The sequence below is a fragment of the Arvicola amphibius genome, chromosome 11 (assembly GCF_903992535.2).
Source record: "Arvicola amphibius chromosome 11, mArvAmp1.2, whole genome shotgun sequence".
Taxonomy (NCBI): Eukaryota; Metazoa; Chordata; class Mammalia; order Rodentia; family Cricetidae; genus Arvicola; species Arvicola amphibius.
Genome location: NC_052057.2, coordinates 3,578,009 through 3,650,097, shown reverse-complemented (window position 1 = coordinate 3,650,097; position 72,089 = coordinate 3,578,009). Strand labels below are relative to the sequence as shown.

The 72,089-nt window shown below is 40.5% G+C and overlaps 1 protein-coding gene across 1 annotated transcript; it reads right to left on the bottom strand.

The window, feature by feature from the left end:
* Nucleotides 1–33,450: 33,450 nt before the first annotated feature.
* Rbm46 (RNA binding motif protein 46) lies at nt 33,451–67,864 on the bottom strand. Its single transcript, XM_038348019.1, has 5 exons — nt 67,794–67,864; nt 60,875–61,036; nt 59,671–60,138; nt 58,360–59,142; nt 33,451–34,116 (listed from the first exon to the last, which is right to left on the bottom strand). Exons 2-5 carry the CDS (start codon nt 61,023–61,025, stop codon nt 33,917–33,919), a joined length of 1,602 nt encoding a protein of 533 aa, XP_038203947.1. The 5' UTR covers nt 61,026–61,036; nt 67,794–67,864; the 3' UTR covers nt 33,451–33,916.
* Nucleotides 67,865–72,089: the final 4,225 nt, after the last annotated feature.

The window sequence follows — 72,089 nt, the reverse complement described above, 5'->3', positions numbered from 1 at the left end:
CAAGACCCTTCATCTTGTCTGTCTTCTTTTTCACTTCTTAGCGCACAAAAGAGGAGGTTCACTGGTTCGCTTATTAAACTGTTTCCCACATACCTCCTAAGGGCTCTCAGTCCCAGCTTTAGACAGGAGAGCTGTGTCTTACAGACACACCGAGGGGTATTTGAGGGTTACCCAAGAACAGATGGAGCAAGAACTTCCACTCTGGAGTTTTGGGCAGTTAATGGCCTCATCTTTCCCTGAAATAATTACTCTTAAGCACACCTGAGCACAAAGCACGCCTTTTGTACTGTGATTCCTATGCCAATTCAAACATTCCATCACTTCAGATGATGCACTGGCAGATTCATCAAGAAAAAATACATTGCTAACAGAAAGTATAAAATACAGCAAAGTAGATTAACCAATGCATTATTGTGCTTAATATACTGCTGCTTCTGTGTCAGAAAGCTCACGGATGATTAAACACATGACGTCCTCCAGTTAGCACACCGGGTGATCATTAGGCATTAGAAGGTGACAGAAATAACGAACCTTGGCTCCTTGGTTACAAGAATCTGAACGTCAAGGCTTATTCCATAAAGGCAAGGTGTGCTTTCCTTTTTGTGAACCATTAATGTAACTCTGGATTCAGTACACAACCCCACCCACCACAGGGGGTTTACTGACCTAAAATGTGAATGCCTGAAATTAAACTATGAAGAATGGCGTGGATGACTGCTGATCCAGCAGCTGCCTGGAGAAGTGACCGTGGGAACGGGGCAGAATAAAACAGAAGTAGAACTCTTGGGGAAATCTGTTGTTAGTGGAAAGGCTGAAATAGCACAGCAGGTTCTGCACAGAGCCTGGGAGAGAATGCCACAGCTGAAGATGCCCTCTCTGAAAAGGCACAACCTCCCAAGCGGTTGATGTACGGCAGGTCAGTAGCAGCAAGGACAAGCATGAGCAAGACGAGGCAGCTGATTAGTGAACCGGTCACTTCCAGGCATTGAGTTGGACGTGTAACTAAAATAGGGCTTGTGCGACGAAAGGGCCAGGTGGCCTGCTCTGTCATTCCGCCAGAATCAGCTAAGGGGAGGGACAATAGCAGAATGGAGCTGGGCATTTATTTGTTCCCTCGCTTGCTTTGCCTCTGACCAACGTGCATCTGAGATCGTGCACAATGTTCCGAGCAGCACAGAGACTGCCCAACGCTCACCTGACCTTTTCCCCATCCACATATGGTTCATCTCCCCTTTTCAGGAAGAGCAAATTTAGGAGAATTATCTCTCCATTCCAAAGACTTGGTAGAATAGTAAATCTCACTTCTGTGTGTTTTTCCTAAGACAGAAAGGCTCATGTGTAGAGACATATGCCTAGAAAAAGCAGTCATAACTGGGATAATGAATGACTTATCTACAGCATGACATGGTAAACAGCATTTTATCAGGATTAGTCCTGTTCATACCTCTTAACCTGAAGGAATTTCTACAACATACTGTGGACTTCTGAAAGCAACACTTAGAGAGGCACATATAACTGATTCCAGATTGCTCAAATGATGAGTTTATTTTTAATTTATTAATTCAATAGTGTTCATGTGTATGTATGTATATATGATATAGGATATCGTAAGACACCTTTGTGAAATTGGCTCTCTCCTCCTACCTTTACGTGGACTCTGGGGAGTGAGCTGAGGTTATCAGGCTTGAGTGGCAAGTGCTTTATCCATTCTGCCATCTTCCAACACAAAATAGTATGCTTTAAGATTTGTTATCATGTGTGTTTGTGTATTACTATGTACTGAGATATAGAATGCAAACCTGTTGGCTAATCATGATGAAGGGCCACATTTTAAAGAGGCTGGGGAAGACCCTGAAAGAGCTGGGAGGGGGGAATGAAGATGATCAAATGCTTTTTATGAAATTCCCAAACAAAAAATATTAAGAAGCAATATTTCAAGTTACACTACAGAGCCTTATTAATAAAAACAGCATGGCCCTGGCACAAAAAGACTCACTGATCAATGGAATAGAATAGAGGCACAGATACAAGCCAAACAGTGGGGGAGAAAAAAGGGCTGGGTGAGTTCATCAAAGCCAAGAATATATGAAAAAAAAACCCTTACAGAAACCTTTTAGTCTGTGAGTTATTTTTAAAATACAATTATTTTTCAAAGAGTTTGAACACCTTTTACGTCCACCAAGTCAAACGTATGATCAATGACCCAGGGTCCTGGAGGTGGAAAATAGTGAGCAGGTTTACTAGCCAGATGTGGCCATGGCTGCTTTACCCACAACTAAGTGGAAACAACATAAAACTCAAAAAGCAAAGATCATCCAACCCATGATGATTAGTCGAGCAAATGCCAGGAGCTGCTCTGCGGTTTTCATGCAGCCTTACAGGCATCACCCTTTCTCCTTGAAATAGCTGCTGGGGATTTAGCTGTTTGCTAAGGATTTTATCTTCTCAACAATCTCATTTTACAGTTGAAGGAATGGAGACAGGAGAGTTTAAAACTCACTTGAAAGGACAGAATTTGCCGCCTGCTTCACCTTCGCAGGACATCTAGAATATGTCCCACGAGGAAAGAGATACTCCTATTCACCCTGTATGTCTAGATACAGCCACTCCGGATGTGTCTATTTGATGGATGAATGAGTCCATCATTATTTTCATTAGTGTTCTCTTCAAAATCAAAGAAAGGTTATCAGTATGAGATACCTAAAGCCTGCAGAAGGAATCAGTACAGATTAGACTAATTATGCTTTTCTTCCAAGTACTTGAAATACAAATACTTCCCGCTGTTTTTTTTTAAAAAGTATTGTTTTTTACAGTAATTACACATTAATTTTAATGAGATCTTTTATCTGATCTCCTGTGTACAAATCTTTATAATAATGCTCATAATGGAAAACTGTAGGGAGCCCCATGGCAACAGGGAGGATGCTTTGACAAGGAAAGACAGCTTCTATCACCTTGTGATTCAGTTTATCAAAGAAGCAGGCACAAAGAACTAGGGGAAGAAATCAAAACAAAAATGCAGGAAGACGAGAGACATCATGATTGCGGTGAATCACTAACGTTTCCTAGGTGGATGAAGTCAGTAAGCTGGGAGGCTTTTCTGGTGTGTGCGTTATTCTGCTGCCACTCACAGTGTGTGTGCTGCCCTCCAGATTCTTTGCACACTCATTCAGACACATCTCTTATCTTAGCACCTCTTCCAAACAACGTCAGAATTTGGTTCCTCTGGGCTACACATGAGTGAAAGCCTATGTGCCCTTTGGCTGCTTCTGCTGAGTCCCCCAGTCACTTTCTGCCTCCGATTACGGCTCTCCCAGCTGTCCCCTTCTGTGCCTCTCACGGCCACCATGCTCTAAGCTTCCACTGCAGTTCTTGGTCTCTAGCACACTGGCATGCATCAAGTGATCTTCCTCTCTGACACCAGCGTTCCTTCTCTTTGCCAGACTAAGTCTCTAGCTTCTAAAGAGCCATAATATCTTCTAAGAGAGAAGATGGGTCAGACCTCAAATACCGCAGGAAGTCAGAGAGAGGAAGAAGAGAAATAAAGCTGCCGGCTGGCTGTGTGTTGAACAGGTGGTTCTCAACCCTCCTAAAGATGTAGCAGTTTCTCATGCTGTGGTGACCCCCAACCATAAAACTATTTTCATTGCTACTCAATAACCGTAATTTTGCTACTTTCAGAATTCTAGATTTAGTGGATGATACTCTATAGCTCTTCATTCATATGCCACAGTCTATGTCTCTTCCGTTTGGAATGAAAATTAATTCAACTCCCTTTTAGGGTGAGTGTCTTCTGCAGGTAATTCTAATTTCTTAAAACTTGATATGGTTAGGGGTCATCTTCCTTTCCATAGCCTCCCTATGCGATTCAGATTAAGTTTTGTTGAATAGCTATATTTTATATATTAAACTAATATTGGTTATAAACAAACAATCCCCAATGTCTATAACATCTATAATCAGTGTATAATGTAGGCCTTAACACTCTCCCAAGTATCAGATTCAGGAACCAGCATGCTGATGAGCTTATGAAATGCTGTGACCAATAAATAGCTGGGCTAAGATCAAAATGACTGTTGGATGTCAGGGTTCATGGTCTTCACAAGCACCCTGTCCCTTGGGATCAGAGCAGCACTTGTAGAAACTGTCTCTGAGATACACACTTCCTGGTTAGAGAGACAACCAGCTGACCCAGGTGGAATACTAGGAATCTCTTAATTGTAACTAAACCCAACGACAGTCACGGTATCGTACCGTTCACACGGAGGCATCCAAAGTAGCTCAGTACCAGCCAACTCTGTGTTTTACTGGTGTTTTCAGAGAACACTGATTTCCAAAACTGCCTGTTTCACTAGTTGCTTGAATGCATACGTCTTGTTTCCCAGCTCCTGCTGGCCCTTGAGCTGGTGGAGGCATTGACAGAACACATGAATCACTGTTTCTTTAACGGAGTTACACTGTAGCTAGACCGGCATTTCCATTCCCCAACACATTGTTACTGTGAGATCATTGTGTGGCTTTTGCTTGAACATCATTCTGGGAAATGCCTGGTCGGCTGGGACAGCCACCTTGTTGGTAGGCATTTGCAACTGTCAGCTCTTTTTAACATTAAGGTGTGTGTGTGTGTGTGTGTGTGTGTGTGTGTGTGTGTTCCTTCCAATACCCACTGTGATCACAGTCCTACACCGTCACTGAGGAGTAGAATGTGTTATCACGTCTCAAAGACAACAGCAGCAAAGCCAGTGTTTCTCCGTGTTGGTTTTTACCTTCTCAAGGAACACGGTGAAACACTTCATGTGGCAGAGTTATGTTCATAGCACACAGAGGCAGAATTCAGTGTGGCTAAGGACCACTGTGGGCAGAAAAGGCAGATGTAGTAACCACAGTGACTGGGTTCATAATGGACAAATAATCAATTTTGCTGAGGGATGGAATGAATAGGTCTTAGGCAGTTTGCTGTCTAAACATGATTATACTAATCACAATGCCGGAGTCCTCCTTCTGATTGATCATGACACAAAACCCAGCTGTGGAAATTCACCAAAGGTGGCTAAGTGCTCATTTTTGGCAATTTGGAGAAGAGCCACAGAATCAGCAAGCCTTGGGCCACTGTGTCACACTTCTGAGGATGCCCCTGGGGAGCTGCTGATTCTGAACTGTAAGTTCCTGATTGCTGAGTAGTTCATCCAGTCAAGGCTGCGGTGCATAACTGGGCAAGGTATGGGTAACAGTTACAGACATATATCTAAGTTAGAGAAGCCAGGTCCTCACAATAATTATAAGAATAATGGAAAAATATTACTAATGGAAATGCTTAGGCAGCCCTTCAACTATTGTCGACGTGTAGGGCTTTTAGCTCATATGAGGAGAAATGCACAGAAGTTAATGAAAGGTCAGTAAATTCCAGACTTGACACCAGAGTCCAGCTGTGCAGACAGTAGTTCCAGCAGTAAATCCAGAACAAACAGGGAAAAAATAAAACTTCCTCTGCACACTTAAGATCCAGGTATTCCACTATATGCAGGTTGCATCTCATATGTTTGGGGCCGGCAAGATGTCTCAGCAGGTAGCTCACTGCTAAGACCGAAAATCTGAGTTTAATCCCTGAGACTTAAAGGGAAGGAACAGTCTCCCACAGGTTGTCCTCTAACTTCCACACATGTAGTATGGCATGAATGTGTTCATAGCCACACACACACACACACACACACACACACAGAGAGAGAGAGAAAGAGAGAGAGAGAGAACAATAATTTAATTAACTAATTTATTATTTTTTAATTAAAAATACGCCTTGGTAATAGCTATAAGGGATCAATCGAAGGACTTGTAAAAGTGGCAAATGAAAAAATACATCCGTCTATAACGTCTTCCTCCTCTTGACCCCATGGACACCTTTTGTGGAAGTCAGAGGTCACCTTTCAGGGGTTGATTCTCCCTGTCCACCTTGTTGGACGGGGTAGCTCTAGTTTCTGTTGCTGTGCCCTGTCCTTCACAATGATCTTCAGGGGGATTTCCGTCTCTACCTCTTGGCTGCCCACAGTACTGGTGTTACTGTTGTAAGATGCTACATCCAGCTTGTTTGTGGGCACCAGGGCTAGAACTCGGTTGGTTGGATCTGAGCAGCAAGTGCTTATCCACACTGAGCCAACTCCCTGGCTGGAACCTTTGGGTTGTCTAACTCTGAAGCCCAGCCTGCCTCTTGGTTTATTAAGTTGCTCACATCTCAAACTCCCTGGCATCCTCATGCTTCAGTTCGCAAGTGCTGGGATTACAGACATGAGCGTCACACACTGATTGTTCAACAATGAAAATATTACAACGTAAACCAGAGAACCGAGACGGTAACCAGATTAAGCAAAGTCTTTTCAAAGATGGCGGCTGTTTGACCACATGCATATTCCAATGAGGAAGAGTATAATCAGAGAGAGAGAGAAAGAGACAGAGAGAGAGAGAGAGAGAGAGAGAGAGAGAGAGAGAGAGAGAGAGAGAGAGAGAGAGAGAGAGAGAGAGAAAGCTTCCATGAGAGAAATAGGAGATGTCCAGGAGCCTGGATTCCTAAGAAGTCGGGAGAAGATGGCGATCAAACATATAAGGTGGGATTGGCCTTAGCCATTTCCCCCATTGAAACTGGAAGGAAAGCATGGGTGTGTTGGGACATTCTCCCCTCACTGCGCCGCGCTCAGTGGAACAGTCACCGATGTTACCTGCTAAGAACAAGCAGGTACAACATCTGACTAAACTGGGGATGAGATTCCAAGCCTCTGCAAGGCTGATTCTGGGTTTTTCTAGAAGAACCCACTGAGAGACCAAAAGGAAGGGGAGTAGGGGGTGACTGTTTGCTTTGTAGCTGCAAGACTGAAGGGGAAAGGGATTCCTGGGATCAATGAGACATGTGAGGAATAATAGCTGACGAGCCAGCTTAGAAGCTGGACTTCTTATTCAGGACCAGAATGACCATAGCATGAACATTGAGCACAAAATAATAAGACACATTTCCAACACAATCCATCCCCTCTGTTTCAGCATCCACAGCGGGAGAGAAGCAGGACGCTGAACAAATCTACGAGGACTGTTACTTAGCAGCACCAGAGCCCCCAGGAGGAAGAAGGGGAAAACCCAATTGCAAGGCTGAGCAGAGTGACAGGTGCCTGTACCTGTAATGCTTGCAGAAGAGGTAAGAGGATTGGGAATGAAAGGCTAGCTTTGACTACACGGGCTGTTTAAGACCAGCCACCTGTGGTTCACAGAAACAATGACAAACTGAACAAATGGCAGCGTCCACCTCTACCAGTTTCTGAGTCTGCACTGCAATCTCTTTATGCCTTCCTGCATCAGAGTCTCATTATTTTAGTCATGATGAATCGGTTCTTTACCGCAGCCAGTGGATGATCAGGAACGGTGGGACACGGTGCCAGGGAATGGGGTTAATGGTGAGATACTCCTGCCTGGATTTACTCATCAGGCAAACGTAACAGATGGTCATCAGCCCAGGAATCTCATGTCTGAAGTTCAAAATAATATTCCTAGCTATTAATAAACGCAGCTAGGTATCATAGGAGAGCATCGGGATCTTCATTATGTCTAATGGAGTCTCACTGTTAGCCTGGAATTCTTGATCTTCCTACCTCAGCTGCTGAGTGCCGGGATCACAAGTCACAGTGACCCATGCCAAGGTCATGCTGACAAGAGCCCAGGGATTTATTTAAAGGCTCAGTGCGGGTCAGTGATTTGCCATAAGAATATGCTGCCTGTGATTCTGAGAAGCCCCGCAGCTCCAGAGTTATGAGAGTGGCTCAGGGCATGTTAACACAGAGTCTGTCCCTCCTAAAGTTTCAGTCAAATTTCTCAGGTGGAACCACGGAACAACCCTCCCTGTGAGCAGAAAAGGGTAGTCTTTGCGGAATTGCCTATTATCCACAGTTCTGCCGGAACAATAGAGAACATAATAGCCACGGCAGCCCGCATCTGATGGAGGGCATGTCACACCAGCCCGTCTTCGGATGTTCAGCCTTTTCAGGCTCTTTGCACTATTTGTACTTTGAAAGACCCCATTTTACTCTGATATAATATAGTACTTCTACAGGTTTATAATAAAATACTTAAAGACAGGTTTTCGTCTAAAACCATAGAGCCTCTACTTCTCTCCCTGACAGAGAAGATTGTGTAATGACTAGTCATCTGCCAACCTCACCATTATTTCCACATCTGTCTTCAATTTCATAATGGCTCAGAGTAAAGGTAAGCATATTGCATATGATTTCTGGCTCTGTGGGCACATTTCACTTCCTATTGCAAAATAACAGAGTACGGAATAATTGGATCCATGGCTGTAAGAGAAGCCTAGGGAGTGCTGTAGTCCCCTGTACGTCATTAGTGATTGCTGGGACCTGGAACAGAGGGCTCACCCTCTCTGGGCCCTAGTTTCTGTCACTAGCAGATATGAACCCCTTCAAATTTCTGTTGTTCTTACCATTCATCTTCTGGTCATCTGGTCTACTGCAATAGTTTTCATGGCTGTCCCAAAGTTCTCTTCTCTGTCTCGCTGCTGCCAAACCCAGTTCCCAAAGCGTATGTTCTCACCTGTGTCACTCCCAGCATTTCCTGACAACATAAGGAACACTTATGACAACATAAGGGCACTTAAGCGTCCCACTGGGGTCACGAAGGCCCCTATCTGGCCTCAAGTCCACTTTGCTTGCAAATTCTTGGGGCTGTAGATCTCACCTGTATTCTTTTTTGCCTTCGCCACTGAAAGAACAAAGGATCTTGCTCCTTAGATCTTAGATTCTCCCCCCCCCCACACACACACACAGCTAGAAATCAAAATTAAGTCAGGAAAACTTCATGGGATGTTTTCTAATCTGTTTTCTAGACTTCACTATTGATTTGGACCTTGGACAGCTATTGCTTTACATAGTTTCTGCCCAGGGCAATATGAAGGTAAACTTGGTTTTTAATTTTTGCTTTCCTCTCCTCTTGTCTCTGAACTTCCTAATGGAAAAATTATTCCCACAAAGTAACTTAGCACCACAACTTTATGAATGTGACACCTTTCTTTACTTCTGTAACACAGGAATTCAATTCTAAATATGAAGTGATTTACAATATTATAAATTGTAATATTATAAATTACACAAATATTCATGCTGATATAAGGAAGGATCTGCAAGCTTTTGAAGTCACGGATAAATGTGTACTACTGGATCTTGTTTCCTTTGACTGATGCGAGTTAGTTGCTTGTACGGAAAAGGCAACACCAGCCTACATAAATGACAACAAAATTAAATATCAAAGATGTGTTTAATATTGCATAGCTTTAAATAAGACAAGATGATCATTCAAGTACATTTGAGTCAACATTTCCAAAGGCATGTGATTTATGTAGGCGTTCTGACTTGATGACTTATGCCTTGTAAGCAGAAAAGAAAGGTAAACACCAGAGGGCCTGTACACTACTGCTATACCAGGAAAAAAAAATCTATGAAACATTTTCCATATTAGTCACCTATTTCACAGGCCAATGACCCCGAGAACTGCTAAAATAGTCAATTATTTAAAATGCAGCAAAGGAAAATAAGCATTGAAAATATTTTCTTCCTCTTTCTATGTTTGTTTGGTTTTTTATTTTGTTTTGTTTGTGCTCTAACACTGAACCACACCCCTGGTCCTATTTATCACACTTTTTAAATGATTGTATATGCTAAGCCTAATAACACAGCTATCTTATGCTTATCTTAGTTTATAAGTCTTTTGTGATAATGATTAGGTTCTTTATTTACGTGGTTACAGTCTTCACTAACCAATACATTTACTGGTTACAGATGATACATGATAATCAATTATCATGATGAAATTTATTTAGAATGTATTGAGAGCCATCGTGTGCCCTTTGGTATTCTGAGCCGCAAGTGAGACAAAGAACAGCTCAGAGAAATACGGACTCTCGGGAAGCCCACACTGTATTTAAGAGAGACAGAAAATAAGAGAATGCTAAGATGATTTCACACAGTGATAAACACTATGGAGAAATGAAAGGGGGTGGTAGGAGGCAGAGCAAGAGGCGGATGACTTGAGCTGTCAAGGAGAATGTCAGCCTACACGACAAGAGTCAGCCATGCGAAGACCTGGGAGGAGAGCGGTACACACTCAGAGCGAAAGCAAAGGCCTCTGACTGGCAGCAGGGGGCAGCGTAGAGTCTGTAGCACGAGCGTCAGGAGACCTCAGAGAAGGAGCGTGGTGGATGGGAAGGGGCTTCCCACGCCTGTGTGTTGGCCACACTGAAGGAGTTGGATATTATTGGAATTTCATCTGTACATCGCTAAAATCTTAAAGAAGGAGTATGCCATCTATGTGTATTGTTTGAAAAGAACATTTTGAACCCTGAATGGGAGAGAAGAAGGAGGGGGAAAGCAGGAATGAAAACAGCTCATGCAATGCAGGTCACAGTAGAGGAGGGTATGCAGCACACTTCTGACAGCACATACAGGACTTGCTAAAGTCCAGCCAAACGAAACCCAGTACAGTGAATAAAGAGTGGACATGAAATCCACCAGGAGCTAAGGAGATGTTGGCATTTGATGGCTGCTGGGCAGAGAGAGAGTCAGTTCCTCCACTTATGTGATCCCTGGGAGGTCAACCATGTGCCGGGCAGGCCCCACTCCCAGGGACAATAAGAAGGAGAAATCTCAGAGTTGGGTGGGAGAGGATGAGAGGGCAATTATGGAGAGAGTTGTGGGGAGTTATATATTCAAAACACTCCGTGTGAAATTCTCAAAGAATAAATATTATTCAAAAGCATAAAATGGCCAGGCATGGTGGTGCATACCTTTTAATCCCAGTCTCCGGAGGCAGAAACAGAGGGATCTCTGTGATTTCCAGGCCAGCCTTAGCTACAGAGGGAGTTCCAGGACAGCCAGGGCAACATAGAGAGAGAGAGAGACCCTGTGTCAAAAACCAAAAGCTAAAAAACAAACCAAAACATTGAGTTTTACATCTTCTCTACTTAGCATAGAACTTAGAATATAGCAAAGTTAATAAATATTAGTAGAATTATGAATCAATAACAATATATTTATTTTAAAATTAAGTTTATTATCATCCAAATCGACCATCTTTCACAGGTCAAACTGCACAAATATAGTTTCCTAATTAGATACATAAGGTATATGATGGTGCACTGAGTAACTCCGGGTCTCTGCTACATTGGCTTCCTCTGGCCTATGTAGTCTGAGACTGAATTGAGCAAATACTGCTTCCTTCCAGAACCATGGCTTTCAATACACAACTAGAAACAGAAGAATTTAAACCTACCTGAAAGGTCGGATGCAGAGATGACATGGTGGATAATCAGGTCTGGCCCTTTCTGACCCTGGTGGATCTGATCACAATTCAGCACTCAAAAAAAAAAAAAAAGGACCAGAGATGGGAGGTGGAGGTAGGGTGGAGGCCAAAGGAAAGCGGACCACCATGGCACGTGAGCAACAAGATTCCAATCAGAACAAGCCACTCTGACTACCCAGGATTGCTTGAGGAGTCGGGAGATAAGTGAGAGACAGATGAGCAAACTGTGAAGTTGGTTTGCAGGATAACACAGCTGCCTCTGAAGAGCAATGCACGCAGGGAAGGCAGGAGCTTGCTTGGGCAGAAGCTGGGACTGACTTGGCGCTGATGGAGGAGCGTTTCCTTCCTTTGGGGGAAACTGCCAGTTTGCATGACGTGTGTCTTCCCAGTGTTTACCTCTGTTCAGTGTCCCTTTCTCATCACTGAGACAAAAATGCTGAGCATAAGCAACTTCTACGCAGAAAAGTTTATTTAGCTCACAGTTTCGGAGATTTTAGCTCACATTGTGGCGGGAAGGGTCCAGCATAGCAGCTCAAACCATAGAAGGAAACACTCTGTGAGTTCATTTTACTCCGCAGTGGTATTCGAATGTGTGACTCATTGAGATAATCCACTCTGAATTTACCCAGATGAAGCATCCCACACAGGCAGCGAGAGCTGCTAGCCCGCGACAAGTCCGCGGGCTTGAGTCTCCTAATTCATCGCATGATTCCTTCTTAAAAACTAAGCAGAGGCAGGTATAGTGAAGCACATTTGCGATCTCAGCACTTGGGAGGTGAAGGCAAAAGGATTAAGAGTACGAGACCATGCACAGCTCAATAGTGAGTCCTGGGCGAACTTGGACTACATAAGTCCTAGTTTAAAAAATAAAGTAATTAAAAATATTTAGAATTAAATTGGCTTTTAAATGTACGAACAAACAATGAAACACTTCAACAATAAGGAACCACTCTTATTCATCTTTTATATTCCCAGCCCTGAATGAATGAATAAAAAAATTGAATGAACAGTGTATGTTAAATTCTGCCTCCTTTTAGATTAGAATCTAAGAATTATTCTAAAGTGGCAGAAGCGAAAGAAAGCAGGAATTTTATTTTTGCCCTTTAGGGTAATGAACACATCAAGAACTGAATTTTTCCTAGAATGGAAATGTCTTCCCGTGCATGGAGACAGCCTTGGACCTTGTAGGAATCGCCAGGTTTCGTCCCCACCTAGACTACTGCAGCACTGGAAGACCTGCAAGAGGTATCAGCCAACAGATGCATAATTTTTGGTTTTTTGGGGTTTTTTGTTTTTTACTGGAATTGAACAACCCTGTATTCCTGGAATTGCTATAAAAATTGATTGGATTTTATTTGAAATCAAAAGTAAAGAGAAGGTCATCATCAGTAAGGCCAGAAACAAAAGAATTCATGGAAGACCTACAAGCAGAGCAGGAAGAAGACATGCACAGTGAGCACCTGAGAGCGGCTTTTCATCAGGAAGAGAAGGTACCCACCATATGCAAGCCTGCTGAACTTCTAGCCTTAAGTTTCCATAGCTTTGCCCGCTCGTGCTCATCAATACACATTTATTTTGACTGTATCTATTCATGCTTACAGTAGGTGACTGCACAAACACACCAGAAGGCTCACAAATGAGGCAAGCAGATGCACAGATACAATATAATAGAAAATAAAGGTGCACAAGTCTTTCTCCCCATTTATTATGTAAGCCATTAAACTATATTTAATTAAATGTTGTCTAAATACACCCAGTGTTCATAAACATAGATTTTATTCTCCAGTCAACAACTGGAACTCAATCCACTGGAGACTAACATGAAGAAGAGTACGAGCTTGAAATTTGAGGATTCCTCCCTCCCCAGGGCTTTGGTTAAATCGAACGAAGGGCTACACATTGCCATTAGCCACTTACTTTCAAAAGAATAAGAACACTGTAAACTCCATGTGTTTCTCATCTGAGACCCGAGGAACGAGAGGGAGAAATAAAACCAGACACTGGGAAACTACAAAATCACAGTATCCTGTTTCTAGAAGCTAACGGAACGTGCCAAAGAAGAAACGAATGTAAAATCAAACTTCAGTCAACTTAGAAATTCCCTGTCAAAGCACTATAAAAGAATATATTGTACAAGTACCCCTTGTGGTTTGGACCTGGAGTGTGCCCCATAGGTCCAGGTTACAGCATTAGTTACCAACACTTCCAGTAGGTGGTAGGACTTTGGGGAAGGGGCCTGCTGGAGGGAGTTCAGATCATTAGAGGATCCCTGAAAGAAATGTTGAATCCTCTTCTCTCTTTTCTTCCTGTCCCCTATGAGGTGGGCAGCTTTCTCCACCAAATACTTCCCATCAGTGTTCAAGATCACAAAACAAAGCCAAGCAGTCATTCACTGAAACTTCTGCAACTCTAACCAAAAAAGACCTTCTACTCCTTTTGAGTTGGTTTCCTTGGGAATTCTTTCACAACAACAAAATTAGAGTGTGTAACAAGTAAATCGAACAGGAGCAAGAAAGAGCATGAGGACAAAAATGTTCCCACTAGGCTAGGAGACAGGATGTCATGTTGTCCATATTGATAACAGAATTACTAGACAAAGTAATGAGAGGAAGCACCCGCCTTTTGCTACATCTGTCTACGTGGTGTAGAGAGAGGGTGGTCCCCTGTATCAAACCTGTGTCACTGAAAAGATGAGCTTCTGAAAAACATTTGTGGTGTTGTGTAAGTGTACTGAGCTACAGCTGTAGACTCATCAGCCAGCACTCTGCTCAGCTGATACAAGGGAAAGGCTCTGTGATTGGTCTCACCTCTTTACAGCCTCACCGTGACCACTGCTGCCATCGCTCGCCTGCTTGACCAACGATGCCTTTTGCTCTCCCTTTCACATTACAGAAGCAACTATAATGTTACAATAGTTAAAGTTCAGATATCCAGGGGACATTATATTTTGTATTTTTTTATTCACAAATGCTGAGGGTTTTTTTTTTTCTTCTACACTGAAGAGAACGAATACAAAGAACACACCCCTGTGGGTCTTGTTTCGGGAAGCTTCAGAGATGCTTATAAAGTGAGTACTCCACCCTCCCTTCTGCTTCCCCTGTGGGAAGCACGCATTGCTGTTCTCTAAGCATGCGTTTCGAGTTTCCATTCACAGGTTGAAAGTGTGCTCCGCAATCTGATTCTTACAGACCTGCAATAATTCTGTTCTTATCATGCATTCATGTCCTGGCGTCAAAGTGCAGCTTCAGATTGCTACAAAGCTCGTCCACAGTAGAAGCCCTCCCCACGCTGTGACTGCTCCACCTCTGCCCTTCCGGGCATGCTGGGTCAGCTCCAGTGCCGTGCTGTCACAAATGTTACTGAGCTTCGGTGGTTTCACTATGAACTTGTGTGAGAATTTCCTGGTGTTATCTTCGTTGCACGGCCCTTCCATGTTCTTTTGATTCCTGTTTCACAGATCTTTTTCAGGAATTTCCATTTATTCTAATTGTCATTTCCTGGTTGGCTGTAGATTTTTCAAATAACTTCATCCAATTTCTTTGCTATTCTGATCACAGTGTCAATATTCTGAACTAAATGCAGGGCATATTTATGTAGGATCCTAAAGGAATTGCTAATGGTCATTGAGCTGATTAGTTTTGAATGTTCCCATGACACAACCTAGAATAAATCAATGGGGAGAAAATGCTTAATTAAAAAACTGTTTAAATCAGGTTGGCCTACGGCCATGTCTGTGAGGAGTTGTCTTGAGTGTTAATGGGGGTGGTAAGATCCACCATGCGTGTGAGCGGCACCATTTACTGTGTCTAAGAGTGAAAGAATCTGGCTGAGCACAGCATCAGGTCAGCAGTGTGCAGCATTCACCTTGACTGTGGATGTGATGTGGCTCGCTGCTGGAGTTCCTGCCTTGCCTTCCCTCCAACAGTGGACAGTAGCAGGGAAGGAGAAGCTGAATAAGCCTGTTTATCCTCTAAATTGTTTTCAGTCAGGGTGTTTTATCATAGCAACAAAATAGAAGTAGACTACTTGTACGGGTATACCGTAAACCCGTGGCTTTGGTAGATAGAAGTGTTGGATTGCACGATGCCATGGAGGTCTTTACAATATGAAACAGGGCCTTAAGTTCATAGATTGCAAAACATCCGGAGGCCCCACGGGAGCCTTCACTATAAATGTATCTTTGCTTCATTGCCATTTAAAAGTTACTCAAACATCAATTCTTGATAGTACGGCTCTTTAAACACTGAGCTAAAAGTGTTCTTTCAGACACTAGACATAGAATGAGGTCAAAGTGAAGAAACAAGAATGCTGGAGAGGACTGAGGAATTCATTAGGTGAGTGTCCAGAGAACCACTGAAGTGGGTACCAAGAGAAAATATGGAGCTATTGCCCCAAGACTGAAATAGGAACATTTCAAGATATCAAGAAATAAAAGGAGAGCTCCTAATGCTAAAGGAATCCTAAATCTTTTGAGTTTGACTAGAGTTTAGCTTAATGGAAATACTTTACATAGAAATACAAGCAAACATTAAAACATAGAATTGGTACCAGGTATTTCCTTTATAAAAAACTAAAGCAATTTAAATCTTTTTCAAAGTGGATGTATCTTTAATGCAAAGGAGAACCATTGAATCAACCATGACTTTGATCTTTGATGGTATGTCTTTGATTAAATTGAATTTTAGTAATGTGGTCATTCCTCTTGTTTTGTTTCATTTCTCACCAAAGAAATAAAAAATCATCCTGAAAAGGTTAATGTTAGCTCCTTCTGCTTCTTAATCTAATTCTCTACTAACATTCCCATTTTCTGAAAGTTGCTACAACATATTTCTCACATATTAATAGCAGTGCCACATTAATGCCTTATGCATATGTGAGATATTAAAATGGGAATACATAGATACAAAGACAAGAATAAAAATGATGATAATAGTAGATTTGTTCCTAACTATAAACAATGCAAAGCCCTTTCAGAGTCTAACTAATGTGTTAGACTCAAAACAGCCAATATGGAACTTCTTGCTCCTAGGCAATAGGCTTTCTGTCCTCAGAGAATAAATTTGACTTACTAGGCTGACTTTGGTTATGGCAATAGAGAATTATCAGAGTGAGGCCTTTGGGGGCTTATAAAAACTTATATATTTGGTAAAATATGCTTTGTTCCTGACCATCATTTCAAAAGTAATAGTGTAGTCAGACTCTTTAAGGGACTGAAGCAAAAGTTCTATCTAGTTACTGCAACCAACTCAAAGTCCAGGGTCTCTGGGTGACACAAGTTTCTCTCTGTCAAATGTGGAAATGTCTTCTTTGGGTTCAGTGCTGTGTAACATAAAGAGTACAAACTGCCTTACCTCCTTCCACTCCCCCACCACGCACTCTCCTCTAACAGGAACGATGTCACCACAGGGGACAAGAATAACCTGACACTGCCCCACAACAACAATGCATTTCTTCTGGAAGGTAATTTGAAGGTGACTGTATTCTGGAATTCATCTGTATCCCTACCTTCCTCTCTGGAGATCCTTCATGAGTTACCCTCAAAGGCCATGGGTGAAGCAGGAGCTGAGAAATGCGCTTCCGTTGTGGCTCTGGGAGCCTGAGGGTGGTTGAAAGCTGCGTCCCCTGTACAGTATAGTTCCCTCCAGCAGCTTCTAGACCGCTAGCGCTGTGTTCGCAGTTACTTGCCCTGCACCAACACTGGGTGATCTTCCTTACAAAGAATCCCGGAAGGGATGGTGTATTCCTGTGTCTCCCCCCATCGAGCTTCTCTACTCCCGGACCTGAGGCTGACTGCTCAAAGATCTCACGTATCTTGTGGGGCAGTCCCAGCGGGCTCAGTCCCACTAGTGCTATTGGAGATGGTTGTTCTTGAACTCTGCTTCTTGATGGCTGTAAACTTCTTACTAGAGAGCTCTACTCCTGAGGTTCCTGCTAGCCACAGCAGAGCAAAACTCCAACGTTCAGAGATGACTGTAGTAGACCTCTATTTCTCGCCTGTGTAAGTTCTGAAACTGGGGCTCATCGCCTTCTATGCTGTGGCTCTTCAGGGTCTCAGGCAGTTCCCAGGGATGCCGTGTTCTCTGCTCAGTCTGCGGGAGGAGAAACTGTCTAGAGAGCTGCATGTAGGGGCAGCTGTACAGTGGTACCCACGCAGTGGCTCTATTCACATTCTGTCAACTAAAACCTAATCACACAGACACATTAACTGAAAGGGAGAGTAGAAAGGAAAATTAATCTATGTGTCCCCCTATATGTATTGTTATCAACTGAGTGTACAACTAAGCTGTCTGTTATAACTCCCTCCCAAAGTTCATCATTTTCCCATAATTACTACAATCAGCCATCTTTAATTTGGTTTCTAAGGAATCTTTACACTTATTTCCTCTTTCTCATTCCTTCTGCGACATCCCTCAATTGGAGAGATGCATACATCCATGCATTTTTTTACACGCATGTTCTCGGGTGAGCTGGATCTCACAGTCCCACCAGGAATAGAAGGAAAGCACACAAACAACCATGCAGCAATACACAGGCGGAGAACAGGAACCCTGGCAACTCCAGAACATACGCATAGGAGAAGCCAGAGAAAGCATCTGAGAGAAGGCAGACTTATGCTGAAGGTTTCAGGAGGTTTTCTGGGGTTGTCGGAGGAGAGGAGAGCCTTTAAAACCACGTGGAAGACATTCAAACACATTAATTAGCAGCATGTTTAGGGGCTGGAGGAATGAGTCAACAGTGAGGACCATGTACTATTCTTGTGGAGGACATGAGGTCAGTTCCCAGTACCACGTCGGGCTACTCACAACCACCTGTAACCCCGGCTCCAGGGAAGCTGACTGTCTTATGGACTCCACAGGCTCCTGCACTGTCAGGAGCATATTCTCACACATAAGCACACATGTATACACATAATTTTAATGTTTAAACTGAATTCTGGGGTTTGAGAGAAGATGCAGCAGTTAAGAGAACTGTCTGACCCTCTAGAAGACCTGGGTTTAACTCTGGGCACCTACATAGCAGGTTACAAACGCACATAACGCCAGTTCCAGGAAATCTGACACCGGCAGCACCAGGCAAACACTCATACACATAAAATAAAAATAAATGAAATGTTTTTTAAAATTAAACTTCAAAAAACATTGTGTTCAACATATATTACCAAAACTTATTTAGCATTCACCTTTTGATTTAAATAATAGAAATAAAAGAAAAAGTTGTGAGGACACAAACTTCACATGGGATATTGGGACATGCATTATATTGCAGTAACAGGATCCTATTCTTTGGTATTCATATGTAACTTTTATTAAGCATATCTACCTTGGGACATGACTGAATTTTAAGCATGATCATGTTTCTCTTCTTCTACCACATTAAGCATCCTTGTAGCCCAGAGAGAACACCGAACATGCCACATTTAGGTGGGGAAAGTCAGTGTTCCTACTGAGGGCATCACATATCTCTGTTGCTGTTGCACTTAGATAGCTTTTAAATCCTTGCTTCTGATAAATCTAAAGGACCCAGGATCAGCAGGCAGATCACCAAAAATAAATTTTTGATTAGAGCAATTATTCAGAAGGAATAAATGAGGCACTGTTATATAATCATCCTCCAGTCCCTTCTGCTTATTCAAATAAACAGGTTTCTTGGCACTTAGGTCTTTTACAGGAGCAATGTGGGTAGAATTGTCAATGAGCTCTGTCTTTTCGGAGCAGCAAGTGATATTCATGCACAGATCCAAATGCGAATGTGCCTGTTTATTATGCTAGGCTGCCTTCTTTTAGGGCCACAGGCCGATTCTGGAATACCACATGCAGGTAACCACCTCAGAATTGGGCAGAAATACGTCCCACAGACAAATCTACGTTCCAGGACTGGGTAACATTACCCAGGAATCTGGTCCTCTGAGTCTGTCCCTTCCTGGTCTTTTGGTGACTCCTAAAGCCAATCGTGAGTCACTCCTGATGCCAGGTGGAACCACAACCCTGTTACAGACCTCAGACCGTCAAGTCCGTGGCCAAGTCACTTACAGAACTGCCACCAAGCAGCACGGGCAATTCTGCCCATTTTTCTAAATTCTAATACACAAAACCCAAAGTAAGTTCCCACTCTTCATTTTTCCTTCTTCCTTTTCTTTTCCTTTCTCTTCTTTTCTTTCCTTTACTCTTCTTTTCATTAACACTAGTCAAAACCCAAGCATGCTTCCTCTAGCATCTGGGCACTGTAGCTTGTTCCCTGAGCCCTATCCCCTTCCACCATGTGGCTGTGTGACAACTCAAAAGGTACCGATTCCTCTCCTCCGTCTTTCCTGCACCTGTGGAGACAGACTCCTCTTTGACCCTGTTGTTTCTCTTCAAACTTTATTAAAAGTGTCATTGAGCTTTAAAAAAAAATACCTAAGCAAAATGTGAGCAAATTCAGGGTTCTATCAGCAAGACTAAAATATTGTTCAGGCAGCCATAGTCAGACTCAGTTTAGGTCCTAATGTAAGGCCATGAGCAGGCAAGAACTAGGGTTTGCCTCAATAAGACAAGGACGGGCTCTAATGTAAGGCAAGATTCAGGTCCCTTCCTGCCTGCAACATCTCTCTCACCCTCCAGCGACACACTGCAACACTGACTGTAATGAAGGTGGCCACTCTCCTCCTTCCCACCATTTGCACCTACTGTAAACTTGGCAACAACTAAACTACATTTATCTTTGGGAGTCATTACCCTTGCCAACTCTTAGCACCGCCCTCTGCATGTGATTTAATAGTAACTAGAATGCATTGAATGTTTGCCACTGCCAAGCACAGCTCCATATGCTTTCTGTGCAATGAAGGATTTAACACTCCCCGCAGGTGAGATCCAGAAAGCATCAGAAAGCTTCAGTTCCTGCCAGAGGTCACAGGTGTGGGAGCTTGTTTGCCCTCTTCTCACTCTGGTGTTTCTGCCTCTAATTAGCATTCGTTGCGGGAAACTGAATTATCTCTGCTTGTTACCCAGAAAATGCACGGAGCTGATTACTAGTTGTGTGCCCGGTATGGCAGCGTGTGCTGGGTGCTTCGACATGTTATCTTGCAGAATGCTGGTTTTCTAGCCCCTACAAATATGGAATGTTAACTGAAGAGATGCTGAATAAATCAGTCACATCACCAGCTACGTAGAATCACTACTGGCCTCCTCTTTTGCTGTTTTGATGCAAACAGAAACCATACAGCCATTTATAAGAGTCAAAACAAATTACTTCTTTCTGTTAATGTGGGTTAGCCAGTAATAACTGACGTCTTGAAAACCCTATTCACTTTTATTAACCGGATCTATTTTTTTTTTTTTTTACCAATTGTGTACAGGATGTCTCTGTGTGTTCTTAAATCCTGTTTCCATAAGTTTTTGTGATATATCTTACTGTGAATTCTTAGATCTGTAAGATATTTAAATGAGCAATTAAGCTGGATGGTGCTGGCACACGCCTTTAATCCCAGCACTTGGGAGGCAGAAGCAGGTGATCTCTGTGAGTTCGAGGCCAGCCTGGTCTACAAGAGCTAGCTCCAGGACAGGCTCTAAAGCTGCAGAGAAACTCTGTCTCGAAAAAGAGCAACTAAATCTAGTAAATTGATTTCCTCTGCCAGTGAATTTACTAAGGTGCCAGAGAGCCAGATAAGACTCTAACCAACCAGCTTGGCACATGATATCTGATTTGTTCCTCTGTTTCCTGTCTCCTATAAGGCGCCAAAGATTGTATTATAAAATTCACAGATGTATTTAATAGGTTACCACCCTTTGAGAACTTTCTGATCCTGTCGAGTAAATAATAGCTCAACCATTAAAATACTTCAACATGAGAATATGTAGTCTGTTCTATTAAAATGCACTTAAATACACACACACACACACACACACACACACACACACACACACACCTTAAGAAACCTTAAGATATAAACAAGTTTTAAAAAACGATTCAAGAAAAAGAGCAGGGACTAGATTTTAGATTCGTTCCACCTGAGTTTGCCTGAGTGAACTTCAGCACATCCCTAGAGCAGGATAGTATGTGAGTGCCGTTTAAGGTAAAGTCAAAAACAAAAACCTGGGAGATTAAAGCAGGCAAAAGTAGACAAAGACCTCCCCATTTTGATACATATCCAGAAACTGTTTTGTCTCTACCATTTCTGGACTTTATTCTGCAATTTTGCTTCCATCAAAGTTCAAAATCTCATAAGGAAAACAAGAAAACAAAAGAAGACAACGCGGAGCCCAGGATTAAAGCCAAGGGACGGCAGAGAGTAAAAGGCTCCGGCAGGGTCTGTCTTTGCAAAGGCAATTTCCAATTGCACTGGGAGTAAGCAGCAAGGGCCACTTACTGCAAACCTGATTCCTTAATTAATTTACATCTAAATCATGTAATGTAAACTGATGAGGAAATCGCTCCTGTGACCAAAGCTTTTTTTTTTTTTTTTTAATGTGTGCCTTAGGATACCACAGCAATCATCAGAAAGGACCAAACATCAACAAAGGCTTCATGAGAATGTGGAGCTTTAAGTCGGCGGATGAGGTGAGGGTGTGAAATATTCCCCAAGATAAATGAGGAGCAGCTCGGGAGTTAAGGAAGCACTTACACTTCCAGGGGACATCATTCAGCACCCACATCTGAGCTCACAAATGCCTGTGCCTCCTGCTCCAGGGGATCCAGTGCCCTCTCTGGCCTCCACAGGCACCTGCACGCATATGCACATGCCCACGCAGAGACATATATACAGACATAATCAAACCAAGCAACATGAGAAGTTAAAATAAGATTTAAAATATGACAGAAGATGGTGAGACAATGGCCTAGATCCATTGCTTGCTGAGGGACTGAGAAGCAGGTAAGCCGGCGGAATGACTTCCAATCCAGCTCTGAACTCAAAGACAGAGAATGCCAATGTCCTGCTCAAAGACAACCAAGCAGAGAGGGCAACCTCTACTTTACTCCACTTTTTATTCTGCTCACACAGGAAGCCAACTAGAGAGGTCTACCCACACTGGAGAGGAAAGTACAGCCTCTTGAGTTACCCACCTAATGCAAATAGAATAATGTCGAACCAAACAGTTGGCTACTGTTTACCAGTCAAACTGAAACCTAAAGATAATCACCACCCTGTGGATGGCTATGAAAACTGACAATTTAAGCTTATAATTCCTATGGCTTTAAAATTTCATCTGCCCAGACTATAGGACCTACAACCCCAGGCAGCTGTACTGGAGGTTAGAGTGGCCCCAGGGACCCAAGAGAAGTTACTACCCACTGCCCACTAAATCCCTTCAAGACTGTCCAACAACCCTGAACTGTACCTCCACCCCTGGGCTCCATATCCCAGCCTACTACTTTGGAAGAAGTCTGTGGTTTTACCAGAAGCCAGGCAGGATCAAGCAACACCCCAAGGAAGGCTGCCTACTGTCTACTGTTAGTTAACACTCCCTAAAGCCTGCCCAATAACACCAAACTTCAACTCCTCCCCTGGACTGTATACTAGGGCCTACAGACCCAGCAGCAGCCGTATAGGAGGCCAGGCTGCTTATAGAATCCCCAAAAGCAAGGCTGGATCTAGGTCTACAACTTCAGAAGAATTCAGCTTTACTATAGCATAGGATGGATCTAGGGACCCCAGCGCTGGCAACTGTACTGGAGGCCAGGCTTGTCCTAAGGACCCCAGAGACCAGAGGAAATCTAGGAGTCCCAGAATACATACCCTTCCCTGGTCTCCACATCCTTTTCTAGCACTTCAAAAGAGGACTTTGACCTTAGCAGAAGCCAGGCTGGTCTAGAGACTTCTAGTCCCCCCCAAAACAGAGGGGACACCATACTGAACCCAAAGACATGCTAGTAGCCATAACTCTTGGCCATTTAGGCCAGAAGACCAGAGAGGAAAGAAAAAACAAGAAACAAAGCACCCATTCAACAAAGACAAATGCAGGAATCAACAATACCTAGACCTAAAATCTCCCGAAAACCCGATGTCTAAAGGCCACTGTAAGAATACAACCAGTAATAGAAAAGGAAATATGGCATCACCAGAGCCCAGCTATTCTACAACAGCAAGACCAACACAACTGAAGCACAAGAAAATGACCTTAAAATTATTTTATGAAGATAATACAGGTCCTTAAAGTAGATAAAACAAATCCTTTAAAGAAATTGAGGAAAAACAAACAAAAAAATGGAAGAAATTGATAAATCCCTATAAGAAAACCAAGAAAAAGCAAACAGATAAAGGAAACTATTCAAGACCTGAAAATTTTTAAAAAGCCACAAATGGAGGGAATCCTCAAAATGGAAAATCTGGGTAAGTGAACAGGAACTACAGACACAAGAATCACCAACAGAATACTAGAGATAGAAGAGAGACTCTCAGGCATTGCAGACACAATGGAGAAAATAGATTAATCAGTCAAAGAAAATGTCAAATATAAAAAACCTCTAACACAAAGATATCCAGGAAATCTGGGACACTATGAAAAGATCAAACATAAAAAATTACGAGAAGGGAAATTCAGAGAATATATTTAACAAAATCATAGAAGAAAATTTCCCAAACTAAAGACATGCCTATAAAAGCAAAAGAAACTTACAGAACACCGAACAGATTGGTTCAGAAAAGAAAATTTCCTCGCCACATAATAATCGAAACACTAAACACACAGAAAAAAATAATTTTAAAAGCAGCAAGGGGAAAAGGCCATGTAGCATATAAAGACAAATGTATCAGAATCACACTGAGACCCTAAAATCCAGAAGGGCCTGGATTGACATCTTGCAGACTCTTAAGAGACCATGGATGCCAATCCAGACGACTATACCTGCAAAGCTGTCAATCACTATAGACTGAGAAAACAAGATACTTCAGGACAAAGTCAGATTTAAACAATATCTATCCACAAACCCAGCCCAGCTCCAAAGGAGGTACTAGAAGGAAACCTCCGACTCCAGGAAGTTAACTACACCCATAAAAACACAGGCAATTGATAATCTCACTCTAGCAAATACACAAACACACACAAAACCACCAACAACAAAATAACAGGAATTAACAACCATTGGTCATTAATATCCCTCAATATCAATGGACTCAATTTGCCAATAAAAAGATACAAGCTAATGGATTGTATATGAAAACAGGACCCAACATTTTGCTGCATACAAGAAACACACCTCAATATCAAAGATAGACATTATCTCAGAGTAAAGGATTGGTAAATATTTTCCAGTCAAATGGATCTAAGAAGTAAGCTTGTATAGCTATCCTAATAGCTGACAAAATAGACTTTCAACAAAAATTAATCAAAAGAAATAGAGAAGGACATTTCATATGCATAAAAAGAAAAATCCACTTGACGATGTTTCAATTCTGAACATCTATGCCCCAAATGTAAGGGCATCCACATCGGCAAAAGAAACATTTCTAAATAATAATAATAGTAGGAGACTCTAATACCCCACTTTTGCCAATTGACAGGTCATCCAGCCAAAAACTAAACAAAGAAACACTGGAAGTAGCAGACGTTATGAGTCAAATGGAACTAACAGATATCTACAGAACACTTCACCTAAGCACAGAAGAATATACCTTCTTCTCAGCACCACATGGAACCTTCTCCAAAGTTGAACATATATATACTTGGTCACAAAGGAAGTCTGAACAGAGACAAAAATTTGAAATAACCCCCTGTATCTTATCAGACCACCATGGATAAGAGCTGAATTTCAACAACAGAAACAACAGAAATCCTACAAAACTCATGGAACCTGAACAACTCTCTAATGAGTTGCCACTAGGTCAAGGAAGATAGAAAGAAAAACGTTAAAGACTTCCTAGAATTCAATAAATATTAACGAACAACATACCCAAACTTATGGGACACAATGAAAGCAGTGCTAAGAGGAAAGTTCACAACACTAAGTGACTTCATAAAGAATTTGGAGAAATCTCACACTAGTGACTTAACAGCACACCTGAAAGCTCTAGAACAAAAAGCAGACATACTTAAGAGAAGTATATGGTTGAAAATAATCAAACTTGGGTTAAAATCAATAAAATAAAACAAAGGGAACAATACAAAGAATCAATTAAACAAAGAGTTGATTCTTAAGGAAAATCAACAAAGTACATAAACCCTTATCCAAACTAACTAAATGGCAGAGAGAGAATATCCAAATCAACAAAATCAGAAATGAAAAGAAGGACATAACAACAAACACTGAGGAAATTCAGAGAATCATTAGGTCATACTTCAAATCCTGTACTCCACAAAATTGGAAAATCTAAAAGAAATAGATAAACTTCTTGATAGATACTACTTACCTAACTTAAACCAAGATCAGATAAACAATTTAAATATACTGATTACCCCTTAGGAAATAGAAGCAATCATTAAAAGTTTCCCAACCAAAAATAGGCCAAGATCAGACTATTTTAGTGCAGAATTCTACCAGACTTTCAAAGAAGAGCTAATGCCAATACTCTTCAAAATATTCCACAAACAGAAACAGAAGGAACACTGAAATTGTTCTATGAGGCAACTGTCACCCTGATACCCAAACCATATAAAGACCAAACAAAGAAAGAGAATTGAAGACCAATTTCACTCATGAACATTGATGTAAAACTACTCAATAAAATACAAGCAAACCAAATCCAAGAACACATCAAAAAGATCACCTACTATGACTAAGTAGGCTTCGTCCCAGAGAACAACATATGAAATAGTTCAACATATGAAAATTTGTCAATGTAATCCACCATATAAACAAACTAAAAGGAAAAAAAAAACACATAGTCATCCCATTAGATGCTGAAAAAGCCTTTGACAAAAATACAACACCCCTTCATGATAAAAGTCTTAGAGATATCAGGGATACAAAGGGCATACCTAAACATGATAAGAGCAATAAATAGCAAGTCAATTGCCAACATCAAATTAAGTGGAGAAAAGCTCAAATCAGTTATACTAAAATCAGGAACAAGACAAGGTTGTCTACTCTTTCCATACTTATTCAATATAGTACTTGACATTCTAGCTAAAGCAATAAGACAACTTAAGGAAATCAATAGGAAAAAAATTGGAAAGGAAGAAGTCAACTATCATTACTTGCAGACGACATGATAGTATACACAAGTAACCCCTAAAAATCTACCAGGGAACTCCTACAGCTGATAAACACCTTTAGTCAAGTGACTGGATACAAAATTAATTCAAAAAAGAAACAGTAGCCCTCTTTATATAAAAGATAAATGGGCTGAGAAAGAAATCAGAGGATCAATACTCTTTACAATAGTTTCAAATAATAAAAAATATCTTAGTGTAACTCTAACAAAGGAAGTGAAAAACCTGTATGACAAGAACTTCAAGTCTTTGAAGAAAGAAATTGAAGAAGATATCAAAAGATGGAAAGATATCCCATTCTCATGGATTGATAGGATTAACATAGTAAAAATGACCATCTTACCAAAAGAATCTACAGATTCAATGCAATCCCCATTAAAATCCCAACACAATTCTTTACACACTTGAAAGACCAATACTCAACTTCATATGAAAAAACAAAAAAGAATCCAGGAGAGCTAAAACAATCCTGTACAATAAAAGAATGTCTACAGGTCTCACCATCCCTAATTTAAGCTCTACTACAGAACTATAGTAATAAAACTACATGGTATTGGCATAAAATAGTCATGAGGATCAATGGAATTGAATCAAAGACCCAGTTGTGAACCCACACACCTAAGGACACCTGATTAAACAAAGAAGCCAAAATTATACAATGCAAAAAAGAAAACATCTTCAACAAATGTTGCTGGTCTAATTGGATGCCAGCACATAGAAGAATGCAAATTGATCCATATTTATCACCCTGTACAAACCTCAAGCCCAAGTGGATCAAAGACCACAACATAAATCTAGATACACTGAACTTGATAGAAGAGAAAGTCGGAAATAAACTTGAACACACTGGCACAGAAGACTACTTCAAGTTAACTGATGTGGTGGCTGCAAAGTTAATCTCACTGTGAGCAAATGAACTGAATGGATATTTTTCAAATGAAGAGGTACAAACAGCCAATACACACATGAAAATAAGTTTCACATCTCCAGTAAACAAATCGATGCAAATCAAGACTACTACACGAGTCTAATTCCAGCCAGAATGGCTACCAATCAAAAGCATTAGATGCTAGGAAAAGGAAACTCAACTCATAGGGAAAGGGGAACTCAACTCCCATATACTACAGGTAGATTGTAATTAAGTCACTGTGAAAATCAATATGAAGTTTACACACACACACACACACACACACACACACAAATAAAAGCTAAAACCAGAACTACCACAGGATATAGCTATGCTCTTCCTGAGTCCATACTGACAATAACCAAAGTCACCCGACGGTGAAGATGCTGTTATGGAATCTGCTATGTACCAGCACAAGGTGAGTGGTTGCGGAAAATGTGCTGTGTATACACAATAGAACTTTATGCTGTTTGAGGGGAAATTCTGGAGCTGAAGATGATCATTATAAGTGGAACAAACTGGCCTCGCAAACATGAGTCTGCTTTTTGAAATCTAGGGGCTAGGGAGGGAAATGGAAATGAAAGCAAAAGAGAATCTAATAAATAGGGAAGGAAAGGACGATGGAAGCCTGACTGCAGCTCATATGCACTTGGGAGGAAAGAGGCAGAAGGAGGAAGAGTCCAAAGCCAGCCTCGATCACATGAAGTTCTGTGCCAGACTAGGATACGCAAGAGCATCTCCACCAAACACACACACGCACGCACGGGCACACATAAACACGGGTAATGGGGTAAATATGAACAAAGCACATTTAGTACATCATTAAGTAACTATACATATGCGATACTTTAACAAAAATCTTACTTTGTACAACTAATATACACCAGGAGTTTGGGGTTTTGTTTGTTTGTTTGTAGAATTCCTGAGGAGCTGAAGAGATGACTCAGTGGTTAAACACACTGGCTGCTCTTCTAAGTTCAGTTTCCTGCAATCACATGGCAGTACCCATCTAACTACAGTCTCAAGGGATCTGATGCCCTCTCCTGGCCTCCCCAGGCATTACAGGAAACATAAACAAAACAAAAAAGCATCCTAGGTAGCAAGATGGTCAGTAGGTAAAGGCACTTGCTGCCAAGCCTGACCATATGAGTTCAGTTCCCAGAACTCACATGGTGGAAGAAGAGAAAGAGCAGCAATAAGTGTCTTCTGAGCCCCCTACTCCAGCAACAACATGGCCCTGTCCACCACGATTCACAAGTTAAGCCTCATTATTTGGGAGATGCCGACAACTTCCGAGTAAACTTTTTATAGGCAGGCTTTGGCTCCTCTTTGCTTCCCCTGCAGCCGGGAAAGTGGATATGCACGCCGCGCAGATGTGGACACGACCTAGGATGTGGCAGAGTAGCTGACAGACGCTTTATTCTAAACTTGCCCCCTCCTCTCCATCTGCATGGGACGTGACAGGGAACATCAATCAAGTGAAAATTAAGTTTTCTCCTGCTAGGAAAATACAACTGACTCTATGCCATTACCAACAATCCAGAATATGTTGGGAAATTTAACCCGTGTAAACCTCAGACTTCTGTAAAGATTTCCCAGTGCTGTCCTTACAGGCTGCCTTGCACACAGAAGTGGTGGAGAGAGCAGGAACATAGAACAGGGGGAGGAAGGCGAGGGTTTTATTTCTCCTGCAGGGTTTCTGAAAAGCACATTGTGAACCCTAAAGATTACCCTTAGTAATAGGAAAATCTAAGAACCTAGCACAAATCAGTTTTCCTTTACTAATGGGAATTTTCCACAGTTATGCGGTTTTGCTAGAAAAGGTCCGTGTATTCAGTCACTTCCAACAGATGCTCTTTCAAATGTCACCTGTTTGTGTCTTGTTTCATTGAAGTTGAAGAATCTTGCAAAAAGTCATTTTATTAAAATCAGATAAAAAGAGAAAAGTCAGGGGGGAGAACCACCGTGTGTAGCTTGGTAAAAGGCCTTGAAAAGAGCTTGCAATCCTACCTTGCTCAGACTCCACAGCGCCCCACAATCCCCCGGGAACTTGAATTGGCTTTGAAGTCTACCAAATAGTAAATGCTTACCTTGAAGTCTGAGTCACTTCCTGATTAAATTAATAAATTGTTATTAAACACTTTCTAGGCATTATGGTTTGTAACCATTGATAGAAGGTAAACATTTGGCAAGCGAGCCAGGTATAGTGGTACACACCTTTTGTCCCAGGACACAGGAGGCAGATAGTAGTTAGTAGCTAGCCTGATCTACTCAGTGAGTTCCAGGAAAGCTAGGGCTACATAGTGAAATCCTTTTAAAACAACACAGCCTAGTCTAAAAGAGCCAGTGCCAGGACAGGCTCCAAAGCTACAGAGAAACCCTGTCTTGGAAAAAAACAAAAAAATATTTTTTCAAAAAAAAATCAGAACTGGGTGTTTGCGGTAAGATGATTTCTGCCATGAAAAGAGAAGATGGGATTGCATGTTCATAGCTGATTCCTCACTCGGGATTAGAAAACAGGAAAACATACAAACGATCCGAGAAATCCTTTCCAACTTGCAACCACAGAGGACTTTAGAGAAGTTGGTATCTGAGCTGAACCTAAAAGAGTTGGAGACCACCTCTCGTGGTCAGGGCAACAGGATTTCACATCCTGTCCTCAGAGTTGCCTTTGGCAGTTTCTGTCACAGAAACAGAAAGTAGAGCACAGCTTTCGAAGCCAAGATTGGATCCACCAGGATATCTGCGTACACCCACTCGAAGTTAATCTTGAAGAAACATATGGTAAGCTTGAAAAAGGCTGGACCTCTGCATATCTGGGGACAGGTGGGAGAGGGTTTCCTAATATTCTTACAAGCTTCCGTGTCTGGGAAACAGAGACTTAAAGGCAGGTCACGGGGAAGTCTGCAGCAATGACTGTAGCAGAAGCAGCAGCATCAGGGGCCTGTGAGCACTGTCCCATCTGGCACACCCACCCAGACTCCCACCACCCCTTTTGCACATTTCTGCTTTGCACTGGCAACTAGGGGCCATCTTCATATCGTGTTCACACCATCCTCTGGTATCCTTACCATGGTATCACCAAAGAGCGCTCATAGATCAGCCTGCTAGACTAGCACCCTTGATCAACAAACACCCTTTAGAACCCAGTCACACCATCCTCTGGCTCCTTACCAGAACACATTAAATTTTGCAGTATCAGGCCCATGTGGTTGTGCTGAAACTCAAGCGTAAGTCTAGAACCTAAGACTCGGAGGGGAATATACGACTGCTGGGTGGAGAAGGGACATACTGTCTTGTTGCCCAGGAACTGACTCTGCAGGACTCTAATATGGGAGAATGTAAGCTATTAGCAGAAGGAAAAGCTTTGGAGATGGGGGCATCCACTCAGGTGTCTTATCTGTGAAGATTCCATTCTTTTTAAACCATAGATGTGTTGACTGTTAGCTCTCTGCCCATTGGTCTGGTCCTGACAAGTTTTTTAACAACTTGACATTTAACAACTTCATCTGGGAAGGAGCCTTAGGTGGGAAAGTGCCCCCCTCCGATTGGCCTGTGGGGAAGCCTACGGGGCATTTTCTTGATTAATGATTGATATGGTGGGCCCAGCCCATGGCATAGGCGGAAGCAGATGATTGTTGCCACCAGTCCTGGTCAGGCTGTCCTGACTTGTATAAAAAAGCACGCCGAGTAATCTGACCAAGCAGGTAAGCAGCATTCCGCCCCAGTCCCTGCTTCTCAGTCCCCGCCCTGTTCCCAGCCTTTACTTTGGTGATAGACTGTAATGTAGGTAAGCAGCATTCTTCAGTCCCTGCTTCTCAGTCCCCGCCCTGTCTCCAGCCTTTACTTTGGTGATAGACTGTGATGTAGAAGTGTAAACTCTTCCCGTCCATTGTTTTCAGTCATGGTGGTTTATGCAACAATAGAATCCATCACTAAGACACTAATTTTTCGTCAAAGGAACTGCAGAACAAGAAGTGTGCATTCCACTACATAAGAGGTCTGCTGCAGCAAAGACAGCACATAAGCAAAGAGTACACATAGCCAGAGAGACAGGACAGGAGGTGTCCAGAAAAGCAGCACCTTCTGACCCTGTATGGATTTATATAAAGCTTTTAAATAGGGTGTGGAATGGGGCTGGGTTCCTAGAATGGATCATTTTAAATGAGTGGGGCTTAATTGGGTGAGACAAAGTTGGGACTTCTGAAATTCCCAGAAACTCCTGGGAATGATGATGAGCCATCATCAGATCTGCCTGCAGCAATTTACTTCGTCCTCCCTGTCCCGCAGCCGTTCCGTCCCAAAGAAACACATAGAGGTTTACATTAATTATAAACTGGTTGACCTATTAGCTCAGGCTTATTAACTCTTACTTGTATCTTAAAGTAACCCATAATTTTTGTCTGTGTTAGCCATGTGGCTTGGTATCTTTTATCAGTGAGGCATTCTCATTTTGCTTCTTCTCTGTCTGGGTTATGACTGCAGACTGAACCTTTCCTCTTCCCAGAATTCTCCTGTTCCAGTCACCTCGCCTATACTTCCTGCTACTGGCTGCTATTGGGTACTGGCCAATCAGTATTTTATTACACCGATACAACTGTCAGCAGTTTTCTCCACAGTACTTTCGTGTATTGGGTACCGAGTCATTATCATCCTCATCCCCTCCTTCACCACTCCTTAACTCCAGCTGTGGAGATGAGCAGATTTGCTCCACCCACCACCCAACCATGCTACACTCATGTGATTGAAGGAAGTGAGGAAAGTCATGCAAAAAACCAAACACCACATCAGTGCAAAGATACCCACTACTATGTGGCTTCTTACACTTACCGGTGTTCTAGCACCAATATTATAAGAACCGTAGCACCCTCAACAGGGGTCTTCAGCTAGACTCAAATAGATTAAAACCTGTTCAAGTTTAAAGAACAGGTTTTTGGCAGAAGTCCAACTTGACACCAAAATTCATGCACTTACCATTACATCACCATGGATCTTCAAATCTTATGGGATTAAAGCTCTCTAAATTCAGATGTTTTTTTGGTTCCCCAAAGTGAAAAGTCCATGACAAAATTTGTGATAACTTATAATTTGGGGTATTACAAGTGTTTTTTTTTTATAAAAAACTAAATGTGTCTGTTTTTCTGGCTTAGAATCTGAGTCACCTGTGTCCCATGGGTACTCACAAAGCAGTCAGCATTCATTGCCTTTTTTCTCAATGATTTTACCCAAGCACCTGTCATGTATGTGACAGCTGGGTTGTGAAATGTATGCAGTGCTCACTCAGTGTCTCTTCTCTCTTAAAACCAGAACATCTAAAGCACCGACTGCAAAGGCAGCAGATATGCTTTATGGGAGATAACCCTTCTCTAGCACTGCAAAACTGAGACTCATTTACTCTTCTTATAACTTCCTGCTACAAAAATCAAATTAAGCTGTAAGGGAAGTTATCTGCAACTATTTTTAATTCTGTGTCCGCAAATCCTGGCTCTGGCTCTACCACTTGTTATTTTTAGTATTCAATATTTAGATATTAATGATATCTAGAATATCTGGTATCAACTATGAAAGCCATCATAATTAACCATGCATGCTAATAAACAAAATCAAAATTATCTGAATTCGTTAATTATTCTTTAGTAAACAAGGGAAACTTCTGTAATTCTACCAACAAAACATTTGTATTGGCACTTGAAAATGATTTTACTTTTATTGTACAAATCTCTTTGTAATATCTGACCCTTTGATCTCATGAAAACATTGAACCTGCAACTGTTGACCTGGCAAGTTAAACTCTTTTCAAAGATGAGAGACATTTGTGTGTGTAAATTCTAATAAAAAACAAAACACACATTAGTAGCAACATATATTTAATATTGAAGAATCTGAAGTATAAAAATTAACACATGATTTCAACATTTAAAAACATTAACACTTCTTGCCAAAACAATGAATATCAAAACATAGATGAAATATAACTATAAAAACCTTAAATTTATTAACAGCAAAATTATAATTTATTTGTGTAACAAATATTAACAAAAATATTTAGTTACTTCAAGGACCACAATGGTTGACTGATTTTTCATTATGACTGTCAAAAATTTGCATCTTAATCTTTTTTGTCTCATCATTTCTTTCTACATAATAGTTAGATGCTTCTGGTTACATAACTATTCCAAACTCCACTACAGATAGTGATCCTTGGTAATCTAGTCTAGTGTAAACACTGTCTTTAAGTACTTCAATAGTTATGAAATGATGTTTTACAAAGTTGTTATACAAAAAGAACATAAACTACTGGAATCTTTTCAAACCAGGAATTAGAAAGTCCAAGTTCACAAAGAACAGTGGTGGTTCGCTGCCACTGACTCAAGTGTCTGCCAGTCCTACCACTCTTGACGTTCTGAATGACAGCTGGTATTTAATGTTAAAATATATTGTTTTTAAAGTCAAATGTGCAAACCCAATTCTAAAATACAACAGTACTTTAATTTTCATGCCTTATACAAAGAAAATTTATACTACTGTATCCAGACTTTCTTCAGAAGAATGAGGCCTGATTGGAGATATATAGTCGTTGTCCAACATGGCTGCCATTAGCAAGTGATATTGTTGGTGACAAGGGATAACTTGGATAAGAATAAGGCCTTGAAGTATAAGGAAGCACGCTGGGCGTCCCAGAAGAGAGGGTAGCGCTAACAGGGGAAAGACTATTTATTGAGCTGCGACGGAAATTGTAGTCTGTAAATAAATATATATGAACAATTATGCTGCACATCTTTTATGGACATAAATTTAATTCAAGAGACAAACATTCAGACAATCATGTTTTAACATAATGTTCTAACATTTAAATACCTGGTGACACCGTATGGTGGTGGATTACTATCACTGCACTGCAAACATAGCGGCTACATCAAGTCAGGACTCCTCTTAACTGACAACACTGCTGGGAGATCTCACATAGGACATTATGGGCTATCTTTTTCTTTTTAACACAGAAAAAGAGAACCTATGATTTCTCATTAATCAACAAAAAAGTTTCTTTAAATTTGGTTCATATATATATATATATATGGAAAAAAAGAACAGCAAATTTGGTTTCTTTTTTTCTTTTTTTTTTTTTGAAACTCTATCAAGCATCAAACCAGCATAAACATTTGCCCCTGGACTTCTGGTACAAACTAACTGTCCAAAATTTCATTATTTAAATGCTGGCACAAGCATTCATATAACCAAACACAACAATTTAACATTAGTCTCACTGGTACCACAAAACAGTAAAATGAATCATCTCTACCAAATGAACTTCAAAAACCATTATCAACCTAATAGTATAGAAAAGTATCTAAAATTAACCAAATTATTAAAACAATTATATTTGAAATTACTATTTCAAACAAACATTCATCTTATGTACCAATAATTTCCTGCTTCCTTAATTATAGTATTTCTGTATGTGTGTGTTTTATTGACCAAATTTGTAGATCCTGTACTTTCCAAAAACTCAACTATGCTCTTTACTGCAGTGTAGTCAAAGTGGCGACTGCAATTGTAAAATAATCATTGGTAGAAGCTGTGCTGTTGTAATGGGAAGTGGAAAAGGTCGTTTAATGTACAGGTCAAGTTCTCCCCACAGCATCATTCACTATGAGCCCTACAACACGTGTTCATCAACTTTATGTTGTCATGGGACTTAATATGTAACCAACAGGAATGAGACCACCTGCAGGAGAGTAAGCTCAAGCAACATCAGAAAGGACCTATTTAAGAAAAAATAAAAAATGAAAATCAGTTGTAAATAGGTTTAATTGCTAGCATTGTAAAACTTTAATTAATTTTATAAACTAATTTTTAATGAATGGTACAAGATCAATAGAGCAGCTTGTTTTAAGAAGTCATAAGCATGTTTTGGTATGTCCAAAACAATGTTCAAAATATTTTGGATATTCTGAATTGAGAAATTACTTTGAAACCATTTACTTTTCTAACATCAGATTTATTCTTTTAAAGAATCTACTTTATCCAAGGGTTGAGGTATTGAACATAAACTAAAATGCAAGATATTCTATGTATTGATGAATAAATTGCCCTTTAAAAGTTCTGACTTTTCCTGTTAAAGACTGGTAGGCACATACAGTCTCTTAGTAGCCACATTCCTCTAATGTACCAAGTTTTTTTAAACTTTACTGATGCAGTCATCAGCAACATGATTTAAAAGTGACTTCAACAGACAGAAAATGTAGTTTTCAAGGAGCTATCATGCTTTCTTTAGTTTACACCAATTCAAGAGATCAATGGAGCTTACTAAAAAAATGTGGACTCAAAGTTATCTCCAGAAGAAGATGTAAAAACAAAATATAAAGCTGGCTATGAGCATAACATTTAACATTTATGACAGTCCCTCTACCACAAATCTTTAAGCAAACATGGATCACCTACTATATTCTCGTTTTTAAAGAAAACTACATTAAATCCAAAATTAGAAAATGACTCATAACATTATTCATATAAGATGATATGAGAAAAACCTCCAAACTACTGCAAGAATTGGGCAAGTGAAAGACTTGTGAGATGTTTATTAACATTTCATAAGCACTTCACAAGTACTACTCCTAAAACCATTGTGAATCTAAGTACATTCAGGAAAACAACCGGCTGATTAGAAAATAGGACACATGTTAAGATAACAAATTAAATTTAAAGTGAAATATATAGTTAAATAAATGTAGTAGGAGCATATTCCTTTGACACAATTTACATATTATAGAAAACAGAAAATGGAAAAAAGAAATTAACAAATGAGTTAAAATTCCAAGCATGCACATACTTGTCCCCACCCCATCCCAGTTGTTCTTCAACTCTTCAGTCCCAAACTGAACTCTGCACCCCTTCCCCTTATTAATGAGCGAGAGGGAGCCAATTTTAGAGTTTAAGTTTTACGCCCCATGCAATCAGCTGTCTTGATAGTGAAAACTGAAGCACAACTTGCAAACAGCAAGACACACTGTGCTCACGTATTGGATTGGATGGTTACATAAGCTTACGTCATCAAGTCACCTGTCTCTTCCCGGCTGCAATCACTTTCTAACTCTACTACCATGGATTCATTCATCTGGTTTTGGATTTTGTTATTTTTAAAATATTTATTATTCTAGCTTCTTTATTTAATATAATTTCTAAGATTCAAGTTCTCTATTTCAGCAATTTCTTCCATTTTATTGTTAAGTATTTCTCAGCTGTATGAATACACTATGATTTTATGCAGTCATCTGTTGATGAACATGTGACTCTCCTAATACCAATCTCTTACAGATATGCTCTATGCTCATTCTTACATAAACATTTTCATGATTTTTTTTCCTTTGAGGAAAATACCTAGGAATAGGGATGCTAGGGCATGGGGTAGAGATATTATGCTCTAGAGTATTCAAACAGTAAAATATGAAATTGCCAGTTGGTCACATCACAACTTCCACAACAGTTGGTATGCCAGCACATGCACACATGTGCACACACAGGGGGTGGGGTAGAGGTTGTTGCATGTTACATCTTACTCTGGCTAGTCTGGAATTCACCTTGTAGAAGAGTTTGGTCTCAAATTTGCACTGATTCTCCTACTTTTCCCTCCTAGATAATGTGAAAACAGGTAGGCACCACAAAACCTGGTCTAGTATTCTTATCTATAGCTTCGTCAGTACATATGTATTCCACTGTGGTTTTAATTTATATTCCTTTATGACTAATAATGCATTATCTATGTAAATATCTTTATTCAGATATGTTAAGCTCCCTGCTCACCAATATTGGTTTTGTCTTTGACTATTAATACATATAAACTCTTTACTATCCAATTCGAAATTGAAAATAGAGAATGGACTGAAACTTTACGAGGTGTTAATTCAAATGACCCCAATTCATATGAATAACAAAGACAGCTGATTTAGGTTAAGGCAGATCCATAGGTCCACAGGTAAATGGGTACAGAACAAGCTAAAATTTTCAGATCTCCTGATTCATAGGAAGGTATTGTTTCCAAGTTTTTAAGAAACCTTACGCAGGATATTTGAAAGCAAGCATCTCCAAAAGCCTCCAAAGGCCTCCATTCCGACAGGGCAGGAGCAAAAGGTCAAGTCAAGGGCGCCACCCTCTAAGCAGCCGGGGTGTGGCCTGTACCTCTTCATTTCACAGCTTCTCCTCTCAGTGCATGCAGCTCTCTGCACATTTTCTTTTTTTTTTTAAAGATTTATTTATTATATATACAACATTTGGCCTCCATGTATGGCTGCAGACCAGAAGAAGTCACCAGATCTCATTACAGATGGTTGTGAACCACCATGTGGTTGCTGGGAATTGAACTCAGGACCTCTGGAAGAGTACTCATTGCTCTTAACCTCTGAGCCATCTCTCCAGCCCCACATTTTCTTATGTGCTAAAAATTTTGTAATTTCAATTGTATTTGTGGGAGATCGACCATGAGAATGATCTAGCAGAGATCTCTCTCCTGTTCCTGCCTCGACCCAGTGTCTCATGTATCCCAGGTTATCCTTAAACTTGTACCAGGGATGAGCTTGATTCTAATCCCTTTGCCTTTACTTCCCCAGTACTTGGAAACAACGAGAAAACATGAACAATAAACCCCTCTAGAGACCAAAATTCAGCACATAGGCAAACAGTAGAGGAGGAGCAGATATAAAAACAGTGCCCACGACGCTGAATTGACTCCAGCTGCTTTCCTTTTCAAGAAGCAAGGAGCCCAAGCAAACCACACTGTGAGATGTCAATTGCTTCCTATGTACTTAAGAGATCATAATAACAGACTCCTTCTACTGCTAGTTTCTTCTATGTACTGAGATCATGACAGGCTCCTTTTTTTTCATTATTCACCATTTTTTTTTATTTTAAATACCAACCAGTTTCCCCTCCTTTCTCTCCTCCCAATCCCTAACCTCCCTTTTACACCCCCATCTGCACCTTCTCTGTCTCCATTCAGATGGAGTAAGGAAGGTCTCTTACTTGCTTTGCTGATGGGAATCAGCAAATCAAGCTGAGGAACAACCAAGCTCCTCCCGGCTGCCTCAAGGCTGAACAAGACATCCCACCACAGGGAATAGGTTCCAATAAGCCAGCTTATGCACTAGGGACAGGTCCTGGTCCCACAGCTAGGGGCCCCACAAAAGACAAGCTACACAACTGTCACACAGATGCAGAGGACTTAGTTCAGTACCATCCTGGCTCCTTAGCTGACCATTCAGAGACAAACTCCTTCCAATTCTAATTTCTAAACTGTCTGGACACAGCCTTCAGAGCAAGAACCATGATGGAAGCTGTAAGTCTAGGCTTCAGAACAGATCCCACACTGTAGCTCACTAGATATATCTGGGCCAGACTCAAGAGAAAGGCTTATTAGACTTAAAGACACAACTCTTCATGGGTTTCAGTTTAGCCAGTCCTCACAATTACTCTTTCTAAATCAAGCTTTAAACTCATGAGGTTAAAAGAAGGTGACTCTAAAATAGCACTGTGTGCTTGAAATTTATGTAAGAGTTAAGACCTGCAGCTAGTTTTGCTAAAATCTGTAAAGATAAATTTAAGGTCTAAGATTTAAGTGTCAAGAATAATAAACATATTTCTCATAGACATTAATAAGGCTAGCACTTAGTACACACCAAAAAAGACCAAACATGACCAGAAACAACAGAACCCTTCTAAAAGTGATGAAGCTCTCTCATTGCTCCCTTTGATAATGCTGAATTAAGGCACATACTGATGAAGTGACCTACTCAGGACACAGAATTATTACACGGGCTGATCCCTTTACATGTATAAAAGGGGTTCCTGGCAAATCATAAACTGCCTTCAAACTGCACCACAAACACGTCTCTATTGTGCTCTGGTGAGGAAATGACAAACTGAATTTTTATAAAAATAATTTAGAGTCAAAATATTATTGTAATAATGTAGAAAATGTCTCATTCTCAGCTTAGTTTGAGAAACACTAGATAATTGAAATGTAGCATTTACTCTTAACTATATCTGATTTAAACTACTATTTATAATCTTGGTGGTTCGATTTAGATATCAGAACATTGTCAGGTTCAAAGATTGGAAAATATATAAAATATGGAAACCCACTTAACTTTTCATTTTTCCTTAATGATTCTTTAGCTAGTAAAACTATTATAAACAAATCACCACACAGGGTTTTATCAGACAATTCTAGGCATTTCCTCATGGTCAAGAGAGGATTAGCTGAAAACTTTTTCTGGGAATGAAATACACCACATATTCCTAAGAGATGTTTTCTTACCTGCTTATTTTCTCCAAATTCTTCTACACAGGTCCAGGCTGAAGAGACTGTGTTCCCTGTCTGTAAGCAGTGAAGACAGAAAAGAATTGAGTCCTTGGGTTAATGTTATCCCTATCTTGGAAGTGCATGGAATCCTTGATAACTTTAGTTGAAAACTTTTTGTTAGTAAGTAAGAAAAAAAATGGAGAAAAAGAGACAATTGCCAACCAACAGGTATCATTTCTTGACTCTGAAAAGATGGACAGAGAACTATTTCTGATATCTACATAAAAATCCTGAGTTAGTGCATCATCGGAAAAAGCATGTCAATTAAGGCCTTACTCATCAGTGGATTCGGGAAATACTCTCCTATTAAGAGAAAGGATTTTAAAAAGTTAAGCGAGGTTACATAACTTCAGAAAAGCAAAGAAATGTAAGCAAATTCAGGAAATGTAAATGTTTGTAGGTATAGCTACTTACACATGAGCTATCATTTCCTTCCTGCCTTTAGAAGAAATAGATGGACAAAATAATACTGAACTCAAGAAACTTTCCTGACAGTCACCTTTCCCTGGAAACTACCATAACCAAACACAGTTCCATGGCAACACCTGCATCTATTTTAGCTGCCATCATTCCATATGCCTTGAACCTTTCCATCAAGAAGATATATCCAACTCCATGCTAAGAAACTACATATACATGTCTGATGATCTCCAAAGGCACTGCAGAGTTTTAAATAATGTTTTAAAGCTAATTCAGTATAAAAATGTCACAATAAATTGTTAACACATAATGAACTAGGTAACAATCGATTCTGTTTTAAACACAAACACCTATCTGAAATCATTGACAACAGCTAAGAGAATAACGAACCATAGGGTAATGATTGTAAGACACATTGAAAATCCAAAGAGGTATAACTTTCTTTGAGAATTGTCTCTGTCCCTGCAAGGATTGGTCAATCCTCAAGAGGAAGATGACACAAAGGGGAAATTATACATGGAAAAAAATCACTGAAGTTCAGAGGTAACAAACTGAGAGTTGAGGAGGAGCTACTGTTAAGGCAAGATCAACCCTGGTAAAACTGAACTCAAGAAAACCAGCAGAGTGAACTGACCTCAAACAGATCAGTAGTGAGAACTGAACTCAAGAAGACCAGCAGTATGAACTGATCTCAAGTAGACCAGCAGTGTGAACTGAACTCAAGTAGACCAGCAGTGTGAACTCAAGTAGACCAGCAGTGTGAACTGAACTCAAATAGACCAGCAGTGTGAACTCAAGTAGATCAAGCAGTGTGAACTGAACTTAAATAGACCAGCAGTGTGAACTCAAGTAGATCAGCAGTGTGAACTCAAGTAGACCAGCAGTGTGAACTCAAGTAGATCAGCAGTGTGAACTGAACTCAACTAGACCAGCAGTGTAAACTGATCTCTAGTAGATCAGCAGAGTGACCTGAATTAGAGAGCTTCTCAATTCTCATTGGTAGTAAGACAATATAGACTTTTCAATCATTTTGCACCTCTGTGAAGAGAAAATAACTTCTCTATGAGTAAAGGTAACAGCATGTTAGACCTTAAATTATAATTTTTCATATGCAATATCTGGTATTCAATTAAAAAATCAGTTATACTAGAAAATAAACTAGATCATCTAGAGCAAACAAAAATAGCAGTCAAAAAAGCAGATCCCTAGGATATTTAAATGATAAAGCTTCAAACTGGATATTAAGATAATTATGTCTTGACAGTAACACATAAACCCACCATGTAAACCAGTGAGAAAACAGAGGACCCTGAAATAATTCATTCTTGACAGAGGTGATTACTAGTGTACATCAGAGGAAAGGCAGTGATAAGAAGTTGGGAATCTGTTACAGGATAAACTAAGCCTCTATCTTCCATGCTACACAAAAACCAACTTAAAATGGATCGAACATGTAATGTAGCTGAAGCTTCTATAGGGAAACATGTCAAGATACGGGATAGTAAGTGACTCTGAACAGCTTGGGACACAGTGGCAAGGACTGACAATGAGACTGCAATGGACTACGTCTCTGCACAGCAAAGCGGCAGAAAATGAAGAGAGAGCATTCCAGAATGCGAGAAAACCTGTCAGCTACTCAGCTGACAGGGAATTATTATCCAAAATACAGAACTCATCGAATTTGTTATCAAAAGAACAAATTATCCAACCAACAAATAGGCAAATGAATTGACAAGAGAGTTCTCAAAAGAAACATAAATGGCCAATAAACTTAAGAAAAGGTGTTCAGTATCTTAAACATTAATGAAAAGCAAGTACAAGGAATAATGATCTTTATCTATTGCTAGTATGGTGTGAATTAGTACAGACAGGTACTACGCCAAACAGTATGGAGTTTCCTCAAAAAAAAAAAAATCTAAGAATGATTACATGATCCATCTATACCAAACTTCTGGGATATACACAAGGTATTCTATGTCTGCAAACCCCAGACATATCTGTACATCCATGTTCACTGCAGTAACAGACACATTAACCAACATAATGAAATCAGCCCAGCAACAAATGACCAGATAAAGGAAATGTATCATATATACACAGAGGAGCTCTATTCAATCATAGGAATGAAATTATGAGGCTACTAAGATGGCTCAGTGAGTAAAACTGAGCCTATCAACCTGAGTCCAATTCCTGGGATCTACACAGTGGACGGAGAGAACTGATTCCTGTCCTTCTTCTGGATGTCGTGAACCCGTGTTCCCACACACATACACATGTACACATGCATAAACATATGGCATCTACAAGATAATGGACTGGACTGAAGATCTTCATGTTATATGATATAAACTCAGAAAGATAAATATTGCATTTCCTCTCATGTAAACTTTATATTTAAAAGCAAAGCCCCCACAAAAGTAGTGATATTACTTGGAATGAGAAATGGGACCAGTGGAATGACTGAAGAGTGACAGAGATTATTGGGGTAGATATAATCAAAAATATACCATACTTGTATGATACCATGATGTTACAATGAAGCCTACTTATCTTGTATGATTAGTGCACACCAAGGACCTGAGGAGATAGCTCAATAAACTGCCTACTGCACAAGTATAAAAGGACTCAGCGTGAGGTCCCAGCACCCACATCAAAGCTGGAAGGATATAATCTCAAAACTCAGAAAGTGAAGACAGGATCCTCAGGGTAAGCTAACAGAGAAAGGAGAATAACTAGAGAGCAAGAGGCCTTGCCTTAGTAATGAAGTGGAAACAACAGACACCAACCTCTGGCCTCCACACGCACACACACATGTCCATAAACAACAGACGCCAACATCTGGCCTCCACACGCACACACACATGTCCATAAACAACAGACGCCAACCTCTGGCCTCCACACGCACACACACATGTCCATAAACAACAGACGCCAACCTCTGGCCTCCACACGCACACACACATGTCCATAAACAACAGACGCCAACCTCTGGCCTCCACACGCACACATGTCCATAAACAACAGACGCCAACCTCTGGCCTCCACATGCACACACATGTCCATAAACAACAGACGCCAACCTCTGGCCTCCACATGCACACACACATGTCCATAAACAACAGACGCCAACCTCTGGCCTCCACACGCACACACACATGTCCATAAACAACAGACACCAACCTCTGGCCTCCACACGCACACACACACACACACACACATGTCCATAAACAACAGACGCCAACCTCTGGCCTCCACATGCACACACACACATGTCCATAAACAACAGACGCCAACCTCTGGCCTCCACATGCACACACATGTCCATAAACAACAGACGCCAACCTCTGGCCTCCACACGCACACACACACACACACACATGTCCATAAACAACAGACGCCAACCTCTGGCCTCCACATGCACACACACACATGTCCATAAACAACAGACGCCAACCTCTGGCCTCCACACGCACACACACATGTCCATAAACAACAGACACCAACCTCTGGCCTCCACATGCACACACATGTCCATAAACAACAGACACCAACCTCTGGCCTCCACATGCACATGCACACACATGTCCATAAACAACAGACGCCAACCTCTGGCCTCCACATGCACACACACACATGTCCATAAACAACAGACACCAACCTCTGGCCTCCACACGCACACGCACACACACACATGTCCATAAACAACAGACGCCAACCTCTGGCCTCCACATGCACACGCATACATGTCCATAAACAACAGACGCCAACCTCTGGCCTCCACATGCACACGCACACATGTCCATAAACAACAGACGCCAACATCTGGCCTCCACATGCACACACACACATGTCCATAAACAACAGACGCCAACCTCTGGCCTCCACACGCACACACACACATGTCCATAAACAACAGACACCAACCTCTGGCCTCCACACGCACACACACACACACACACATGTCCATGAACAACAGACGCCAACCTCTGGCCTCCACATGCACACACACACGTCCATAAACAACAGACGCCAACCTCTGGCCTCCACATGCACACACACACGTCCATAAACAACAGACGCCAACCTCTGGCCTCCACGTGCACATGCACACATGTCCATAAACAACAGACGCCAACCTCTGGCCTCCACGTGCACATGCACACACATGTCCATATAGTAAAAATGAGCATTCATATAGTGTTCCTATAGTGAGAATATTCATACATACACGCATGAAGAGCATAGGCAAATACACTAACAAATATGAATGGTAATAAATAAAAGTAGCTATGCCTAATATACTCAGGAATTCTAAGGTTAAAATTATTTAGAAGAAACTGGAAGTCCTAAATTGAGCATGGTGACACAGGTCTGTAATTCCAACTCTGAGGAGGCAGTAAGTAAAATTCCAAATCTGAAAAAAATATCCAAATGAATATTTCTTACCAGCATGCTAAGAAGGAAATACTCAGATTGAACATACAGGAGGGCAGAAAACACTGAAGGAAGTGTAAAGGCCTACCAGGTGTGTAAGTAGAATGATAGCGGCGGAGGAGAAGTAGATATCTGAAGACAATAGTGGACTTTTTTAAGACATGCTATAAAACCTGATAACATAGCAAAAATAATCTTCCAAATACCAAATATATAAAACACAAAACAAATAATTCCATCAGTATATCCACACAAAATCAGAATGTTTTTAGATAGATGCTTCTGTTTTTAATGTTTAAAACAAAATTGATTAATATTAACCTAGACCATATGATATATGCACATACATACACCACTAATTTATGCTAATGTGACACTCGTTCATTATGTGGTCCATGTGAGCACACAGGCCTCTGGTTTGTGCTTGTGTGACACTACAGAGTCATGGGGATGGCAGTACTCCATAACTGTAAAGAAATGGAATGGGGGCTGGTGGAGTAGGCAAAGCATTTGCTATGTAATTAAGCCTGATGAGTTCAGATACCCAAACCCCCTTCAAAAGCTGGATACAGTAATACTGTATTAAGCTTCTGTAATCCCAGTGCACTTAGATGGGGAAACTGGACTCAGAAACAGGACATAACCAAGCAGCTCCCAAGATAGCTAGCAGAAAACAAAAATAATCAAAACCCTTCTCTAAACAATGCAGAAGACATTCACCAACTCCTGAAAGCTGTCACAGGCCACCCAGACACGTCCTTCTCACACTCACATAAATACCACACACACGCACACAAACATTAAAAGAAGCTATTACAAGAGGGCTGTGCACTGGTTTTGTGGAAACCTAGTCTGTTTGGATGCTCACCTTCCTAGACCTGGAGGGAGGGGGGAGGACCTTGGACTTCCCACAGGGCAGGGAACCCTGACTGCTCTTTGGACTGGAGAGGGAGAGGAAGGGAGAATGAGGGGAGGGGGAGGGGAATGGGAGGGGGGGAAGGAGGTGAAAATTTGTAATAATAATAACAACAACAATAATAAAACAAGAGGGCTGTGCATGAGCTTAGTCTGGTAAAGTGATAGCTTTGCGTGCACAAGACCAAGACGATCACCATTACCCTCTACTACACAGGGAGTGTGAGGACAGCATGGGCTAGAAACCCTGAATCTGAAAGAAAAAGAAGGAGGGAAGGAGGGAGGGAGAAGAGAGGGAGGAAAGAACAGTTCTTCACAATTTGAAACAAGACACAAATGTAACAGCAAGTGAACAAAACTGCTACAAAACACCACATGGATCATCTCCAGAATCACGTTAAAGAACCAGACCAAAATATATAAAAATGCATAGATTTCAACAAAATACAAAATTAGAAGAAAGGCCAAATTATGGAAGAAAAGAGGATAATGTGTGAGAAGAAAATAAAAGCATCACCGAGTGCGCAGAAGACTACACACAACGTCACTAAGGTGACACAGTCTGTATACTTAGTTTACATGTATGAGTAAAAATTAAAAGCAAAACACTGGGAAATATGACACCTATTGATATAAAATATTCTTAATATATTAACTGTGATAAAATATAAATCCACTGATTCTAACAGGTTATCAAAACCAGTTAACACAAAGTAAAAGAGAGCCCAAATATGAAGACTATTAAAATCCCAATGGCTGTTTTCAGTACAAGTGTGGAATGGAAACACTAGACTACAGAAACTATCTTCTCTATGTGACACACCTGCTATCTACTCAACTGGAGTTTTATAATTTAGTTTAAATTTTTACTATCAATAAGAACAAGTCAAGCAGAGAAAAATACTGGAATTTAAATCATCATCAACTACTACGTCAGAGGAATACACCTCCCTCAGTATCAGCCATCCACTCACCACCGCTCATCACTTCAATGTTCCTGTGTCAGTGCCTACAATTTCCGTATCTCTAATTCTTCCTTCTTTCTACCCAAAATACAATCAAAATTGATTTTCCTCAGACTCTTTTAACCTTAAAACATATGTATTGCTTTCAATTATTTGAGAAGCAAAGGAGTATTAAATGACAAGCATTCACCTATATAAGGAAGGGCACAGAAACAACCAGTTCTCCATACACAAAACTCCTTTACTTTATAAATCTTTATGGATCAAAAATGTCTCATAGTAAATAGGCAGGCACTGTGGTACATAATGATAAATCTAGCACTCAGAAGTGGAGGCAAGATTACAAGTTTGAGGCAAGGCTAGCCTGGGCTACATAGTGAGTTCAAAGGCCAGCATGAGCTATGCATTAAGATCATGTTTAAAAACCATAAAATACACTGCCTAATAGGAAAGAGCCACATAAAACTCCTACATTAAACTGTAGCCTGATATATTATAATACAGAACAAATCATTTTTAGTGACAATGTCCAAAAGAGGCTGAGTGTAAAGAACCAGGCAGAGGACGGTAAGCAGGACGCCCTAAGGAGAGCTGGCAGCACTAGAAACCAGTGAGATGACGCAGGTGAGATAGATGACCGATGCAGGAGGTGCACACCCAGGGTACGGTGGGGAGGGGACACTAAAAGACAGAGCACTTAAACTAGAACTGGGACAGCATAATACTTAGACTAAAGTTTAAATAGTTTAAAGGCTGAGACAGGTCTAGAACCTTTCCATCATCTATCTCCCTAAAACACTCCTCTATTAGACTTACTTCCACCTCCTGGGACTGGAAAAATTTTTTTACAGTCTTTCTTCTACATGCCACCTCTTCATACATCTGAAGATAGCAACTGCATAAATACAGAAATTACAAACAAATCCCAGATATTTTAACTATCTGTTCTCTGCCTCATATTAGTTTCCAGAGTCTCAACAGTTGTCAAGGTTTAACTAGACCTGGTACCCAAAAGCAAAACCTCCACATGATCCCAACTGAATATAATTATTTAGTCTGGATTTTATGTAACTTTTCTGTTTTTCTCTGAATTATATGAAGACTTTGCAGAAAAGAATAATTGTTTTAAATCTGCTTTACAAAAAAGCAATACAAGCATTTCTTGGTGGCTTTCGTTCTTTGCCACTTTAGTTATCTAGGAATAAAAACAAAGAAAAGCATTTAATAAAGATGAGCAAGTTATGAAATTCAGAAAATGAAAACCCATGCTCATAAATAGAAAAAAATTAAGGCCTGGGTTCTGTTGTGAAATATTATAAGGTGTGTTATATTTCTCCTTACTGCTTTTATTTACAATGCAAAGACGTTACATTAGTTTGATTAAATAAAATTAGCCTGTGGTCAGGAAGCTCAGTCAGCAAGTAGCTGACAGGAAGTGGTAGGGAGGAGCCAGTAATCTTAAGTGGGAGCCCACTGCAAGGACTGTGAGTTTTTGGGAGATGCAGACAAGGAGAGCCTCTGAGCCAGCAGGCCTTCTCCTCAACCTATGAACCCTGAGCTCTGGAGAAGGCAGAGATCTAGACGAAGCTTCCCTCTGTGGCTGTGTGGGAACAGAAGCCTCTGGGGCCGCACTGCACTGCTGCTGGTAGCTGTGGAGCTGTAGTTGCTGATTAGGACAGCAGTAACTTAAGGGGCAGCCGCTGTATTAGATGAAAAAACAAGGCCCCTTCTATATTCTTTCAAATTCTCCCCCTAACCCATAATCATATCCTGATTTTTAAAAGATAACCATGATCTACTTAATTGTGATTGTTAATCATTATTGCTTTTTAAAGGAGCTTTATTATATATTTATATTGCCTTATAGTACTCTGGTTTTATTTGCCTAATTACGTTCTCCTTGTTTAATCTTTCAGTTTAATAACTATGCATTTTATGTTTTACATATTTTGCTAACAGGACTTTTAAATGCATCCCAGGATAAATAGATATACTTAAGGAATCCAATTATTTATGGATTATATAGTCTCACTATAATTATGCCTCATACACACACAGACTACACTTTAGAGTTGACTAGAGAATTTTCATCACATAACACTTAGCAGAATTTCAGAATCCCAAACTTACAAAACTGAAAACAAAACTCATTGTTCAATAAGACATTAAACAAAAGCTTAAGAAAATGAAATAATTTCCCTATTCCAATAACAGAGTATTTGTCATCAGTAAACTATTTTGAGTCTTTGAACATTTATGAAAGAGCCTGGCCATCTGCCCCAACTAATGTTAGTTAATGTAGCAACTTCCTGTTATAGCAAAACCACAAAAAAAATTACAAAAAAAAGAAAATCCAGAAAAGCTCCTTTGAAGGTTGTGTGTGTGTGTGTGTGTGTGTGTGTGTGTGTGTGTGTGTGTGTAAGCATGTGTGTACACCTGTGCCTATGCACATACAGAGGACAAAAGAGGGTACTAGGTCTCTTGGAGCTGTTAGAGGTCCATGGGACTTCAGGCTCATCGTGTGGGCCTTGGGATCCAGCTCTGGTCCTCATGACTGCATAAACATTCTTTACCTCTGAGGCATGGCTCTGTCTTCCCAATAGACTTCAGAGAAGTGAGAATGTTTTAATGCCGGTACATAATTGAGAGAAGTTACAAGCATCTACCTATATGTATTTGAGTACAAGAAATAAAAACAAGTATACTAAGTAAATCCCAGGCAAAACAAAAAAATAGAATAGGAAAACTTTCCCATATTTGTAATTCCCCTATGAACCAGGAGTCTTTACAGAACATAAAATCTATTTTTTCTTAAGACTTTCCTCTTTGCCTTTAAATTTTAAAGAAAAATGTTAATTTTTCATGTTCTGGCATCATCACTATGCTCATGCATGGTACACCTCAATTTTATAGAAATGAAACCATCAAGTAATTCTTTTTCTCTTTGGTTGGGATCCCACTAAGTGAACAGACATTTCTATGCTAATTTTTAGTATACTACACAATCTCAAACTTGTCTAATAAAGATTAATAATGGCATATCTGAACCTTATGAATTTAGTGTGTCTCAAATTTAATAAATTATTTACTACCGAACTGGTCCTTCTCCAGTCAAAAATTAAGAAAAGTAGAAGGGAGGGAAGTTATCCACATATATGACACACATTCTGCCAATTTTATGATATTCATTTTTCTTATGGTTTGGGTCAGTAAACAAATAGATATGAACATGTACTGCTGAAATAAAGTTAATATGAAAAAATAAGTTAACAGGCCCATGATCTTGAAATAATCCACAAGCAAAACAGGATTACAAAAAAAATGTTAATAGAAAAATATATAACACACTTTAAAATATGTTAATGAGCTGGGCAGTGGTGGTTCACACCTTTAATTTCAGCACTTGGAAGGCAAAGGCAGGCAGATCTCTGAGTATAAGGCCAGCCTGGTCTATAGAGCGAGTCCTAAGACAGGCACCAAAGCTACACAGAGAAACCCTGTCTTGAAAAACAAACAAAATCAAAAAACAAAAGAGAACAAAAAAACAAAACAAATATATGGTAATGAAAAATCAAAACATAAGACAGAAAAGGTAAAAATAACCACAGGCATACCTTGTATTTAAAAGAAAAAGCTAAAGTTCTATATCATGGGTTTACAGTTTTTACTAGTTCATGTTGTCAGCTACATAAAGTGTAGCTCCTACACAAAGACCAGCTATGAATTTGTAAAATGTTATTTTTTTCCTATTTTCTGTAAGTGTTGATCTGCAAGGTCAGTGTGCTGGGCTGTCTATACAACTCAGGAGCGCAAGCTGTTCTTCTGGGACTGGAGCTGCAGATGGCTGAGCCTCCCTCCATGTGGAAAACAAACCTAGGTCCCCTGCAAGACCAGCATCTCTCCACTAAGAGAGCACTCAAGCCCAAAGTTACATTATTTTAAAAACTACATTATTTACATTATTATAAAAATTAAAGTTCCATTATTTTATCAGGCCATCTGTTAGCAATCAGCTAATGTTCTGCGGTGACTGTGGACCCACACATTTATTTCTCTGGGCAGAAGGGCATTGTGCAGCTGACAAGAGAACTAAGAACGACGGGTACAACTAAGCTCTATGCCCAGTCCCGTTCCAATACACTTTTAAAGATTTTAGTCTTTCAAATTATGTTTACATGTGTGGATCTGTGCATGTGAGTGCAGTGCCCTTGGAAGTCAGAGAGGGTGATGATGGACCCCACCCTGCTCAGAGTTGCTGTGAGCCACCTGACATGGGGTCTGAGGAGAACCTTGGGAGTCCTCTGGCAGAGCAGCAAGCACTCTTCCCTGCGGAGCTCTCCTCCTGCCCCATCCTATACACTTGTTAGTCTAAATTATAGACAGAATTATAACACACGTCATTATATTATCAGTGTGGTAGAAATACTATGACTATTAAATCAAATCAATATATAACAGGTTATATTTAGTTACCTAACAATTTGCTTCCTTGAAATATGAATTATTGCCTAAATAAAAATCCAATTGCTGGTTATTATACTTCAAGTATAACTTTCTAGAAGACAAATGGGGCCACGTGTAATTAATACAAGTACCCAATAATAACCATTTTAAAGAGCACAAACACCCAAGTAGATACTGATATTCTCATTTCTTAAAACTTCTGGTTGAAGTAACTAAGATTTGAAACAATTGTGCTTCCTTCTGCAAGCCTACAGGCAAGCCTATTATTCTTGAGGTAGCATGCTACCAGGGTTCAGACAGAGGACACCTCTACACGAAGGGTAAAGTCTAGGACTGGTGAGATATTCGATATTAGCTACTAAGTTTATCTGACTTTAAGCAAGTTCCTATAAGTAAGGGTATATAATAATTTTAGAACATCGGAGTACAAAATGGATGGACATAGTAATCTCAGCATTTGGGAGGTAGAGGCAGAAGGACCAGATGTTTAACGCCTGCCTCAACCAAATAGCAAGTTTGAGGCCAGGCTGGGATTCATGAGATCCTCCCCAACAAGAAGAAAAAAAGAGTAATAAAATAAATCCTTATGAGTAAAGCCTTACTGTGAACACCTGCCTCTAGTCACTAGTCCACTTACTACGTTAGAGTCTCAGCGAACTGTTGCTGCATAGTAAATACTAATTCACCAGAAATAGACGCAGGAAAGGTGGAAGAAAACCATCGTCCATGCTCATACTAGTATTCCAGACTCAAAACCAAAAATAAAAACAAAAAAAACTTTAAAATCCACATGAAAACATGTACTTAGGCGACACCATGTGGCAGAACTATGAATTGCTGCTAACATCCACCATGTGTGGTAATACACTTGAATATTTAATATGAAGGAAAATTTAAAACCATTGCTTAAAATGAGTTAAATGACCAAGCTAGAAAATCAACTATCGATACAAAAATACCTACTAATGAATATATTAAAGAATGAATTTTAGAAATGTATTGGGCACAGTTATGGGAGGCACAGAGGTTCTCGTCCACACAAGAATGTTAAGCACACAGGATTGTTTCTTCAAAGGGAGGAGGCACAACTTGTCAACTTCCCAGAAGGCTGGTAGTGAACATGGTTTTACAGCCTGGTGACACCTGCACTTTCTGTGCGGTCAGCACTCGAGCTTGTCCAATCTATAGAACCATCTTTATGGAAGATGTCACACGTACTTCACAAAGAGTTCCAATGTAGTCATATCTTCAGTTGGATTGTGCACACAGGACTGAGTTAATTATCACCAGGTAAATTTTCACAAGATTATGCTGTGCTTAAGTGTGCCTTTAAAAAATTACCTGTAGTCAGACTCCCAAAGATTGAATGAATACAGGCTACAGACACGTTGAACAAAACTTTCTTGTCTCCTACGGATTGTTACTCTGATGGCCATGATGGCTGCAGAGACCCCAACACACAAAGATACTAAGAAATTATAGTATAAAGGGTCAAGCTAATTTAATTTATAAGCAAAATTACAGGAGTTGTTAATATTATTAATAAATATAACTACAAAACAAATATTGGCCTGATGTATTTTAATACATATCAGTAGTTTTTTTTTTAGAAACTGTTATAAAAAATGTTTCTGAACTTCTAAATGTTTTATGGAATTTACAATCTTCATTTGTCTACAATTTACAGGAAACTTTTTAAAAGAAGACAACCAAGAGGATGTGCTGTAACAAAGGAGTTGGATGACTGACTCCTTCACTTTTCCGTAACTGTTGATCAGTTATGAAAAACATACAAATCACAGCATACAGGAGGCAGAGGCAGGCAGATTTCTGTGATTATGGAGCCAGTCTGGTCTACATAGTGTGTTTCAGTCAGAGTTACAAAGTTGAAACACTGTCTCAAAAAAGACATACATAAGTTTTGAATTATAAAAGAAATAATATGCCAATAAAAGGTTAGTTCTTAGAAAAGAAGCTCCTGGCTTTAAATTATCAGAACCCAGATATGCAGGTTGACAGATATAAATATGGGAAGTGGCATTTTTGGTCATGCACAGACACCTGAACAGGTCCTTTAATAATTTAAGAGAAACTATAAATTTGTGAGATAAAAAGAATCCTCAGAAACCAGATGTGGTGGCACTCCTTTAATCCCAGCACTCAAGAGGGAGAGGCAGGAAGATCTTCTTTGAGTTCAAGACCAGTCTGGGCGACAGTATCAAGTTTTAGGCTAGCCAGAGCTATCTCAATAAAATAAAATAAAATAAAAACAACAATCCCTAGAGTCCACCAAATAAGCCTGACATTGCAGAGGTGACGGTACTGAAGTCTGAGACCAGATGACATTCACATGCTGACACTTGGGCGGCAGGACTCTTGTGCTTTCGTTTCAGCTTTCCACTAAGCCGCTTCATTCACATTAAATTAAGTATTTGTGGCCTATTAATTAAAATAAGTGCTATCAAGATGAGAATAGGATAAATATGAGGTCATCAAAGAATCTTTAAAAAAAAAAGAAAATTCCAATTGGAATACATGCATCCATTTCAAAAGAACTAGTCCCTCTTCAAGGGTCAGAGACACATAGTTGAGTTCATGGAATTTGGGTCTTATCATTTGGTCACGTGAAGGTGGGCTGTGTGAAAAGTGAAAACTGAGAATGTTAAAGCTGAGGGCTACTTCTCTCTTAGGTGCATTTTAAAACAAGTTCAACTCTTTTAAGTATGGCCTGAGACCGTATAAAAGAGCTCTCCCTTAAATCTAGAAGGAATACATCCTGAAAGTATTTTCTTCTCTATAAAGAAAAGTTCCATTGTAATATAACCATTATTTTATATTTAGCTTAAATATCTATTAAAATTATTTAATAAAAACAAGTTTTTTATTTCTAAACAATTTATTGACAAATTTTCTAAATGTAAATGCTGTTTATGTTTTATACTTTGCCCATCAATCTGGAAATAACAGCTCATGAGAAAAAAAGCACCAATTATCTTTCAGGTAAAAGACTCACAACAGTGACACTTTTTTTCCTCGGCATCTAACCAAAATCGTGTGACACAGAGAAATCAAACCCTAATTTACGTGTGAAGACAGAAAATAAAATATTTACAAAATTCCATTAAACAATAGAAAAAATAAGCCCTGTGTAACATTGCAAATGTTAACACAATACAGATCAGCTGCAGATTACATGCTGAGAAAAGCAGTGGCGTTAAAAACATGAACACTGACACATGAAATGTTTCTACAAAGTAAAATTATCTAGAAAAAATTACTTGCTCAGAGGAAAAGTACAGTCAAGAAAGTAATCATATAAATTGTTTTAAGCAGAAAGATGAAAGAAATTTCAATTAACTAATGCCACACCTCAATTTCTTCCTAAAATCTGCTAGAAACCATTAAAGCAAACCTGACCAGAGTTCCCTGCCATGAGCCCACCACCATGCTGCTTTTCTAAAAGATGTGCCTTTTAGAAAGGCATCTCGAGGCTCCTTGCTCTGCTCAGAAACTCTTAGGAGTTACAAGTCAGAGAGCAGAAGCTGAACCCTTCACTTTATCCCCAAATAGCAGCATATGTATAGAATTTATGCATCTATCTTCTTCACTGCACTCTGACCCGTCAAGAAAAAAGAAAAAAAAAAAAAAAAACCTTTAACTCCCAAAGCTTGAGAAAGTATCCTAACACACAGGAGACCTGCAAGAGGCCTGTCTTGACTGTGAACTTCACTGGTCATAACCAAAGCAGCAGCACACAAGCCAGATAAGAGTTTCAAACAGAAAAACTAACCAGTGTTCAATTAACTTATGCCACATCTTCTCAATTTCCTCAATTCTTAAAATCTTGCAGAAATCACCAAAGCAAACCTTCCCAAAGTGACCTGAAGATACTTTCCAGCAGAGAATCTCATCCCTGTTTTTTAAAACAAGTGGTCATAAAAGAAAAACAAAACCCTGCTACAATTATCAGTGAACATCACACAGGGAAACAGGAAGGGTGCACCATGCTTGGCTATCTCTCTTCTTCATCATCTTATTTTCCAGCAAATTATTTTGAAAAAGCATAATCATCTAGAAAAGCAATTGCAGTACTGAAATGTCCAGGTTCAAAAGAGAGTCACATTTAAAAAGAAGTGATACGCAATAATCTCAAACGTCGCCACTGACCCAACGTTAAGTATAAAACTTGTTGCGAGGGCTAGTTCCAGGACAGGCTCTAAAAACTACAGGGAAACCCTGTCTCAAAAAACAAAAAAACAAAAAAACAAAAAAAAAAAACTTGTTATCCTAACATACACACCTGCATCTGACCCACTAAACTCTGTGATTTCAAGGACAGTTTGAGTTAACAGGGCAAGATCCTGTCTCAGAAACATAGATGCAAAAACAGGTAAACTCACTAAAGTTATTTCACATAAAATAAAATGGAAGTATTTGTAGTTTTTAAAAATAAGCACTGTATTTCTAAAACTAAGTGAATGAATGCATGCTGTTTCTCCCACTGGGTGACTGACATGAGGAAGGTTACTCTCACATGAAGACAGAAGACAGGCTTTAATTTTGAGGTAAAAATAAAGAGGGCTATATTAGAGATTAACTCTTAACCCCCTTTTGGCTTTCATTCTACTAAAGCATTTTAATCAGAAAAAGACTTGGCTTTAGAAGGGACAGAATCTATACATTTTAACCACTACGAGGTTCTTTGAGTCAGGAGTGACTTGAAGTGAATAGATGGCTTCTAAAACTCATTCAGTTATCTACTATCCCTAAAGGACTGCATCTTTTCTTTAAAACAAATATGGTCACTGAAACACAGAACATCTTTTAGTTCCCATTCAAGTTTCCAAATTTGAAATATGGGGATAGTAAATCCAGGACATCACAAGACTGCCAAAGCTTACTACATCAGACTGCGTTTAGCTTGGCGGTATCTGGCTCAGCAATGTGGTTTAAAGAAAACAACCAAGACGGAACTGTGCAATGATGACTGAAAAGGAAAAGAGACTGCACTGCAGAGCTGGAAGGAGCATCCCAGCAAGCTGTAAGAGAGATCACATGCCCAAAGAAATTATCTGTAGGTAACTGACACTCTGCAAAATTATATCTCTGAAATGGTTTTTTAAAAATAAAACCAAAAGATGTATTAATCTAGTAAAAAAAAAAAAAAAAAAAAAGAAGTATTTGAAGCACTCTTAAGACTCAGTAACCACCTCTCAAAACCTCAGGAAAAAAACCAGTGGTGAGCAGACTGAAGAGACGAGAACACTCGTGCCCTCACCAACCCTCTCTAGGACACATCTCTACCACCAACCAACCCGTCTCAGCTGTGGCATAAGACTTCCCTTCTACCTACGGGTAAAAAGTACTGGGAAGGAAGGCGTCAGCCCTTTAATATCTGCCCCTGAGGACCCAACATTACTGAGGAAAGATCAAGACAGGACACTACTACCTAACAGCCACATGGTACACAGCACCTCCTGTCTACGCACACTGCCTGACCCTGCTTGAAGATCTTTCATAAAGACCTCATCTATGCTTTCTGACCAAGGTTTTCTAGATTCCTGGTCTAGACTTTCCACTTCCTTTGTCTCCTATTCTTTGCTTGCCTAAACAACATTATCAACTGCCTCCATTTACACTTTAGTCAAGCACAATAAGCATAGTTGTACAGCACTCCCTACTTAGAGCCTCAGACCTGGTTACCGGGCCCAAATACGCTCCAGTGTTTACTATAATGTTTTTTGAAAGTCTGAGGATTTAATACAGGGCCATGCACCTACCAAGGCATCTCAGTCCAATTTCTTTTAACAGTTATATACTAATCATATCCTATTAATTCTTCTCCCTAGTGATGAACAAAAACAAGAAAAATACATAGAAATGAAAAGTTTTCTATATTTTTAAATTAACAGTTTTGATACAAGACTAATAAACTCCAAAATGAGTGATTTCAGCCATGTGCACACACACTTTAGCAGGTGGCTAATCTGTGGCATGCGGAATGCATACAACCTGGTGTTGCTATGCACAGAGCCAAACACAAAACTGTAAACTTACTCTAAACATTGACATTTGTTTTGGAATTTTTAACCTCAACTGTGCAGCTCTCCAGTGTGAACTCTGTATATGACAGTACTGTGCCACAATGTGACAGGCTGGACACATCTGCCAGAGTGCTGGCTAATTTTATGTAAACCTGACATAGGCTAGACTCTTAGGAGACACTCGGTTGAGAAAATGTCCCGCCTAACTGGCCTGTGGTAATTCTCTTCAATGACTGACGTGGGAAGGCCCAGCTCACTGTGAATGGTGCCACACCTGGGCTGGCAGCTCTGGGTGCTGTAAGAAGGCAGACTGAGCCCCTAAACAGCATCCCTTCAAGTCCTCCTGCCTCCAGCTTCCTGCTTGAGTTCCTGCACCGACTTCCTTCACAGACTGTGATGTGGAAGTGTAAAGCCACACAACCCCTTCCCTCCCCAATGTCACTTTGGCCTTAGTATTTTATCTGAGCAACAGAAGCCATAACTGAGACACACAGCTAATCTTATCTCTGAACAAAACAAATCAGGACTAGCCTAACTTTTCCTAGATCAGTAATAGTGAACTATATAGCCTATGGGCTGAACTGAAAAGACCCCAGAGGGAGTTAAAAGGCTGATGAAGAGCTCCTGACTGCATGCAGAACCTGTCTCTATGTGGCAACTGAAGGGCAACCCTTTTTCCCCATAGAAGTATGTTGTAAACAGAATACAGATAAGGACAGCCCCAGAGGGTTATAATGTCTTTTTCTTTAGACTACTAAGCAAGCATGGTTTATATATTCTAATTCTTAATCATCTCTCCAACTTTTAAGAAAATGGGGTTCCTTAAAAACATGAAATTTGAAGAGATTTGTCATCAACATCTCTTAATGATGCTTTTTACCTTTCATGAGTAGTAATGACAAATTTCCAGATTGGTGAGCGTAAAGCCATGTCTACACATGACCCACATGAAAAGTCTGCCATTTTTATGAATCTCTAACCTTTTCCACCAAAAATTCATTGTGTAGACTTCACCAAAGATGTAAGGACAGAATTAAAAATTGGTTCACGTGACAAATTCTGTAGCATACATCAAAATTTTTATCAAATGAGAATTAGTCATTATGAAACAATTAAGTAATGAAAAGGGGCCTGAACTTCATAACCAAAGCTCAACTTCCCTCTCAGTAAGTAGTGCTTGAAAAGCAAAATGTAGGAAAATTATATAGGAGCCAAGTCTCATGAAAATTAACTATGAGCTTTGAACTTGTGGTCCTTCTGCTCTGATCTCAGAGAGCTGAGAAAAAGGTAAAAACTCACTACTGACAGTCAGAGTTCAAATCATGACTGTATAATCAATTTAACACAGTATTCTCTATTGTCAACATATCAAGTCTTCTAAACTTACCCAAATGAAGCAGTGTGAACTGGGCTGCCAGTTCCTTTGCATCTTCCAGCGTAGTGCAGAGTTTATCTGGCATGAAGTAACTCTGGGATCCGTTTGCAATCGCAGGAATAACTATCTTATATACCAAAAGTACTTTTCCGTCTTGACTGGTTGTTGAATATAAATAATATTCTGGTGGTGCCCAATTATTCTTGTTGCAGTAATAATCCAAGTGCATCACTGCAGAATTAAAATGATTGGATTTTAAAGAATACATACTAATTGGGGTAAGCTTTGTTCCAGGAAAAAAAGGGTAAGTACATCTTTCAATTTCAGGGGGGCTGGGACTATGCTGACCGTTGAGGCGAGTGGGAAGAGCTGGCGGCTTGCCTAGAGTTTTGGAGTGGCTCTCTTCTTTGTTAGCATATACAAGCAGGTTTTCTGAATTTGGGCTGATCTGGCCATTAAGATGCTGTCGCCAAGTATTCTCTTTATTCACTGGCTTTGCCAGTGTTACCTCAATACTGGCCCCATCAATGCACTTTCCATTCATGACAGACATAGCGGCCACTGCGTCTTCTCGGTTGAAGAAGTGAACAAAGGCATAATCTCTAAGTTTCTTTACTCGTTCCACTGCACCAGGTTTGAATTTATTGAATTCTGCTTTAATCGTTTCCTCTGTAGTTGAAATCATTAAATTTCTTACATAGAGAACTTTAACTCTCTGCATGGTTTCCTCATCAACTTCTTTCTCTGGATCAGCCCAATCTACCTGAATGGTGTGGCCCCAAAGTTGAAACGTTCCTGAAAAAAATTCATGAATTGATTTCATATTAACTAAAGCAAAGAATACAAGTTTAAAGAACTACATAAAATAATTTCTCAAAGAAACTCAAACATATATCAACATATCTGACTAACCATTTACGTCCACTTACACCAAAGTTGTTACTAAAGCAAACTTAATCAGAACTTATGACAAAATTTAGGAGTTGGTAACACAAGCAAGACTTTAAAAATTAATTACTGTTAGAATTAAATAATGCTCTTGCTCAATTCTTATTGGACATAATTAGCAAAGTTAAAATTATATACACATTAAAGTATCAGTTAAAGTATATACATATTCAGTAATTACCAAATGTAACTTATTTTGTAGGAACAATTTCTCATATCTTATAGTCATTTAATTTACTTCCTCATTAAAACAATTCTTCATTCCTCTTCAAGTGGCATTATATATCTCACTAATAATGCTCTGTCACTTACTGTTGTTTATCCATATTCATAAGGGGATGAATATGTAAAGTAACCACACAAGGGCTATCTTACCTGGAATCAGCTTTCTCCTGGCCATTGCAGCAGCCCTGTGGGACTCATACTCAACAAACGCAAAGCCACGGTTCTTGGTCTTGTCAGTTGCACTTGGATAAACAATCACATCCACAACACCTTCTGTGACTTTCTTCATCTCATCCAAGATTTCTTCCTTTTTCTTTTCTTTGGGAATTGCTCCAATAAATAACCTGCAGTTATCCAAGCTAACACACACACCGATAAACTTCCCTGGTCGAATCTCATGGTTGTTAAGAATGCGGATGGCTAGCTGGGCTTCTTCTTTACTGGTGTACATCACAAACGCATAGCCTCTGTTTTCACCACTGAACTCCATCATCAGCCGAAACTCATAAATCTTCCCAGCCCTTTCAAACACAGGAACCAGCTCATCTTCATACATGTCACGAGGTATCTTCCCAACAAAAACCTCACAGCCTCTGGGGGGAGGCGGACCTTCCCAACCTGAGAAAACGAAATAAACAACTGGAAATTAAATTCTAAAAAGCTATATTCATATCTGAGTCATTTACTCAGTCAACAAATTGGCTTTATCAGCCACCTATATGGCAAGCAGTATTCTAAGTGTTGAGGATACAAAAATTAAGTTCCTTTCCTTGTAAAACTCATTATAACAAAACTCCAGGAGACAGTGTGTGAATGATAAAATGCTGTGAGGGAAACACAGCCATATAAGAGGAAGATCTGAGCACAGAGTTTATGCAGTGACCTGAATGAAGCTAAGAGGGTGGAGCAGAAGAAAACCAGATACAGATGCCTTCCCGCCTATTGTAGATGGAGAACAGTAACAGGTGGTGCAGCAACCAAGGAAGCTGGAAGCAAGCGTTTTATTTACTCATTTGGAGATTCTGAGCAAAGAAATGTGTGGTTCAATGGTAAGATCCGTGCCTATATGAATCTCGTTACATAAACACTAGGCCTCTACTCACTGCTCTTTCAAGGTTCTCCCCAAATGACTTGTCTTTAATGCCTTGAGTATACTTTTCTCTGATGCCCTGAATCCTGATTTCTCAATCCAAACCATGTTATTTCCCAATCACTTTTAAACGAGAGCAAGGTTTTAAATAAATGCATAATTTCTTTCAAAATCACAGCTGAAACTGGTAGGGATGTTTGTGAGAATACATGCCTCATCTAAATAACTATGTTAAAGATTTAAACACAGATAAGCAAAACCCACCTGGAGGTGGACCACCAAATTTCCTCTGACCGTTTTCTTGCACCATGTTGTAGCCAGTCTTCTCCATCAGAGCCAGCAAGGCCGCTTCATTCTGAGTACCAGTGCGTACTTTCCCGCAGCCATTTGTTCCATCGGCGTTCTCTTCATTCATGGCTACAATTCCTAAGACAAATCAAGTAACTGTAAGTCCACAACTCAGCTCCAGGATGCTGGGGAGCATTTCTTTGGATTAGATGAAGCCAAGGACAACGTGGCTGACAGGTGAGGTGACCAACCTTCACTACTCCCCTTTAGGGCCCACACCAAAGCTGGAGACATGCTCAGTGGTTAAGAGCACTTGCTGCTCTTCCAGTGAATCTGTGATGGATTCTCAGCACCACACATGTAACTCCAGTTCTGTTACACAGTTCCAGGGATTCAATGCTCTATTCTGATCTCTGTGAGTATGCATGTGATACACAAACATACATACAGGCAAAATACACATAAAACAAATTTAATGAAAACATTTGAAATAAAAAGAACGTCATTCCTTTGTACTGAATACAGAAAATCCTCAAAGAACACTCTAGAGAATACTATAATACCAATTGCAAATGTTGGAGTTTTTTTAGATAAGCAAATATACATTGATAATTTTTTACATGGGCATATAAAAATTGTGGGCCATTTACAAGTAACTTTAAAAATTGCAATCACTGGTGAAAACATACTTTTCTTTCTCAATTCTCTGTGTATTCTTTCAGAAGAGGCCTCCAGGCAGGATGTCTTTATTTGTTTGCTTGGTTTTGTTTTGAGAGAGGCTCTTTCTTACCTCTGCAACCCAGCAGGCCTTCAACTCACAGCAATCCTCCAAGTGCTGGGATTAAAGCATGCCTAACCACTCCTAGCTTCATACTGTTCCTTACGACCAACTCCAACCAATTTAGACAGTCACCATGGAATTCTCAAGTGGCTGAGTCTCCCTCCCCAGCTTCATCTTATGCGCCCCAAACAAAGTCAATGTGTACTTCTTTTTGACTTCTCAAATGTGCCATACTCTCCTCCATCAGCCCTTAGGTCCGCTGACCCCATGCGCTTTCCCTACCTCCTTAGACGCTCTTACTATTAATTAACTCACTCCCCATTCTACATTAGGTATTCCTAGATATCTACTTTTATCATAGAGCCCAGCTCCGAGTGTTGTGATGGCCAATCCCCTGCTCTTCTACCTCTACCCTGGTACTCCCTCAGTCCCACCAGACTTTAAATTATAGACTTATTTCCCTAGCACCACACAGCACTCTGACACATGATGCACAGTCAATAAAGAAAGCAAGAGGACTTCATGACTTCACTGAGATATGGCCTTGGGTGACATTCCTGAGACAGATTCGGTATCTGTCTATGTAAATGTCCCTCACATTTACCCACTGGTGTCCCATGCATCAAACTGCCTACTTTCCCACTTTCCTTAAGACGTTACTTTTCATATTTAAAAAATGAGCTAGGGAGACAGCTCAATCAGAAAGGTATTTGAACCTGACTTCCATTTCCAGAACTCATGTTTGAAAACGTGGTAGGTGTCTGGGGGTGGCTAACCAAACAACATCAATTACCAATCAGTAAAGAAACTCGGACTCAAAATAAATAAGTAAATGATGGCCAGTGCCTGAGGACCCAACTTAAAGAGAAATTAGCATGCATCTGTTCAATATAATCATAGAATCATAATCATAATTTATAATCATAAAACATCTTTAAAATACCCTAGATCTGGTCGACAGAATTTTAATCCAATCTGGAGGCCAAGGGAGGCCGATCTTTTTGAGTATGAGCGCAGTTTGGTCTATCTGGGGAGTTCCAAGCCAGCCAGGGATACACAGTGAGACCGTGTCTCCAAAATTAAATAACAAACAAACAAATGCAAACATTTCAAAAAACTAAAACCAAACCAAACAAAAAACTCTCTAGTCTGAGCAGTGATTAAAACTAACAACGTTCTATCGTGACATGGAATAACTCCCCACGAACACCATTTGAGTCTGAATACTCGTTTTTAAAAACGTGTATATGAAAATTCTGCAGGTGAGGAATCTTGCTACTTAGCCCAGGTTGTCTGTCTGTCCTTGAACTGACCCAGCCCATCAAGTAGTGGGGTTATTTACATAATAAAGCTACAATTTACAAGAAAAGGACCCAAGAATCCACTGAAGCAAGGAAGGACCGGGAGTCTGTAGGGTCTGACCTAGGTCCTCTGCACATGTTAAGGTTGTGTAGCTTGGTATTCCTGTACGACTCCTAACAATGAGAATGGAGGCTGTCTCTGACTGTTATCCGCTTTTGAGATCCTTTTCCTCCTGCTGGACTGCCTTGTCCAGCCTTAATATGAGGGAATGCACTTAATCTTACTATAACCTGATAAGACTTGTTGGTTGACACCCCTGGGAGGGGAGGCCTGCCCTTTTATGAAGGAAAGGAGGAGAGGATCTTGGGGAGAGAGGATGGGTGGACAGAGGAGAGGATCTTGGGGAGAGAGGATGGGTGGACAGAGGAGAGAAGAGAAACTGAAGTTGAGATGTAATATGAGAATTAAAAAAAAGTTTCACTACAGTATAGGTAAAAGCCTTCTCCTCTGCTTGTTTCAGAATAATAGACACCATCTTGTTTCTCTTTATTATTAGTAGGGTCTCCTAACTTAAGAGACAGGAAATATAGATAAATTGCTATCAAGAAAAAACTCTGAACCTGCATTAGCACTAAATGTGTGTCCTTCACTATAATTTAGAAATAAATTTTATGTGACTTCAAATCCAATAAATATTTTTAACCCATTCTGGTAAAAGAACTGATAAATTCTAAAGATTAAAGATATGAATGAGACAGATTAACTGACCATCTTTTGAACTTTTCTTTAATAATTCGATGTTTTCCCTTCATTTCTTTAAAACAGTTTTAACTGAGACAGGTTTAGTATTCCTTATCTAAAGTTTAGACGCTAATTCAGATTCAAATAATTCTGGGTTTGGGGACAGCAGAGGTATTAATGAGTATCTTGCAGATAGGAGCAAACTCTAAAGATGAATGGCTACCCTTCATCCACAGAAACTGAAGGTTTTTTAAATATAGTATTTCTGATGCACTTGTGTGGGCGTTGACATTGAAGTTCTACAATGGTACACAAAAATTTAGAGTTTGTAATATTTAAATTTTAGGTTGGATATACTCAAAGATATTCACTTAAGATGGTCTTTACTCTGGAGTCTTGCCTTTATAGCATTATTAAATATTCTGTAGAAAGAAAATGCTAGAAGCCCTTGGACCACCACCAATATATGTAGGAAAGCAAAAAGATAATACTTGATGGCTTAAGATGGCAAAACTAGCAACTGAAAAGACCTGGAACTCAAACTCCTATCAACACTCAGCTTCTAACACCAGTTGTCTTCAATAATTGTCTAGAACTGCATTGATTCTAACATCAAACACAAAAGATCATACTTAGACTATGCATAGACTAGAAAAGTGACACTTGAATTGTTTTGATAAAGACTGCTACCATACAAAGGTGGCTCACTGACGATAAAAGCAACATACAGTCTCTCTTCTCACCTACCTGACATGTCGGAGTCAGTCGGGAAGCCTGGCTTCTGTTTCTACTCTAGCTCACAGCTAGCTCCACAAGCCAGCCTACGCCTGCTGCTGCCTGCACACGTCTATTTTAGGTTAGTACTGTCACTAAGGTGTATGTTGGAGACTGTTTACATGCTTATGTTGGAATAATAATCAGTTCAACATCTAAAACTCTCCTTTTACTACAGAATAGCTACAAAAACATGGACGACTGTGGATTTCAAGAAATCTTAAAATATGAAACTTGAACTCCCAGGACTAAGAAGTAGAGGAACATCACCAATCCTATCTTCTCATTAGTAAGTATTCTTACCGTAAAACCTCCTCAAAATGAGGCAGACATGTGTAATGCACAACTAGAAGAGACCAAAGACCCAACTCCACATCATAGCCATAGCTGATGCATAATTCCTTCAGAACCAAAACTAGCTGGGAAATTCTAAGTAAATCTAAAACAAGCTGTATTTTGAAGTTCATCCTAAAATGTTCCACGATCAGTCAGAGTTACTCAAACGGCCAGAGAAGTATATAAGTGTACTCAGGAGTGTAAGCTAGCACATGTATTGAGGGTTACAGAGAGGCACAGAAGTGTAAACTAGCACACGTATCGAGGGTTACAGAGAAGAGCAGGAGTGTAAGCTAGCACACGTATTGAGGGTTACAGAGAAGCACAGGAGTGTAAGCTAGCACACGTATTGAGGGTTACAGAGAAGCACAGGAGTGTAAGCTAGCACACGTATTGAGGGTTATAGAGAACCACAGGACTGTAAACTAGCACACATATTGAGGGTTACAGAGAAGAGCAGGAGTGTAAGCTAGCACACGTATTGAGGGTTACAGAGAAGCACAGGAGTGTAAGCTAGCACAGGTATTGAGGGTTACAGAGAAGCGCAGAAGTGTAAGCTAGCACTCGTATTGAGCGTTACAGAGAAGCGCAGGAGTGTAAGCTAGCACACGTATTGAGGGTTACAGAGAAGCGCAGGAGTGTAAGCTAGCACACGTATTGAGGGTTACAGAGGACAGGAGTGTAAGCTAGCATACTTATTGAGGGTTACAGGTTCAATGCCTTCAGTTACTTTAAGATATGTATTCATATTCCAAAATGTCCCACAAACGCTTAGTTCACTAACCTAGGAAATGGAATAAAAGATGAAGGGGTTCTGGGCAATAGAATGAGCAAGAATGATGTTAATCATTTATGGGAAAGGGGAAAAGAAACAAAATCAACAGAGACAGTAAATTGGAAGTTTTATAACATTTTAAAACATATTTTACTTCAACTTTCAAAGATAAATCTTTTTTTCTAAACTTTGGAACTTACAAAGATTTCTTTCTAAATTAATTTCAAAAGAAAAAGAATCACTATTCCAAACCCACTAAGATATAATGTCAGGAGAGCATAACTAACTAATCACAGGACAAATATTCAACTAACAATCTCAACAAATCTTTAAAATACTGAAATACATATCCCATTAGCTTATAACATCCTAACAAATCATAAAGTTTAAATTTCATGGGTCTGAAGAGAGTTCAGCCATCATTTCTTAGATTATAAAAGTGAACAATATATAAAGTTTAATTCTTAAAAAAAAGTTCAGTTTAATAATCCGAGACCTAGAACCTCTTTTCTACAAGGTGCACTACATCTCTGCAACATTGCCCGAACCCTTTGAATGTTAAGTTCCAGACTGGTCAATACAGGTGTTACTGAGCATGGTCAGCGGAGATTCTGAGCAGCGCTTAGTTTAGACACGCACTACAGTCAACATGCTTGAGAAATAAAAACTGTGGTCCTATACATCTAAAACAATTTCCAAATACAAGTTCACAGGTGGATCAGTTCAATTCCATGTTAAATTATTTCTATTAAATAATGAGAGTATGTTTAATTGCAAAAGTTAAATATATAATAAGTTTTGGTGCTAGGTATTTCATTTATGTTGAACAGACTTAAATCTAGGATCATAAAAAAGAAGTATTTTAAAAAAATCCTTCGGGGGCACAGTATGCAGTGGATGAAGGCACTTGCCACTCAAGCCTGAGAACTTCATCAGGAGAGAATGAACTCCTGAAAGCCACCCTCGGGCTTTTCTGCTCGTCCCTGCACTCTCTCACACATGTGAAATGTTTCAAATTATTATAAATTTTTTGGTTTTTTGAGACAGGGTTTTGCTGTAGTATTATAAACAATTTTTAAATACTGAAAACAAAAGTTAGGTGCTCTTTTAATGTATGAGGGATAGCTACAAATGTTTGACCAAACTAAATATGCGAACTACCAGTCTTCTATATATAACATTATTTAAAATCTTATCAGTTTGAACACAGAAATCACATTTTCCCTTTTTCCTTCCTTGCCAACCATCAGATTTTAAAATAATACTTATCAGTGAAATTTTAAATTTATACAAATTACTTATTTGTAATCCTTTCTTAAAATTATAGGATGGTGGCCACCAATAAAACGACACAATTGAACACTTAAGACTTAATTTCAGCCACATAACATACTTTACTTGCATATATTCTTGGTATTAATAATCCTTATCTTATAAATACGTCTGCATTTGGCATGAGCTGTTTAGTAATTTCGGCCATTAATGTTAAAGTTCAAGATTCTAATATGAAAACTGGCATTTAAACATAGCCACACGTGGGAAATAAGGCACTGTTGGTATTTGGTAAATACACCGGGGGGCAACAATCTTTATGTCCTTTGTGGTAAATAAACGCAGTTATTAAAACACTATTTCTAACCACGTGACGCAAATCTACCTATGACAGCACGAAGTAAACTTAATCCTGAATGACCACAAATGGAAGTTTCTTGAACTTCTCATTGTGATGACCCTTGAAATGAAAACGTCCAGTTATTCAGATTACCGAGTTTCCACGCGCATATTCATACACAAAGGCGCGTTACCGCCTCTTGGACGCTACCTTAACTCGGTCCTGAGTGGCTCAAGGGGGCAGACGAGCCGGGTCCCCTCGGATCACTTCCCCGGGAGGCAGACCCCCTGCCCCCGTGCAGCCTCCGCCCCGCGCCCCAGGCTCCTCCCGCACCCCTGCGTGCGTTAGCGGCCGCGTCGGGCAGTTGGCTCCCGACGGCCACTCCCGCAGATGCGCTCGCTCGGCGGCCGGGCCCTCGAGGAACCCGGGGCGGCCGCGGAGCCAGGGCGAGGGCCACGGCCAGGAGGCCCAGGCCCCGCCGACGCCGCTCCGGGTGCTCGGCCATCCCTCGCCTGCTTCGGCCGTTGGCCGCGGTCCGCCAGGCACCCCGCGGCTCCCATCCCCGCCTCCTCACCCCGTCGGGTCTTCCGAGGCCGGACCTAAAGACCAATCCCGGGACCAACGAGCTCAAACGGCCGCCAGCTCCGGATCTGCGCCGGGGGCGGAAGCCGCGGAGAGGAGGAGTCGCCGCGGGGAAGGGCGTGGCCGGCGGGGCTCGTGCCGTCCTCGCGCCTCGGGGCCTCGGGCTCCGCGCCTCAGCCGAGCGTGCCTCACGCGGAGGCGCCTCCCCGCCCCGACCAATCAGCGGCCGCCGCTGCCGGCGGGTGGGCGGGACCGAGGCACGAGTGATGCGGAGGCGCTTGCGATAGGAAGCGCGGACCTAGAGTGGCAGTCGGGCTGGCCAATCGAGAGGAGAGAAGCGGATCCCGGAGAGTGGGGTTTGGCGCGGGGAAGGCTTGAAGGCGTTAGGAGACAAGTTACGGTCTGAGCTGGTGTGCGTCCCCGGGGGAGACCTAGGTGGGTTGGAGAAGTTCTTTGTCTAGAAAGCTGCAATTTGCCAGTCTTAAAACTACAAGTTTGACGCAGAACCGTCCTGGGGACCCTTCTAAAGGACGACTGGAGGCGTGGCTTTCAAAGCTCCCGAGCTTCTCCGGGTCCCCTTGAAACGGATCCCGTGAGACCTGGATGATAATCGGGCTGACAGTGCCAGCCCTGTATGCCTCTCCCTGCCGGCAGTGGTCTAGGGCATGCTCACCCCTTCCCACACGACGTCTGCCACGGTGTGGCGTGTTTGACGGACTGGAAACCCGCGCACAGAGCGCTAGGCGTTTGCACGGGCTGCAGGGGCTCCGGTTGTGCCGCAGAGTGCATATGGACGCCCTGTGGTGTGTCCTGTTCCGAAAGGTGCCCGCCAGGGCAGCGATGCCCAGGCTCTGAGCCTCATACAGCCCTGGAAGCTTAAGCCTCGTCCAATAGACTTGCTTGGCTCTGTTGTTTTTAGGATGTTTTTAACCTCAGAAACAGCTTAGATATGCCAAGGGCGTAAGATATGTTATATACTATTTGCTAGACCTTTTTATATCTTGGATGTATTGTCCTTTACATAACGAATTAATTCTACAGTTTAGAAAGGTTTATAAGGGTTGTTGGAGGAACCTTTAATAGCCAGTAGGTGGCGATATTTCACCGTGGGACGTGAAAGAGTTCTTGGTAGCCAGCAGGCTTTAGGAGCTGTGATTCAAAGGAAGGATTAAGTGAAATGTAGATAAGCTTTTGGCTAGAAAGAAGCCAGAAGCAGGAAATAGCCTTTGCTGGAGGAGAAAACAGAAGATCCATATCAGCTCAGAGGGAATGGTGCTGACTGTGGGCACTAAAGAGTGGAAGGGGGCCTGCAGAAATAGCTCAGCAATTAGGAATCGTCCGTTCCTCTCCCTGGGTAAGGTAGCTCACAACTGTAAGCCCAGTTCCAGGAGACCTAGTACTTCTGGCCTCTGTGAGCACATGCCCGCATGCAGACACACACCTATACATTATTTTTTTTAAAAGTACAAATTTTTTAATTGAAGGAATATGCAAAATAGTGGTTACAGTAGGTTGGACATATGTAAGTATATTTTTCCCAAATAAAATGCAAGCTTTGGAATATTTAGAAGTTAGTTTCATAGATGCCCTATATATAGACCCCCAAAAGGTAAGGAAAACAATGGGAAGTCCTTATAAATGTTTGCTCTCCAGCTCCCTGGTGGGAATACAGGTGAGTTTTCCATAGAAAGGTCAGTGTGTTGTGAGAGTCTCCTCCGTCCATAGCTGGCAGTCGTGACACAGATCCAAACCCATGATAGCTGCTTGTGTGTTTCTAGAACTCTTGTCACCAGTATGGAACTCTGGCACAGGAAACAGCTCTGCTTTGATCTGCTTGCCCTTCAGTCAAGATGGCACCCTTTCAAAAGTTTATGTTTCCTTTTTGGTTTTCATGATGATGATACAGTCATGTTCGCAGCCCACTGGACCCCTCTCTCTTGGTGGTATGATACCTTCTGCAGCAGAATGACCGAATGACCAGAGGTTCCCGTCACTTGAAACCCTGAGCCATTTTCAAGATGTCTCTAAGGCAAGGTAGGTGCTTCAACAGTGCCTTTTCTGGTGACAAGAATGAGCCATCTTGTGTTGTTTTTCTTTTTGCTTTTGTTTTGAGACAAGTTCTCTCTATGTAGCTCTGGCTGGCCTCACATTCACATTGTGGACCAGTGTTGAACTCAGAGAGGTCCATCTACCCTTCCTCGTGAACGCTGTGACTAAAGACGTGCACTACACCCATTTTGGCTGTGATTTTGCCGAGTGTATTTTCTTGGTATGTAGTTTGTATGACTCTTCCTTCTGTTCCCATGATTTGTAAGCTTTGTCTTTTAATGTTGCACCTGAATCTTGCAGGTCTTGCTTATAATCTTTATTAATTCATCTCTTTTATCTGGCTGTTGCTAATTTATCTGTCCTGTCTTAAATCCCTGATAGTGTAGTAATCTAACTGTTAGTGAGGTTTTTTGATGTTTTTATCAACTTAGTGAACTTTTCATTTCCAAAATTTCAATTCAAAAATTATTGGTTTTTTTTTATTTTGTTGGACTATTATTTATTTTCAGTTCTTCCTCTGGAAATTCATGTATGTCACCCTCACTGGAAAACTTATTGTGAAGTCCATCATTGTTGAATGACTTCATTTTTCATGTATTGTTTATCTTCATTGGGATTTTCATGTCTGGCATTAGGTAATTTTTAATTGCTGTGTGTTAATTACCTTTCTCATTTTTGTGACAAAATACCTCCAAATAGCAGCTATTTGAGAAAGGAGGGGTTTATTTACCTTAGAGATACAAGGCTACAGCCCGTCCTGGCAAGGATGGTATGGCACTGGGAGCTGCCAGAGGTGGCTGTTCACAGTGTCCACATTCAGGAACTAGAGTAGCAAGTGCTTGTGCCCAGCTCACTTTCTCTGCTTATCCAATCCTGAAACACAGCCACATGTAGAGGAGGCCTTCCCACCTCAGTTAGCCTAATCTAGATAATGTCTTACAGCTCGTGCACATAGTTGTTTCCATGGTGATTCCAAGTCTTCTAGAGTTGATAGTCAAGATAAACCACCACATGCCCTGTTCTTTCATTTTATTATTTAAGTGGAGTTAAGCTGTAGTCCGATGGAAGTGTGGTTTCATATGCTGCTCTGGGGGTATCGCTGACTAGACATAGTCCTCTGCCCCTTCCCAAGCACAGAATACCAACTGTAGGAGCAACCACAACTGAAAGATAAACCCTCTAAGAAAGGACTTTGTAAGGAAAGAAATAAATGCAATAGGACCGTCTTCTCAAAGGTCTCAAGTAGGGGATGGAATATAAGCCAGTGTTTGAGTGCATTCTTGGAAGTCCTGCATCTGTCCTCAGGTGTGTGTGCACACACAGAGAATCTTAGGATAGTCAGAATAAACACTAGCAATGTGGACAGATGTGACTGCCTTCTACAGGGACCTACCCTGTTGATGGTCTGGTGACGCCACTCAACAGGACCTGGCTGTAACATTCTGAGGTGCTGTAAATTTTTATCCCCTATTTTAAAGCTACACTTTTTTTATTTTCTCCCCTCTCTTGCCTTGTGCCTTATGTTCTATCTCCTTCTGGTAGCTGCTGAGACTTATAGCTTATTGCAATAAAGTTGTTCTTGAGAGTCTTTCCATAATTCAGAAAAGTAAGGAGCTTTAGACTTTGTGAGCAACTATAAGGGGCTAGGAATTCTGGCAAAGAAAGGTACCTCATTAAAGGACAATTAGTTCTCCTGTCTCTATAGCATGACTTGTGGTAGACTCGCCCATTTCAGTAAGGGTTCTCTAAAGGAAAAGAACTGGTAGAATCAGTATTATATTAAAGGGTATTTATTAGACTGACTTACAGGATGAACTCTGGGAAGTCCTAATAATGTCTGTCTAACAATGAAAAGGCAGAAAATGTGGTCAGCCGGGAAATGGCTCAGTGCATGAGGCTGGTATCTCAACAGACCCAGTCTGGTACTGGAGTGCTGGAGCATTCCTGGAGAGCTGCTGCTCTGCATTGGATCCTGAAGAAGCTGGGTTTAATACCAGCCACAGCAACAGGGCAGATTAATTTACCAATGAGAGGGAGGGCCAGCCGGCAGAAAGAAGTTTCCTTCTTCCTTGTCCTTTTATGTGAGCTACCACCACAAGATGTGGCCCAGATTTAGGAAGGGTCCTCATGCCACAAATAATCTGATTAAGAAAATTCCTCACAGATGTGCTCAGCATCTTGGGTGTTTGTTGATTTCCTTTCACATTGCCTTTCTGAGGGATAGTCCCTTGGCTGAGTG

Excerpts from the sequence above, each read along its gene's own strand:
- Rbm46 (XM_038348019.1), bottom strand. The coding sequence starts at position 61,025 with ATGAATGAAGAGAACGCCGATGGAACAAATGGCTGCGGGAAAGTACGC. Across the intron at positions 59,143-59,670 it reads CAGGAGAAAGCTGATTCCAG|GAACGTTTCAACTTTGGGGC; the intron begins GTAAGATAGCCC and ends AATTTTTTTCAG. Across the intron at positions 34,117-58,359 it reads GTTCACACTGCTTCATTTGG|ACTACAATTTCCGTCGCAGC; the intron begins GTAAGTTTAGAA and ends ATTTATTTACAG.